The 72089-nt window shown below is 36.5% G+C and overlaps 3 protein-coding genes, 2 long non-coding RNA genes and 1 pseudogene across 6 annotated transcripts; 5 read left to right on the forward strand and 1 right to left on the reverse strand.

The window, feature by feature from the left end:
* Positions 1-13634: 13634 nt before the first annotated feature.
* On the reverse strand, positions 13635-14829 carry LOC114518742. Its single transcript, XM_028538738.1, has one exon. It carries the CDS (start codon positions 14691-14693, stop codon positions 13722-13724), a length of 972 nt encoding a protein of 323 aa, XP_028394539.1. The 5' UTR covers positions 14694-14829; the 3' UTR covers positions 13635-13721.
* Positions 14830-21919: 7090 nt separating this feature from the next.
* Positions 21920-36739, forward strand: LOC114518585. The gene is made up of 2 exons (XM_028538605.1): positions 21920-22327; positions 36431-36739. Exons 1-2 carry the CDS (start codon positions 22013-22015, stop codon positions 36737-36739), a joined length of 624 nt encoding a protein of 207 aa, XP_028394406.1. The 5' UTR covers positions 21920-22012.
* Positions 36740-37740: 1001 nt separating this feature from the next.
* LOC114518586 (probable ATP-dependent DNA helicase RecS) lies at positions 37741-40484 on the forward strand. The gene is made up of 4 exons (XM_028538606.1): positions 37741-37952; positions 38128-38409; positions 38789-39041; positions 39565-40484. Exons 1-4 carry the CDS (start codon positions 37824-37826, stop codon positions 40482-40484), a joined length of 1584 nt encoding a protein of 527 aa, XP_028394407.1. The 5' UTR covers positions 37741-37823.
* An 18683-nt stretch (positions 40485-59167) lies between these two features.
* Positions 59168-60104, forward strand: LOC114518587 (annotated as a pseudogene).
* Positions 60105-62099: 1995 nt separating this feature from the next.
* Positions 62100-63822, forward strand: LOC114518746. Of its 2 annotated transcripts, XR_003686515.1 has the most exons (5): positions 62100-62181; positions 62927-63115; positions 63296-63389; positions 63516-63624; positions 63736-63822. It is a non-coding gene; the product is annotated as an uncharacterized LOC114518746 (long non-coding RNA). The 2 variants fall into 2 exon arrangements; XR_003686514.1 differs by having other exon boundaries at positions 63296-63624.
* An 836-nt stretch (positions 63823-64658) lies between these two features.
* Positions 64659-65899, forward strand: LOC114518553. Its single transcript, XR_003686503.1, has 4 exons — positions 64659-64731; positions 64901-64970; positions 65046-65114; positions 65762-65899. It is a non-coding gene; the product is annotated as an uncharacterized LOC114518553 (long non-coding RNA).
* Positions 65900-72089: the final 6190 nt, after the last annotated feature.

Here is a 72089-nt window from a genome sequence, read left to right on the forward strand (position 1 = left end):
GATGGTTTAGCATGAAACAGAGGCTTGTCAGCCACTGGTGGTAACTGGCCTGGGTCACCAGTTAAGATGATAGATTTCCCTCCAAATACCTTGTCATGGTGACCTGTTGCTTGCTTGCAACGCTTGTCTATCCAGCCAAAAGAGACCTGGCCTAACATAGAATACTCATCAATAATGATGTAATGAATGTCCTTAACACTCTCTTGTAATCTACAGAGACTTTCACCTTTGAGATCATTCTTACCCCTTGGTCCTATGGGCAACTTCAGTAAAGAGTGCACTGTAACACCATTGATATTATAAGCTGCTTTACCAGTTGTCGCAGTTACTGCACATTTACCTTGCAACAGGTTGTGAATACCATTAATGAGGTAACTTTTACCAGTACCTGCAACACCATTTATAATTAGGCACAAGGGCTCTTTATTATATGATTTGTCATCAAAATGACTTTGAACAATGTTGTATGCAAGTTCTTGCATTTCACTAAAACTATCAGTATCAACAGTTTCATATTGTTGAGGGACAGTATAGCCCTGTCTATTTGTTTTTATCTATGTTGGCATTTCATTGATTTCTTGTTGGGTATAACTGGCTCGGTCAGCATGCCAGTCATGTGTTGACTCAGGTGTTTGCTCAGAGTCTGCAAAAGGAGTGTGTAGGTCAGATAATATCATCCACTCCTCACGAGTTACCTCCTGTAGTTCAGGAGCTTCGTCATCTGGTTCTTGACTCTGAATGACATTTTGTAATTTATCAAACCAGTCTGGTACATTGGCTTGTGCATAGGATGTCTGCAAGAATTCATGCCAACAATTCATAAGAACCTCATCAGTTGGTTCTTGATCACCCCATGCATTGTTGGGGGTACCTGTCCAGGGTATGTACCTTAACAATTGGTACTTGCAGTAAAGTCCAAAATTTGGACCTTTTGCATTTGGTGAATATGTTGGAAATATTCTTGGTATAACATTCTCTGGCAATTTTGTCAGCTCTTCATTAACAACTTTGTATGTTGTGGCAAACTGAACAAAGTTCATATTGTGTACTTCAGATGAAGTGCTATACTGTTAACGGTTAGCATACACATCAAGAATTGAGTGGTCAGTGCATGATTCACCTTCCTCAACACTGGTAGTATCACATACTCTACGTGAACCATTTAGACTTACTGGTATCACCTTAAATGATGAGCTATGAAGTTTTAATGATAGCAAATGGTGCATTGTTTCCTGGGCTGCATAATTTCTTTCACCAAGAGATTTCATTACAACTTTTTTAATAGCTCGACAAGGATCAGTGCTACTGTCAACATTTTGCATAATTGAGTTGAATGCTTGTTTTAACATAGGCGACCTTGGTTCACCCTTGGCAGCATACTTGGTTAGATATTCAACACAAGCATAGTGGTCAATAACAACTTGAATATCACAGTTAGCTCTCCAACCTTGGAGTTGTACTTGTTGGTGGTTATTTAACCTTGTATCATTTCTCTTGGTCACAATCTTTGCTCTGTAGTGTTCATTGTCACCTTTAGTGTGAACTTTTTCAAACTCTAACTTTGTCTTAGGACAATGATCTAATGGGAAATGAAATCTACATTTTAGTTCACTTTCATTCGCCTTTTTCCTAAGGCAATAGCTGGTACTACAACGAGTGTGTCGTTGGACCATGTTTAACAGATCAATATAGTCTGTTTGCTTATCCAAGTCAGAGATGTCATTATGCCTTCTTTGGCATGGGTGAATCTCAGGTCTTATCCACATGTTATTTTCTGGTGGGTTGGGGTTCATGGTTGATGTCAACCAATCAACATATTGACACACAGTGTCAGCAGCTACCTTACCAGCTTCAACATCCTGGTCCAGTTCTGTGGTGTCAACACACTTATTTTCATCTTTGAATTTCTGCGCTAAGAATCCTTTCAAAGCAGTCTGAGTTAGCTCACACAAGCCTGGATCATTGTTCAGCTTGGCAGTGCCATGACAGTGAATACTACCTCTACCTTGGTATTCATATCTGAACCAATGCCATTTGGCATCAAGTGTTGCATAAAGCCAGTGTTTAACGAAGTTTTCTAATCGCTGGGTAAAAAACCAATCAACAAGATGTGGATTGTTAATGACATTTTGCCGTCTAACTTCTGCAGTGCTAAAGGGAGCTTCACAGTGAGGATCAGCATTAAATAATTCATGCAGTTCTGGCCAATGCATATCTGCAGAGGAGAAAGTGAAGAATATTGTTGGAGCTCCAACATTTGTAATAATGGCCTTGAGTTCTTCTCTTACTTTATTCCAGTAAGCATCAGTGCCAGCAATATTGGCAACATATCTTGATACTTTAGACATAAAGACACTTGCACTATTACTGGCAGCCATTTCACGCAGTTCATCAAGGGTGAGATGTGCTTCACCTGGGTTTTGTTTTAAGAAAACTCCACTTTGTTGTAAGATTCGCTTTCTCTGAATCATGTTAAATGCCCAGTATGAGAATCTGGGATGGCTAGCAAAACGGTAGACCCATTTACCATTTATGATTTCAGCAAATTTCAAGAGATGCTTTATTTGTTCCTGAAAAGGAACATCTTTGAGAAGTTCCCTGTTAGTTGGGTCACCTTTCCCATCTGGAAATAATGTTGGGAAGGCCATTGTAGCCAAATGAGAAACCTGATACTCATTTACAGGTTCATTGTTCAGTGAAGGCCATGACATTGGCTCATTTTCAGCAAGCTGATTTTTAATAGCTTCAAGTTCCTGTTGTTCATGTTCACCAACAGGTAAAAAACTACTCATGTCAGTTGAGTCATTGTAAACAACATCCTCTGAAGGATTGTCATCAGGGGGTAAACCATTTAATGTATGCTCATCAATTTTTACTTCAGAATAATGTGGATTATTCCTAATTAACCACATTAGTGCACCATGGACTTTATGTTTTCGTACTATCACATCTCTGAATGTGTTGTCTCTTCCTTTGACCTTCACAATAATTACAGCCAAATCTTTAGGGTATCTTGGCAATGTTGTTACCAGTTCAGTCACATTTTGTGGCAAGTTAATACAATGCCCTGAATACCCTTGTTGGCCACCAGGTTTGATATAAACTCTCATGATTGGCAGAGCTCGAGCAATCAACATTTCCTCCACCTGAGTCAAATCTTGCAGTTCCTGTGGAACTGCTGAGGAAATTGTGCAGTTTTCATGTGAAAACTTTTTTGGAGTACTTTTATCTCTAGAGCAATGTAAGCACACATAGGGTGTTTTTGGTTTTGATTTCAAAGGCCATGCCTCATGGCAGGAAGTACATTGTCTGACAGCATACTGTACAGACTTGTGAAATTTATTCATGTTTTCTTTTGCCCAACATTGTCCTTCAATACCACCATTAGTAGAAGTGTCAAATGTTTTCAAATATACATCCTTACTTATTTTGTCTTGTGACTGAGGCATGTTCTTTGCCTGACCATCTCTTTGAGTAAGCCTGTTATTGTTTTTTCTAATTTGTCTTTCACTGTCAGTTTTGTCTGACAGTTTTCTCTTTTGTGACTCATGCAGTCGTATCTGTCTTTCACTCTCAGTTTCGTTTGACAATCTTCTCTTTTTTGATTCATTAACTTTCTGAAGTCTAAGTTGTCTTTCACTGTCAGTTTCATTTGACAGTTTTCTCTTTTTTGACTCATTAATTTTTTGCAGTCGTATCTGTCTTTCACTTTTAGTTTCGTTTGACAATCTTCTCTTTTTAGATTCATTAACTTTCCGAAGTCTAAGTTGTCTTTCACTGTCAGTTTCATTTGACAGTTTTCTCTTTTTTGACTCATTCATTTTTTGCAGTCGTAATTGTCTTTCATTGTCAGTTTCGTTTGACAATCTTCTCTTTTTTGATTCATTAACTTTCTGAAGTCTAAGTTGTCTTCCACTGTCAGTTTCATTTGACAGTTTTCTCTTTTTTGCATTAGCAGTATACACACGCTGTTTAGTCAGCCTTTGTTCCTTTTTTTCGGCTGTCTCCTTTTCTCTTGCCATTTTAGCATTCTTGCATTTTTGAATAAGCCTTTTGTTTTTCCTTGCAGGCTCTTCTAATTTATTCCCGCTACCTTTTGAAAGTAAACAATTCTGAAAATCAGCCATTGGCTTGGCCTGCATCTCATTGCGTACAGTACATCTAACACCTTTTAATTCAAAAGGTATCAATGTACCATCAGCATATAATGTCAACTGAAAGTACTTGACTAAGTTTTGTAACTGTTCGACAGATGTTAAGACACAATATCCATATGGAGTAGGCATTCCATATTGATCTCTTGAATGAGAATCAAAAATTTTAAAAACCTCCGGGAAAGGTCTAAAAATTGCCACAGTGTTATTACCAATGGTGAGCAAAGCAGTTTGGTAATTCAGCAATGAGCTAGAAAATACTTGATTGAGAGCATGTTCCAATGTAAAAAATGGCTCATTGTTGGTTGTATTGTAAACAGAAAATGTTATCACCAGCAGAAACCATTTCAGGCACATTGGTAAGTAACAACAAATCTTTGTTGACAATTCTACTAATACAGTCATAAAGACTGTTGCCAGTGCATAATATTGTGTTCAATATTGACTTATCCCAAACGTTTACACCAACAATGTTGTTGTATATAATTGAAGTCAGTGACATTGCTACACATTGTTTGCCGGAATTTTGACCAAATCTTGCGTCTCCTTGACTAAAATCGGCTGAAATAGTCTGACTACAATCAAGAACCTCATTTATAGTTGTAGGCCCTGGGTTCTCTTCCACATCATTAGCAAGTTTCAACAGCAATGAGGCATGATAGCACATCATCTGAGCAAACCAAACATTGACTTCATGATTTCGTTCGTATTTATTAATGAGTCGTTTTAGACAAGGCAAGTAAAACACGTTCAAATAAAACATTATCAACATATGGTTCCAAAATTTACTTTGGAGTCGAGCTGAGAGCGCTCTTGCTTTCAAAGAGCCATCGTGTGATCCAATTCTGGATCTGTACACTTCAAGTGAGACAGACATGTTATCGCCTAGCAATGGCTTTGTTCGTTTTGGGTTGTGGTATAACACGCACAAAAATCAGTTTGAGTTGTGGCAAACACACACAACGAATGAGACTGTCTATTGAGTTGTCGTGGTAAACACACACAACGAAACGATACGCGATCCTATGTGCAAATATAAATGCACTGACCACAAACGGATCAGTCCGAACACAATAGCTCGGAAAATATCTGTGTCGATAGAGTAAAAAGTTTTTACAGTTTACCTAGGACATAAAACAGCTGCAAAGTCGAGGCTGTAATCACTAGTGAATCACTGTGCTGTAATCTTTGCTGCATGCTTCACAGAGTAAACAATAATTACTCTGTGTTCCATATTAGGATAAAAGCGCTCCATATAAGGAAGGCCTGCTGCCACAAAGCAAACTGATAAACCGACAAACCCGACAAAAATCCTGATCGCGATCGCGAGAAAGCAGTCAACATAAGTGACCGCTGTCCACCCACCAGACCAAAATAGTGTGCTGGCTCGCTGGCGCTCGCCAGCAATTATTATTATTATTAAAGGAAAATTACATCGCAGCCCTAAGGCTGAATTACGTAATATTTAATACAATTTCTCAGAGAGAATGTGGATTCGACAGTGTTTCCCAAACGTGAAAAGGGTACACAGTAACCATGTTTATTATTATCAAGGAATTTGTAGGGTGATGTCTGGCGAGAGTGAGAACTCGTCTGAAACTAATATGTTGCCGTCATCGGAGACGCAAGGTAAGCTACAATGTAAATGAAAACATTTGTTGAAATGAATGATGTAAAAATGAAATAATTCCCGTGATAGCTTCAGTTAGGACTTAGGTCATTGACCCAACCAGGTTATGCACCTATCAATTTAGCCCCAGGGTGGGGTGTCTTACCTAGGGCCAGGGGATCTTGACTTTTTTTGCTACAAAGTGTCAATTGCCCACCCCAGGGCCAGTCTGCAGAGTTAGGCACCTTTCAAGCACCTTTTTGCTATCCCAAAATTTGATAAGCAGCATATAGCAACCCCTCCATATGGTCAAAGTCCCCACTCTCGTGGCATCTTCAGTGTTCAATTCCCCTGGGTATGCCCCCCATGGGGCTAAACAATGGTCCAATATTAACAGGTGTTGTTGGCAAACACTAGTACATTTACAATATCCAATTGGCCACAAGTTGTTGACCATCACGACCATGTCATCAGTTTTTCTACAATATTTCATTTCATTTTGTTTGTTTTTGTTGTAGTTAGTCAAACCAATAAACAAAAAACAACTGTACTCTATGAAATACCAAGAAGAAATACCAATGCTAAAATAAAAATATAAAATTACAAAATGTAGAAATAAGTAATTATACATACGGATATAATATTATTTGACCAGATAAGAAATGTGACAGGTATTATAGCATACTGTGGTGACCATACTACAGGATACACTTATTTACATTTATGGAATCATAAATATATAACTATATGAAGCCATACTCGTTTAAAATAGCATAAATTTGGTCATGGAATGGCTCAGGAGGATTTACTGTTGTCTTAGTCTTAAGCAACAATGTTTTTTGTAAAAATAGAAAACTACTTGAATTATTCTCCTTTGTAATAATATTCAAAGTGTCAATAGATACTTTGTTTTTTGACATAATAAGCTTGAATGTCAACTTGTCCTCAGTCGCATTTAACCAATATCCCCAAATTTGTTGTTGAGAATGCTGGTTTAGAAGCTCAGACATCTTGTCAGGAAAATAAAACAGCCAATAAGCATCTTCTGTGTCAGTATAGACAGGCAGGATGTATCCCTTATGATTAGAAAATGATTTATAATTGGCTGCCAAAGCAGTCAATGCATCTTCTGTGAAGCAATTTCTGTAATTTGTTGTTAACAGATTATACTCCACGTCAGTGAGTGCAAGATCTGTGACTTCCTTATCACTCTCCTCAATGCAAATTTGGTCAGTCACCAAAAGTAAAGCTTTTTCTTGGTCAACCACCTTACATAAAATATGTTGAAGTTCAGCTTGTTGGGGGTCGATTTCTTCAGTTACTGCAGCATCAGAATGTGTGATGCTAGGCTCTGGTTCAAGTTGAAAAACTATTCCTTCTTGAGCATTCATTATTGCTTTAACTTTCTCTTCCCTGTAGTTATTTGGCTTTCTAAACTCTATTCCATTAGGAAGACCAATTACTGTGAAACCTTTTTTTCAGGTATGGTACACAAGACCCAGGTTTCCCACATGCTTCACCTATTATAACATTTAAAGAAAACTTATTATAGATGATTCAATTATTAATTACTTTTACTGTAGGATACTAAAATCCTATTCACTGGATATTTATTTAACAATTGACCCGTTGCTACTAGGAGCTTTCCCTTGATGAATAAAATTATCTGGCATTAGACAGAGTAAAATCTACAAAAGGGCCAGTTGCAGCCCGCCTGGGCAGCGATGGGGTTAATATGCCATGTGATACTACTAGTTTACCCTGCACACTTAGCTTTTATAGCAAAAATCATAAAAACAAATTTAGCATACATTTCAAATTAAAATACTCACTGTACTTCTTGTTAAACAAGTCTCTTACATCTTTATTAGTGTATTTTAGACCCCTGTTTGTTGTATCTAAAATAAACATAATATACTGTAGTATCAAAGTGGCACTACTGACAGCAGGCTAGCATGTGTCACTACAGACTCTACGCGAACGCACAAGATGGCTGTGGGTAGAGTTTGTGCATTGCAATTCCACATAAAGCCCTTTTGTGCATATGTGTAGAGTGTGCACAGAGGCTAACAGCAGATCTGTTCATCCTCAAAGGCCGGGTTGCGAGCATTTAAATTTTTATGCTAAAAATACGCTTACCGAAAAAATTCATTAACTTCAATGCCACTCACTGCATTATCTTGCAGCAGAAACTGTGCTCCTTTTGCTGATCCATACTGGTTAACAGTCCCAGTTCCAGAGTTGTGCATAAGAACTGCTGATTCACATCCCAGGCTTTCAAGATATGTTAGCTAAGAATTAAAGATATTAAAATTATTAAATAATTATTCTATTATAATTAACCCATGGGCTTTTCCATGATGACTGATGAGTATAATCACCTGAGTCCCTTACATGAGATATAGTAAAATCTGTTAAGCCATGGCCAGCAAGACCACCTATAACTGGCCACAGATTTTACCCTGTCTAATACCAGGCAATTTTACTTGTCACAAGAAAGCTCCAACCAGCAATGAGTTAGTGGTAATGGCAAATAAAATACCATATAGCAAACAAATTCAGTGGCATAGCCATCCTGACGATTTTGTCCCGCTATGTAAATTTCGAGTTACTATAATTATTCATGTCTTTAGAAATCCATTGTGTTCACAGTCAGTGAACACTAAAATATTAGCATAGCGGGACAAATCGACAGGCTGGCTACGCTACTGAACAAATTTAAAAATGCAGTCATCATTTTAAAAAATGCATTCATCATCATCTTAACAGGGGTATCCACAGTTATGGTTAGTTATATTTTGGACTACAATATATTATCTTTTCACCTCTTTAATGAGATTTTTTTTTGACTTTGCAATTTGTTTTTTTTTCTCTTCCAATGTTAGCAGTGATGCAACTCTTTTAATATTCTTAGCTTCATTCTGCCAAACACTTCATTCACCATCACTCAGAGACTGCCACTTTGTAGCAACAAAGGTCATTTTCTCAGATTTTGACTCAATTTCCTTACATTCATCTACAAAGAAAATGACATACACTGTAGTCATTGATGAACATTCCTCACTAATTAGCCAGTTGCCAGTGAGGATGGTGGCAACAAGCAGCTCGATAGATTAAGCTGCTCAACAGATTTTACCCTGTCTAGCACCAGATGATTGCAGTGGCATAGCCAGCCCGACTATTTTGATCATGCTATGCAAATTTTTCTATGTTTATATAGATTTTTAAATAAATGAAAATATTGCATTGCGTGACCAAATAGTTGGGCTGGCTACGCCACTGAATTGCACTCATCATGCAAAAACTCCAGCCAGCAATGGGACCGGGTTAATCTAATCTCCCAAAGATGCTGTATTACTAACACCAGTCGTAGAACTTACAGCTAGTTACAAATACATGTAGTAAAAATAAGCTTTTTTATCCAGAGCTTTTCATATTGCTATGCTCTCATACCTGAGCTGAGGAGTTTTGATGTAAATATGTTGAAACCTGAAGTTGAACGCTTTAGCGGAGGACATGGCTTTCTGATTGCCCAGTATCTTCTTGCATGGTTTCTACTCCTTCCACTACTTTTCTTTTCCTTCTCTCATTTCCAATCCACTTCTGTAACATTATATATGTAATATATTTTTACTTTTAATTAGCCAAATTTGAAATTTCCAAACACTGTATAAATTGTTTTTCTAGCCAATTTAAAGTAGGTTAGGTAGGGGAAGGGACATGTCATGGCAAAAGACTTTCGATGGGAAAGCAAAATCACATGGTGATAATAATAATACTACATAAAGAACACATTTATCATTCGTTGGAATCTGCCAGGGCAGTAAGTATAACAATACAACAATACAACTTTATTTCACTCTTTGACAGAAAAATACAGAATAATTATTTTTGAAATTAATAATATATATAGGTAGAATTCATAATTTACATATATATTTTTAGAGCATGGAAGCAAAATGAACCGTTAGGTTTTCTAGTTAGCTTCCATTGTTATTCTTATTAATTAAAATAGTGTACTGTCTGACAATTGAAGAAAATATTTTCGTTTCTCATTAGTTTATGTAATGAAGAATATGCATAATAATACAAATTTCAATTAATTTGTTGTTAGACCAATAAGTGAGCTTTAGCTTGCTTAAGGAAGGAAAACAATGGTAGATTTTAATTATTCTGGAAGATTCTTCCATATATCAATTGCTCCAAAAAAATGGACTGTTTACCAGTATTAGTTCAAACATATGGTTTATACATGTTTAAATAAGATTAATATAGAGTATCGAAAATTTGTGGCAACAAACCTTTGTGCCAAGCATAAATAAATTTCAATACATGCAGGCGATATGCATTTTGAACTGTTAAAATATCAAGCAGATTTAACAGTGGGAGAGCACTTGCAGTATCTTAGCCGTATAGCTTGACAAAAAATATTAACCTAATTGCATGATTCTGTTTTACTTGTACTTTACGTATAAGAGATATACAAGCGCTGCCCCATGCCAAAATTGCATATGATATATATGGATAAATAACACTATAATAAATTTGTGATAATTGCTTGATAGAGAGATAGTGCCTTAGTTTGGATAGGATGCCAATGCCTCGCGAAATTCGAGAACATATATAAGGTATATGATACCTCCAAGATATCGCGTCATCTAGCACTATACCCAAACACTTAATATGATTTTTCCGGATTAACTTGGTAAATGTTCCATCATTATTTCTAATTTGTATCGTAGTTGAAAAATCTTTTTTCCTAATGGGCTTTATGATCATGTAGCTCGTTTTACTAATATTAATTGATAATTTATTAACATCACACCATTCTTTGACCTTATAAAGTTCAGAGTTCATCAAAGCTTCAAGGGTTTTTAGATTACTAGAGGTAGCAAAAATATTTGTATCATCTGCAAAAATTTTAAATAGTAATTTATCGGAGGAATTAGGAAGATCATTTATATAAATTAAAAACAACAATGGTCCAAGTGTACTCCCCTGAGGAATCCCACAAATCATAGTCTGTCTGGTTGATTCAAAATCTCCAAGTGCTACGTATTGTTTTCTATTACTAAGATCATTTGTAAACCATTGTAGAGGGATACCTCTTATACCATAAGCCTCCAATTTGGTCAATAGTATATTGTGATTCACAGTATCAAATGCTTTAGAAAAATCTATAAAAAGTCCGCAAGTATACAGATTTTCATTGATTGACTTTCTTAATGTTTCTGTGATTTCAGTTATTGCCAGTGTAGTTGAGTGACCTTTACGAAATCCAAATTGAAACTCAGTAAGGATATGTTCTTTCTCAATATAAGACATGAGTTGCTTATAAACCATTTTTTCAAATACATGAGTAAACACAGACAGAGTTGAAATAGGTCGACAGTTTGTCGGGTCAGATGTCTCGCCACCCTTATTTATCGGTGTGATTTTTGAAATCTTTAAAATCTCAGGGACAGTACCTTGAAGTAAAGATTGATTAAATATTTCTGTAAGTGGTTCAGTTATATAATCACATGCTAATTTTATGATTTTTTTGTGGTAAACCAATTACAGATTTTGTTACATTTAAATTCATAATTACAGTCAAATCCGGTTCACCTTTGACCCCAACATTGCTATATTGTTATTCAATTTTGCAATTTTGATTGGCATGTTGTGTGGCGCAATTACCAACCGTCGCGGTAAATTGCAATTTTCATCTTAGGTGTGTCTCGTTCGCTGGGGGAAACATGTTTCAACTTTTAATCAATTATTTAGGCTATAGATACGCGAATATTTTTCTTGAGACACCGATAAAAGAATACAGTTTACTTGTAGAACGTATAAGATCTGCTATACCTTGTTTTAACGAATTTCAAGACGACGAAATACGAATAGCATACCAAGATATTCAATCGGGGTGTTTCATAAATATTCATGCTAATGCTGATGAAAAATTGCACCTGGCAGAGACTTTCAACAACGTTGTTACTATTGGAGCGTATGATAGAATTAATTTGAAAGTTTGGAGAAGTGATTCGCCAGTGCTTGTTAGAAAAAAGTCACTCAGCGATCTCAACGAAACTACATTTTCGAGTGTCAATAACAAGATCGTATTTGGACCAGAATATGGTGGTGCTACGTCTACGGCTACGTATACTCTTCCCAAAAAGCTAAATTTTACAGCAGATGTGTCCGAAGTACAAGGATGGAAAGAAAATAAAACTGAACAAATATCTAACAAATTACAATGGCTGGAAGATAAAAAGATTGCTCTTGAAACCCATTTGTGCGAACTTGAAGTAGAAGTGCCAATGCCAATGAACGCTGGGACTTACAGAACAATTTGTAGCAATTGTCATATTCGCGGACATAGAGCGGACGGTAATCGTAATAACAATGCTTGTTACGCTCCTGTTTGCACTTCTTATTTTTCTTGTGGGCAAATTAAGAAACATCCGGAACATCTTGATGAAGTAAAGAATATAAAAAAGCAATTGAAAGATTTGTCTAAGGAAATTAACAATGTAAGCTCGGAGAAGAAAAACCTGATTGCCTTTCAATCCAAAAGTATATCAGCTTTCGCAACAGCTGTGACTCCTCGTCTTACCCGAGCGTTCCCGGACAAATACTCTTTAAAAACTGCAAAGGGTAAGCTAGAATTGCAAAAGGACATGGCAAAATTACGAGTTGCTTGCAATAATAAAGTTCCAGAAAACACGGGGGACGACAAGTCTTTGTTTGAGTTATTGTTGGAGAAGGAAACAAAAACAATAAACGAAGTTAAAAATTCTTGTAATTCTACAAGTTCATCAACCGTTATGTGTAATTCTATCAATGTTGCCGTTTCACCGCTTACATGCAAAGGAGGTAAAAGGGCGAAAAGAAAATGAGATTCAACCGATTCAAGTACTGATGAAAGTGACAGCTCCTCGTACAGTTCATCCGACGGTGCGAAGGCGATGAAATGGAGCAAGAAGTCCCGAAAGGTGCCGAAAAAATGACACAGAAAGAGAAGAAAACAATCTCGTCGTGGCAAACATTGTCACAAGGTTAAAGAGCGAAGACATCACCGCCGCAGTAGCAGTAGTTCTGATTCGGAAAGTGAAAGCTTCGAGGAATCTCATCTGAACCTGAACAACAAATATCAACGCGATATTCAAGGTCAAGACAAGTCGCATACGAATGATTCGCAAACTCCAAATAATAAACCAGATGGCCCAGATCAATGCTCCTTAGAAGAACTAGCCACCATAGCCGTGGCAATTAATAATAAAAAACAAGTATTATAGCTGGATATTGTTTTCAGGTTTGGACAAGCATGCCACATTTGATTTGTATGCTTTGACATTGTGTTTGACAACAAAATAACATGTCGTTGAGTTATAAGTACAGTACGTCAGCATTTATTATATTTATTGCGTGGAGTTTATGGTTTACCGATTTATATTATCGGGTTTTGCTTAAAGCTAATGTATAACGTGTTACTGTAATTAGAAAAATAATGTGCCATATATATATATATATGCATCATTATAGTTCATGCTTGTTTTATTCAGAGGACAAGCTTTCATCTGTAAGATTCATATTCCTTTATAATATTATAAACAAAGAAAGCTCATTGATTAGAGTATACTCTTATTGTCTCCGCGTATCAATTTTGTTAGGAAAGGCTCATCTTGGCTTGAGGCAAAAAATTAAAAATCGTTTGGCTAAAATAAACTATACATATGCCACTAAATGATTGCTGCTGCATGCATGTTGTCTATATAAATACGAATACAATACAATACTAGTAACATGAAGGTTGATATTACATTTTCCAAGTTTATACATTTTCCAAGTCAAACACTCTTTCCTATAATACTATATTACAGCCGGTTAATCAACATAATAAACAAAATGAAAATCAATGTCCATGTTCCAACATACAACAATAAAGACACAGTATATATCAAAATTATAAATACTCAGATGTTAAATCCACAATGTTGAAAAAACTTGTGGGAAACTTCTGGAGTGACTGTTTGTAAGCCCTCCATTATAGCAAGCTCTGTGAAATTTATTGCATATTGTTCGTGCTGGCGTAAGAATAATTTCATATTTCGGAAGCAGAACTCACAGGTATTAAAATCTGGGCTATATGGTGGTTGGAAAATCAAATGAACTCCACGATTCGCTAACATTGTCCGTAACTCATTTTCAGCCATTGCTGCGTGATGAAACCCGCAATTGTCCATTACAACCATGTCGCCATCACTAAGAACGGGATTTCCATACACATCATCAACAAGTTGTAGACATTCATCAAAGAAATGTAACATTTCTAGACCGTTAGAAGGCCCTTCTAATATGTTGAAATAGTCCCCACCAAAACGACTATGCAAAAGATTAACCGTATAATTACAGTTCGAAGAATATCTTTGAACTTCTAAGGCTTTCTCGCCCCGTTTTGCGTGGCCATATGTTCGATTTGGCGTTGTTTTCGTGACTGAGGATTCGTCGAAGAAGTGTACTTTCGATGGATCTGCTCCGGACATAAACATAACGTAATCAAGTGTTCTGGCGAGGTTTGGCATTGTGAGAGATTCGGCAGGAATGGGAGATAATTTCTTAAATGTAAAGTTAAGATCTTTGTTTAAAATTCTGGATATTGTTGTGCGCGAAGGAACTTTATCCGCAGCACAAACGCCAAGGTTGAGCATTTCGCTTTGGATTTCGGCTGCATATGTGCTTGGCTTCGTTATCTTGGTGTACTCCACGAATTCGACAACTTCTGGCAAACTGACGCTTCTTGGTTTTATCCCTCGTCCGGGTATCAATGTTCCTCTTTCAAGAAATTTATTTGTTATATTTGAGACTGTTTGTTTCGACAACATTAACTGTCTCGAAATTTCTGTTTGATTACAGCCTGTGTGTGGCCCACAAAGCAATAATTTCATCTCTTTTGCTTCGAGAAAGTGCCATTTCCTTCAAAATTGTTTTGCTAGTGCTATGGTGCTGTGACTTCGAAGTTCAAATATGAAAATTGCAATTTACTGCGACGGTTGGAAATTGCGCCACACAACATGCCAATCAAAATTGCAAAATTGAATAACAATATAGCAATGTTGGGGTCAAAGGTGAACCGGATTTGACGGTAAATCTTGTGTCTCATTAGAATCTATAGGTCGAAACATAAAGTTGTGCGGAAAAGACCTTTTAATATAACTAGCAGGTGTAGTGAAATGGCTTGGTATACTTTCAGCTAATTGGTTACCCAGATTTATATAATGATTATTTAACTGATTGGCAATGCTTGTTTTATTTGTATATAGTTTGTTTTTATATAGTAACTTATTTATTATAGGTTGTGAAGAACTCTTTTTTCTATTTATAACCATCCCTATTGTCTTCCAGATTGTTTTCATGTTTCCACTATTAAATTCAAATTTATTTTTAAAATAATTCTTTCTTGCAATTTCTTTCAATTTATTTAATTTATTACTGTAGGTTTTATACTTTCTTACTTTAATTGGGTCATTAGTTAAATAATGCGTTTTAAACAACTTTTGTTTATGCTTTATGGAAACTAATATGGCGTTTGTTATCCAAGGTTTATTTCTCCTTTTCCTTTTTTTGTTCGATAACCTGCAAACCGGTGCATGCTTATCAGTGATGTCTTGAAGTATGTCTATAATGTTGTTCATACTAGTATCAACACCATCTTCACTAATCAAGCTCGAGAAATTAATATTTTGAATGTCATTAATAAAATTATCTTTACTAAAATTGGAGAAGTCTTGAGAGTACTGAATACGATCTATTTCAGGTAGTTTATTAGATATTGTGCAGAATACTGGCAAGTGGTCAGTAATGTCAGCTGTGCATATTCCAGCCTTAATAACTTTTTCGGGAACATTAGTATAAATATGATCAATTAAGGTTGCTGTGTTATCAGTTATACGAGTAGGTTTTGTAATCAACGGCATAAATCCCATTTCAAGAATCATATCAAGATACTTGGATGTGAAATTATCTACATTGTACTGTAAGAAATTAATATTTATATCGCCTATTAATATAACTTCGTGACCTTTGTTATTCAGCGTTACTAGTGTATTCCTTAGGAGTTCATAAAAAAGATTACAATCACTATTTGGATGTCTATAAATACAACCAATTACAGTGTTTTTTTTGTTTTTATTTTCAATTTCTATCCAGCAGGATTCGACACCTTCCAAACATATTTCTAAACTCTTCCTCTGAAGAAACTCTAGTTGTTTATCCACATAGAGACCTACACCTCCAGCCAATGTTTTCGAGTTAGACCCCAGAAACCTATAGCCATTTAAGTTTATGTTGTATAAATTATTTTCTTTTAATTTTGTTTCAGAAACAGCTATGATCTTTGGTATTTCCTTAAGTGAGCACAAAAGTTCTTCCAATAATAATATATTTTTTGGTAAACTTTCCATGTTACAGTGTAAAATAGAAAAACCGTTTTTATTCTTAGAGTGGTCAATTAGAATTCCGGTTTTTTTAACACTATAGTAATTCGATTCAATATAATTTTCTATTGCATTTTCTTGATCAAAATTTCCTTCAGGACTTTTGATTATATCTTTAAATAAGTCATTAGTTTCTAGCAAAGAATGTAGGTTAGAATCAAGCCATGCCCCTGTTACTCTGAGGAACTCCTGGTGATTTAAATCAAAGAATGGCTCTTTACAATAATTGGCACTCATTAGTTAGCATATCTTTAATTTAAATAATAAAATAATAATAGACTTGATTATACCTAAATGCTTCATCGAGTACGCGGTCTTAATTGCCTTCCTGATGCTTGACTTGCTTCAAACTTTGAAAAATCGTCTTCCGTCTCGAACGCGAATATAGGTGTATTTTCTAATTCTCGAGTATAGACTTTCCCATTGTTGGTCCATATAAATCGCCAGTTTAACCTCTTTTGTATCTGGTTGACGTTTCCAAAAAGTTTCTTTCTATAGGGCGTTAATGATTCGGATATAAAAACTTTGTTTGAGGAATTTAGTGATAGATCTGGCAGGTCCTTTGCTTTAACATTTGCCAAGTTCTTTCGTTTGGAATAAAAATTATTCCTAACAGATCGGCGAGTGAATTTAACGATGAGTTTTGGCGGTGCGTTGGTATTATAAGTAGGCAAAGGATGGGCAATTGATATATCTTCCACATTTACGGGCACGCCAATAGCTTTTCCGACCGATTTAACAATGTCGTCTGCCGAGCAATTAGTTGATTCCTTAATGCCAGTTATTTCCAAGCAATCTCGTCGTAGATATTGTGATAATTCTTCTATTTGAGATGTGGCTTGTAGGGAACGTTGATAAACTTCTTTCAAATCGTTTGTAATGCTCTTAATCTTAGCATTTTGGCGTTGAACGTTCTCATTAGTTGACTTGATTTGGTTCAGCAACTCGTCATATTTATCCGATAAAAACTTTACCATGTTATTTAATTCTTCAAATGTATTCTGCATAAGTGATAGCTTTTGGTGTATTGGTGCTAGTTCTTTCTTCAAGAGCTCTTTAAGTTGTACTAAAGTAGCCATAATAGCTATTTAGTGTCAAAAAATGGCGGAGCGAAATGATAGACATCCGACCACCATGATGACATGTCATGATTCAGTATATTATATACAGTATATTATTCACAGTTGATCACATTCGGCGCGGCCATACTTTATTATACTATGAATTTATGCAAATTAAGCAATGGATTATTCATGAATTTTAATAAACTGTCCGGAATTTTTATACCAGCACAATGTCAATACCTATTGTCCTATTTCAATAACTGTATTAACGAGACAGTAGTATCAGTGTGAATGAGCGAAAGGGGATGTGTATGTGACTATGTCATACGCGATTTTTATCAAAAAAATATTAAACAATATGATTGTAAATGTTACCTTTACTCTTTCGTAGCTTAACCCAACCTCATCAGGAGCTCGCATTATCGTTTTGTGCATATCCTTTGCTGTAGTTTTCATACCGCTGTCATAAAAAGACCTTAGGACACGCTTTTGCTCGTCAGTTAAAACATCATAACTCCTCTAATGAGTTGCCATATTGACAAACCGCGCAAAAGAGAAAAAAATACGTGGAGCTACCTTAAATGAATACCTCACAGGATGCTTAGGTGATCACCTCTGTCACATATATCCAACGTTCTAAAATTTAGAACTCTCGCTATATGTGATTTAGAACACAAGGAACGGGTGCACCGAATGTCAGGCTGACAGACATTTGCGTTTTAGGAGCTGTAACATTCAAGGACGAATTTGGGCTAGGATGAAAATTACATGTTCGGAATCTGTGTTATCTAAGCTTTCTATCGATACCAGTTTTTTTAAATGCGAAGCCGTTTTGTGGTGTTCACTTCCCTCCTATTTCAATGCGCATTTAACCTACATCACTATACGCAATTTCTTATGTCAGGCTGACAGACGTTTGCGTTTTAGGAGTTGTAACATTCGAGGAAGAATTTGGACCAGGATAAAAATGACATATTCGGAGTCTCTGTTATCCAAACTTTTTATTGATGCCAGTTTCATTAAATGTGAAGCCATTTTTTTATGTTTACTTCGCTCGTATTTCAATGTGCATTTAACATACATCACTATATGCGATTTTGAATGTCAGGCTGGCAGACGTCTGCGTTTTAGGAGCTGTAACATTCGACAACAAATTTGGGCCAGGATAAAAATTACATATTCGGAATTTGTGTCACCCAAACTTTTTATTGAAACCAGTTTCATTAAATGTGAAGCCGTTTTTTGGTGTTTACTTCGTTCGTATTTCACGGTCATTTAAGGCACATCACTATATGCGATATTTCGAATGTCAGGCTGGCAGACGTCTGCGTTTTAGGAGCTGTAACATTCGACAACGAATTTGGGCACGGATAAAAATTACATGTTCGGAATCTGTGTTATCTAAGCTTTCTATCGATACTAGTTTCATTAAATGTGAAGCTGTTTTATGGTGTTTACTTTACACGTATTTCAATGCGCATTTAAGGTACATCACTATACGCAATTTCTTATGTCAGGCTGACAGACATTTGCGTTTTAGGAGTTGTAACATTCAAGGCATAATTTGGGCCAGGATAAAAATGACATATTTGGAATCTGTGTTATCCAAACTTTTTATTGATGCCAGTTTCATTAAATGTGAAGCCATTTTTTGGTGTTTACTTCGTTTGTATTTCATGGACATTTAAGGCACATCACTATATGCGATTTCGAATGTCAGGCTGGCAGACGTCTGCATTTTAGGAGCTGTAACATTAAACAACCAATTTGGGCCAGGATAAAAATTACATATTCGGAATCTGTGTCACCCAAACTTTTTATTGAAACCAGTTTCATTAAATGTGAAGCTGTTTTTTGGTGTTTACTTGATTCGTATTTCACGGTCATTTAAGGCACATCACTATATGCGATATTTCGAATGTCAGGCTGGCAGATGTCTGCGTTTTAGGAGCTGTAACATTCGACGACGAATTTGGGCCAGGATAAAAATTACATATTCGGAATCTGTGTTGACCAAACTTTTTATTGATACCAGTGTCATTAAATGCGAAGCCATTTTTTTATGTTTACCTCGCTCGTATTTCAACGCGCATTTAACATACATCACTATATGCGATTTCGAATGTCAGGCTGGCAGACGTCTGCGTTTTAGGAGGTGTAACATTCGACAACGAATTTGGGCCCAGAGAGAAATTACATGTTTGGAATCTGTGTTATCTAAGCTTTCTATCGATATTAGTTTGATTAAATGTGAAGCTGTTTTATGGTGTTTACTTCGCACATATTTCAATGCACATTTAAGCACTCGTTCCGCGTGTTCTAAATCACATATAGTGAAAATTCTAAAATTTAGAATGTCACATATATGTGACAGAGATGATCATCTCAGCAATCTGACGTGTTTGAATCTAAAACAACTAGTAACTTGTTATGGATTTAGGAAAGCACTAATGGCGGAAAGCAGAGAGCAATTGTATAAACAAAGGCTAAAACGTTTTAAAGCATCCAAAATTCGGGTTAAGACTAAATCGACAAGTGGAAAAAAAATAACAAGAAATGTTAGGGCAGAAACCTTTGCAGCTGCGAGAGAGGTGTGCAGTTGTAAAAAATTCGCCATGTCAAAGCGATATATTTCTTGCTGAGGAAGATGATATTTCAGAGGGTGTCGAGGCTGGAAATGATGCAAAGCAAGACAGGGCTTCAAAGTATCTGTCGAGGCGTGTTAAAGAATATAGTAGTTGGAAAGACGTACGGCATTCATTGTTACAAGCTCGACTTCAAGAAGAAGCTTTCTCCTCTGACACGATGTGCGTCGAATGTTGCAACAGTTTTGCCGTTTGCGGTTGCATGAACTGTGGTCCACGGCAATATTTCTGTATGGACTGTGCTTCTGCGCTCCATGAAAAGCGAAATTATTTCCATGTCCTTGAAATATTTAAGGTTTGTGTTTATCTAGTATGTGGCAAGTTTTAACAGTGTTTATACTGTCATAAAACGTTTTGTGTTTTATCAGACCTTATGCAATTTCATGTACCATCACAACCATGGTGCTAATAGCATACAGGGTGTCCCAAAAAACCCCAAAACATTGAAAGAGTCTATTATTTGAGTTTGAATTCTCTGGCATTAGTTGCTAAGATGAATGGAAAGGTGTGTAAAATTTTGATAGGGTCAGATTATACTAAATATAATTGTAAAAATTATTGCTTTTTTGAAATATTGAAATATACACCTTTGTAAAGTGAAGATTTTTTTTTATTTGAATCTAATTTTAAATGCCAATCTTTTGTACACGTGTGGGTTGCAATCACTGCTAGGGCATTCAAATTATAACAATAGATCATTTCATACTGTAGTTTTGGTTTTTTGTGACACCCTGTATTGGCTGTATATATACTGTACTAGTTGTATGACCTGTATTTGAATAACATAAAACATTTGTTGACAGGTTTAATACAGATTAGATAATCCCTTCCAGGATTAGGGTGCATTGAGGCTCAATGGGTTAATATCAAATGTTTCAATTAATGGTGGTAGCTAGAGTAATACAGTTTTGTAATTCCCAATTTGTAGGAGGGATCTTTTGTTCCCTTAATGGTTAACCATGCTGTTATAGCATTGGAACATCAAAGGAAATGTCCTTCTGCAGAAAAAAGGAACATTGTGTGTATTGATCAATGGGGTAAGTTTTATTTATATATTTTTGTATACCAAGAATCCTAATAAATTAATTTCAGCAGTAATTACATTGACAGTATTACATTATACTTGACAGAACTAAACAGGGTATGTATAGACTTTGTGTGTAATTAGATCACATTAATTTTCATTGCTAGTGCTATATTTTATTAAAACCCTTTAAATTATAACCCTGCTCTTTTAAGTAAATAAAAGAAAATTGGCCTTGAAAAAATAGATTTTCCCTCAAATATTTGTCATATTGGTAGTGTAACATACTGTACTGTAGCTATTGCTCATGGGGTCAATGAGGTTTTGTTAATGTATGCTGTACTGTGTCTGCAAGTACTGTATCATAGAAATAGACATTGGACAATGGATTTTATTGCTTGCTTATTGCTTTAATGGGTTCTAGATGGTAGACCTCTGCACGGCCACGGGGTATAATTATTATTCAGCAACTCATTATTATTCAAGCGACTGATTATTATTCAGCCAAAGGTCTTAGACCTTTTAGCTGTTCGACCCCCCCCCGGATCATTAGTATTCACGCCATACAGTCGTCAGTTTTTCAGAGTTTTTCGTAGCTTCCGTCACAGTCAAAACACAACGCTAATGATCTTTCATCATTCTTTCATCAGATATACGTAACGCCTTCGTATATATTACCGTGACTATTGTGTTTCGGGTAGCTTGTGGGAGACATTTAGCAAGCATGCGTGTAATACAGAGCGCATGCATGGTTGTAAAACATCAAGCGCTTGCACCGGACTTCGTTTAAAGGCTTTTTGTTATTTATAGACTAACGTCCATGCTCCCTGTACGGCACGATTTTACATTTCGCAAACAATGGATAGAATTGTCTGTTCGGAGCCTTACAGTTATCTGGTCGCCACCTCTCCCATTTGTGAGAGCGCTGTCACAGCAGAAAAATACGAATTGACAAATGAAAATCTGAATGAATCTGAACTATTGTTGACAACAAGAAAAAATTATGAACAATATTCTGAACTCAAATGCTTGAACACAATGCTAATGAATGAACGTAGATCACGTTATAATAAATATATTGCAAAGATCAATTATTATCATGACTGCCATATTGTCAATCGTGACAGACGTGATAGAGCACCAAGTAGAATACCAGCTAAAAGATTTTCTCGAATCTTATGTAAAAGTAGAAGTGTACGAAGGTTGATGCGTAGATATATAAAGAAAGAAATTCCCAGATCATCACATGTGCATCGAATTCTTCATGCTTCTAGCCATGAGCGTAAACGACTGTTGAGTGATGGAGTCATGTATTTACCACAAGCCAGTTTAAAGAAACCCAAATTGCTCAAGGTATGTGATTTAAAATGTAGTTCACGTTGGAATCGAATTTCCAGAACTAAGAAATGTTCTAGGTCTGAACACATGCCTACAAGTGAATTAACACCATTCATTTTTAAAACAAAAAGCACAATACGAACGGCTTATACAAACTTGAACCACATGATTAACTGTTGCAAGTTCAGTCTTTGTACCGACATTGAAAAAAATCCAGGTCCAACATTTATAGATCGCAATAAAACACTTCATGCTCCATACAGTCAAGATTTTGAGGATGTGTTTCATGAAAATGCAGGCAAACAATGTGTGGCTATGAGTTTATGTGCTTTGCTATATAAGTACAGTCATGGTTCAATAAATTGCTCGGCAGACCTCGTTACAGTCATGGGTATTGGTAATGAACTATATTCTATGTTATCAGCAATAACTGGACAGGATTACTTATTGTTAACTGAGTTACCTGATAAGTTAGAAGTTCAAGGCACAAATTATGAACTTAATTTTAGTGAAAGTTACACTGGCCAATTGCACATGTTGGTGTCTAATGAAAATAATCCATATGTTGTACCTTTGAGACACACTTTTAAAACTTTGTTACAAGAAGGTTATAACTCATTTCTCCTAACAATTGGTTGTAATGCCGTGTCTGTTTATACACTTGCAAATGGTTTGTTCAAGGTTTTTGACTCACATTCAAGAGATTTAAGCGGTATGATTGACCCTACTGGTACATGTGTACTTTTGGAACTTGAATCAATAACCAAATTGATAGAATATTTCAAAACCTTACATAGTACACAAATGTTATTTGAGCTAAAAGGTGTTCGCATTAATGTTGCTAATGAAACTGAGAGTGCAATGCATTTAAATGTTACTTCACAAGAAACCTGTAATAATACTGTAACAAATACGTCATACCCAATTTGCGAACAGAAATGTTATGCAATATGTCATTATTCCATCTGTTTTTCAATAATTATGTTATGTAAATTTTGGAAAGATTACACACTGATGTCCATGTGTGGTGTATTATTTAATTATAACAAAGCCTTAAAAACTACTAGAACATTCTCACCAGATCACTTACCAAACACTGTAAATATTTATGATGCTATCATTCGAATATCTTACAATTTGGAGAAATGTGACACTTTGCTTTTATGTTCATCTAGTAGCAGGCGAGTTTTAAAGGATTTAATAACAGTTAACTCAAAGAATAATACTGGATTCTTGATGTGGTTCCCAAAATTAAGCATATCATGTATTTTCCAGCATGATGTCAGAAAAATTACAAGATATTTCCTTCTAACCTGTAATGACACACAGGAAATTGACGTGTTTGAAGAATTAGCTAATGTAGACCTTCTTGTTGACAACATTTGTAAGATTGTTTCGGGAAAACTGCAATGTGAACTGCTGACATACAATATTAAGTTTTTATCCTGCATATGTAATGGTTTAACAAATTCAGAAAGACAGAAAGTATTAAGAAAGGATAGGTCAGCGGGACAGAAACGATCACTTGCTGACAAACGTAAAGAGGCGTATAGTAATTTAGAACCTGTGCAGAAAAAGATATTGGTGGAAAAAAGTGCTTTGAACTATGCAAATATGGATGACAAGGAAAAGCAGTCACTGTACACAAAAAATAAACAAAAATATATCTGAATGGATACAAGTCAAAAAGAAACTCTTGTTGAGAGAAATATAAGGAGAAATATAGATCCATGACCGCTGCTGAAAAAGAAGCCTGTTGTGGCCAAAAGAGAAAAATATCAATCAATTAATTTAAGTGAAAAAGAAGCTCTTTCTCAAACCAATAAAGAGAAATATGGATCAATGAATGTAAGTGAAAAACAAGCTCTTGTTCAAGCAAATAAAAAGAAGTTCAATAAATGAATTTAAGTGAAAAAGAAGGCCTTTCCTTAGGAAATAAAGAAAAATATGGATCAATTAACTTAAGTGAGAAAGAAGCTCTCTCTGAAAAAAATAAAGAAAAATATGGATCACTGGATGCCAATCAAAAGGCGATTATCATTGAGAAAGGCAAACAACGATATAGTTCACAAATGTCGTCAAGAATTTCCAGTTCTATCGATGATTATATCTCACGATTTTCTAGCAAAATCTCTGAAGGACCCTATTATATTTGTTCGGTATGCAATCGATTACTGTACAGAAAATCTGTCGTATTATTCAATAAAAAGAAGTATGCGAACAATGATAACCACAACGCCGTGTTTACTGATATAAAATCGTTCAATAATAAATGATACATACATCTGTAAAATGTGTCACTCAAAGCTATTGAAAAATAAAGTACCTTGCCAAGCAGTTTGTTATAACATGTATGTTGATGACATACCAAGTGAACTTTCATCGTTAGAAAAACTTGAACAGATTCTCATCGCTCCGCGAATTGTTTTTGAAAAAATAGTAGTTATGCCAAAAGGACAACATCGTAAAGTTAAAGGAGCAATTTGTAATGTACCAGTTGAATGTGATAATACATGCAAAGTGTTGCCACGCCCACCAGAGAGATCAGGTATAATTATGTTGAAACTTAAACGAAAATTTCAATTCAGAGGCCATGTGTATTTTCAAGCAGTCCGACCAGAGGTTAATCGTGTTGCTCTTACTTGGCTAAAGTTAAATAACCCATTGTATAATGATATTGCAATTAATATTCGACAGATAAGTGAAAACCTTACAAACTTACGGCAAGATAACAATATATCAAATATAAATGAGGCAGATGGGGATGAAACAATTAAAAGTTTGCTAAGAGAAAATAAAGCATTGCCACAAGTAAATGATGAAAGTGAAGAAACTAGAGAGGACCCATTAAATGAATATCGCCAAGCAGCTAATGAGACATGCCTTCAGTCTGTGTTACCTGATTACCCTGTAGTAACAGAAACTAATGAAAGATCATCATTAGGTAATGAAGTGTACAATATTGCACCAGGTGAAAATAAACATCCTGTATCAATAATGACTGACACTAATTGTGAAGAGCTTGCATTTCCAGTACTGTTCCCCAAAGGTTGCTTTGGTTACACTAATGAAAGAGAAATTAAATTAACCCCAGTGAAGTATTTTAATGCCAGGCTTTTACATTACAGTGGAAGATTTGCTATGAACCCAGAATATCTTTTTTTTGCACAGTTTGTGATGGAACAGAAGAAAGTATCTGATAGTATTAACATACCATTGAAAAAAATTCATGGTCAGTCTATAACAGTATCACAAATAAAATCAGATTTAAATCATTTAAAAGGATTGATTTGTCAAGACCAGGCTTATTTGTTCTTAAGACAAATCCCAGGTACTCCACCCTACTGGCAAAAGTTTATGTATGAAGTTGTCGCCATGGTAAAACAACTTGGTATTCCAACATGGCTGACCTCAGATGGCCTGAATTGTTTCAGATTATTGCTAGAACTCAGGGTCAAAATATGAGTAATGAGGAAGTGGTGCTTTGTCATACACTGAAAGATGTTCAATGTTAAACCTTAATTAACCCTGTTATTGTTGCAAAACATTTTCAATATCGAGTTGAAACATTTTTCACTGAAATTCTTCTTAGTCAACTCAATCCAATTGGAAAAATAATATACTATGCACTTCGTATTGAGTTTCAAATGAGAGGCTCACCTCACTTACATGCCTTGATCTGGACCTCTGATTGTCCTGAACTTGACTCAGATAGCAAAGAAGCATATGTAAACTTTATTGATAACCATGTGCAGGCTTACCTACCGGATGAACAAGCAGAACCTGAATTACATCAGTTAGTCAAAATGTATCAAAAACACAGTCATTCCAAAACTTGTCGCAAATATAGGAATGATGGTTGCAGGTTTAATTTTGGTCAATATTTTACTAGCAGGACAATCATTGCGGAACTACTCAGCAGTGATTTAGATGACGAAATAAAAACTCAAATACTTGACAGTCGAATACAGATCTTAACAAAAGTCAAACAAAAAATCAATGAAGTACTAAACCCATCAAACTCAGACTATGATGAAAATATGAATGTGCATAATCTGAGAAACTTTGTCTTAGACAGAGGAACTGTATTCAATCACTATAAGTGTATAACATATGTATGCTCATATTTTACCAAAGATGAGACTGAGCGTTCTCAAGCATTTGTTAATGCAGCTAAAGAAGCTAAAACTGAAAACATGAGTGTTTGAGATGGTCTTAAAAAGATTGGTGCTGCTTTTCTTTCAACACGAGAAGTGAGTTCACAGGAATGTGTTTACAGATCATTGCCTTAACTTTGGTTAAGAAAAATATTTCCTAAAACTGTTTTTGTTAGCACAGACTTTCCAGAGAAAAGGGTACGAGTAACGAAAACACAAGAGGAACTAAACGAGCTAGATGATGACAGCACTGACATATATAAATCTAATGTTATTGAACATTACAGTATCAGACCAGCAAATATACTTGTTGTCAATAACCTATGTCTTGCCATGTTTGCTGCTTATTACTACAAAGACTATAAGATACAATGTGATTATATGAATGACTGTCAACCCGAGGTTTTAACAGATGATGTAATCGAGTCACAAACTACAGAAAATGATGTTGCAGAACTCCTTCCCAAAAAGATCAAGTTGCTAAATACTAATGAATATATGAAACGCCGCCAAACTAAGGCTGTTGTGAGATATCATTGACCAAATAGACAAAGAGAACCAGAGGCTTACTCTCACCATTTACTGATGCTCTATTACCCTTGGGGAGATGAAAGTAGTTTAATGGCACAAGATCAAACATATACTTCAAAGTTCTATGAACCAGAAGTACAAGCTGTAGTTGAACACAACAGAACAATATTTGAACCTGAAGCAGATGCCATTGATGAAGCTTTTGAGTCTGTTGTAATGTCAAGTGCTTGGGTTACCTGTGTAAATAGTTAGGTATAAATAGGACTGAAGATTTGATAATAGAGGTCGGCCATCTTGGTTTTGAACTTATGCAATAGTAACTTATTACATGGTGTCAGGTGTAAAAAAAACAATAAATATGGATAAGTTAGATCCTCCAAAGTCGTTAATATTAACAGGAAACTTAGCAGAAAACTGGAGAAGGTTCAAACAGCAGTTTGAAATCTATCAAATCGCCTCGGGTTTAGATAAAAAGGACGGAAAAGTGCAAGCCATGGCGTTATTACACGTGGTTGGTTTGGAGGCATTAGAAGTGTATAATACATTCCAGTGGGATGAAGAGGGAGATAATATCAAGGTGGATAAAATAATGGAAAAGTTCGAAAGGTATTGTAACCCAAGAAAGAATTTAACATTTGAAAGACACTCTTTTTTTTCAATAAATCAACAGGAAGGTGAGACAATAGATGCCTATGTTACTGAATTAAGAAATAAAGCTTATAGATGCGAATTTTCTGACCTTAAAGATGGATTAATACGTGATAGAATTGTATGTGGGATAACTAATGACTTGGTGAGAGCACGGTTGCTTAGGGAATCAGATTTAAGCCTGGAGAATTGTGTAGATATTTGCAGAGCAGCTGAAATAAGTGCCACCCAGCTAAGGGAGCTCAATGATGAAAAGACAGTATATCCAGTCCATGTTGAAAAGAAGGTGGGCCAAAATGATATGAGGAAAGGGAGAAGAGAAGAGAGAAGGGATAGTACCGGTAGTAATTCATGTAATTTTTGTGGCTATCGACCCAGAAGAGGTCGGTGTCCAGCATATGGGAAAACTTGCAATCAGTGCAAGAAATTACACCACTTTGCCAATGTGTGTAAAGCAAAAGAGGTTAACATGATTGATAACACTGATGAGGAACATGACCAACATTTCTTTATTGGAACAGTAATATCCAATGAAGCTCAGCAGGAGGATTGGAATGTGAATTTGAAAGTAAATGGGCATGTTGCTTCATTCAAAATTGATACGGGTGCTCAATGTAATGTGGTACCTGTGAGTTTATGCAGAAAAGCTGGAGTAAAGTACAATCACAAAACTAGAGCAAAATTGATTTCATATTCAGGGCATGAAATGAAAGCAGTGTAAGGCCACAATTGCAATTGAGTTTAAAGATAAATATTATTTACTCGATGTTCAGGTTGTAAGTTCAGATGTCATTCCAGTGTTAGGATTACCAAGTTGTACGGAGATGAACTTAATTAAGAGGGTCCATAAGATTGACTCAACTAATGCTGAAAATGTGGAAGAGATGGTGAAAGGGTATGGAAATTTATTTAAGGGAATTGGTACTCTTCCAGGAGAATATAAAATTAAAATTGAAGACTCTGCGAGTCCAACTATTTATCCACCAAGACGAATTCCGTATGTGCTAAAGGATAAAGTAAAGGAGGAATTAAAACGAATGGAAACGATGGGTGTCATAACTAAAGTTGAGCAACCCACAAAATGGGTTAATCCAATTGTTGTGGTTAAGAAACTAAATGGTGATGTACGGATTTGCCTTGATCCAGGAGATTTGAATAAGGGGATTCTTAGAGAACATTATCCATTTAACACCGTAGAAGAAGTTGCAGCCAGTCTTGGTGATGCAAAAGTATTTTCAACTCTAGATGCCACATCGGGATTTTATCAAATAAAGCTTGCAGAGAAAAGCACATGGTTGACAACTTTTAATACACCTTTTGGAAGGTATAAATTTGAAAGATTGCCATTTGGAATTGTATCTGCACCGAAAGTTTTCCAAAGGAATTTGGCTCAGACATTTGAAAATGTTGAAGGATGTGAAGTGATTGTGGACGATTTGTTGGTGTGGGGTAGGGATGAGAAAGAACATAATCAAAGGTTGAAGAAAGTACTGGAGAGAGCAGCCGAAGTAGATTTGAGGTCTAATAAGGAGAAGTGTAAATTTAATAAGAAGGAAGTAAAGTATGTTGGACATACATTTGGTAGTGATGGCGTGAGACCAAATCCAGATAGAATCCAAGCTATCATTGACATGCCAGTTCCCCAAGATTGGGACAGTTTAAGAAGGTTTATGGGAATGGTTAATTATTTGAATAAATTCATTCCAAACTTAGCAGATGTAAGCAAACCACTAAGAGAGTTGCTAGAGAAATCCGTAGAATGCCATTGGATGGAAAAACAACAAGAAGCATATGATATTCTGATTTCATTGATTGCTCAACCACCCGTATTAAAATATTTTGATCGTAAGTCGGACATTACAGTTTCAGTGGATGCATCTTCAGAAGGTTTGGGGGCTTGTCTGTTGCAAGGAAATCAACCTGTGGCTTATGCGTCTCGATCGTTAAACTATGCTGAACATAATTATGTGCCAATAGAAAAGGAGATGCTTGCCATAGTGAATGGTACTACCAAATTCCATCAATATATTTATGGAAAAACTGTAACAGTAGAGACTGATCATAAACCGCTAGAAAGTTTGTTTAAGAAACCACTTGGTAAAGCACCACAGCGTATACAGAGAATGATGCTTAAGGTACAGCAATATGATTTAAAATTTAAATATACCCGAGGTAGTGTATTGTATATTGCTGATACTCTGAGTCGGGCTGGTCCAAATAGCAAGTTAGAGGGTACGAGTGAGAGTGATGAATTTGAAGTTCATTTGGTAGTACCAATCTCGAAAGAAAAGACAGAAGAGTTTTGGTCGGAAATGGATCGAGATATTGTTATGTCAAAGCTGAAAGAAATGGTATTGCGAGGCTGGCCAAATAAAATTTCAGAAGTAGATCAGGATGTACAAGCATATTGGAATTTCAGAGATGAATTATGCATTTGTGATGGTCTTTTAATGAAAGAAGATTGCTTGATTACACCGTCTAGTCTGCGTACAGAAATGCTAGATAAGATACATAGTAGTCATTTGGGAATGGAGAAATGTTTAAATCGAGCTAGGGATTGTTTATTTTGGCCTGGTATAACTAAACAAATTCAAGAGAAAGTCGATAAATGTCAAACTTGGAAAAAATACAGGAATAAGCAAGTGAAAGAGCCATTAATGCCACACGAAGTACCTGTTCGACCTTGGCAGATTTTAGCAGCTGACATGTTTATAGTGAGAAAAGACAAATATTTGGTTCTAGCGGATTATTATTCTAAATATTTTGAATTAAACCAGCTCTCAGACAGCACTAGTATCACAGTAGTTAAGGTTCTTAAACAACAATTTGCTAGACACGGAATTCCTGAGATTTTATATACTGATAATGATATACTGATAATGGTATACTGATAATGGTACAAGGAATTTTGTGCATTTGCCAGCCAGTACCAGTTTCAACATGTCACGTCTTCACCGCGGTTTCCTCAAAGCAACGGTTTTGTAGAAAGAACTATACAAACAGCGAAGAAGTTGTTAAAAAAAGCTTATGATGATGGCCATGATCTTCATTTGGCAATATTGGAATTGCGAAATATTCCAATCCAAGGGGTTGGTTTATCACCAATGCAACTATTGATGGGTCGTCGTGCTAACACCCTCATACCAATAAAACAGTCATTGTTGAAGCCAATGGCATATAATGGAGAAAGAGTACAACAAATTCTTAAAGGAAAACAACAAAATCAGAAGAAATATTATGACCAAGGGAGTAAAACATTAACACCATTACGAGAGGGGGATGCAGTGAGGATGAGATGGGGAAACACTTGGGAACCAGCTAGGGTAGTAGGAGAATATAAGAAAGGAGAACCTAGATCGTTTGCAGTGGAAGCAAATAACCATGAATACCGACGGAATCGAAGAGATATATTAAAGACCTCGGAAAAAATTATGACAAGTCCAGACACTAACTGTGCAATGGATATGGAACATATTGAAGAATCTACCAGTCAGGAAGACACAAGTAACAACGTACAAGAAGAAATTAAGGAGACACTTGTGAACTCACCAGTTGTTGTAAGTAGAGTTAGTGGTAGAATCATAAGAAGACCTGCCAGGTACAGTGACTAAACTGACCTAAACTGTTGGATAGATATAATTATTCATTTTTTTAGTTTAATGTGACTTTGGTTATCAAAATAACAAACAAAAAAAATTAGTACCATAGTTAGTGACACTTTAATATGTTCAAAACTTTCCTATTAGAGCTTACGTATTATTGTAATATACTTAGAAAGGAGATGTAATGTTAAGTGCTTGGGTTACCTGTGTAAATAGTTAGGTATAAATAGGACTGTAGATTTGATAATAGAGGTCGGCCATCTTCGTTTTGAACTAATGCAATAGTAACTTATTACATCTGTAAGAGCAAATGCAGGTAACATTCATTCATTTGATGCACTTAATGACCAGGAAAATGCAGATATGCAAGGTGAAATGGAACATGACTTTCACAATGAATCATTTAATGAACAACCAGCATCACATCTTGGCCCAGTACAAAACAATCCAAATCCTGGCGCAATCAGTTCTTACAACCAACCAACTGAAATATCTGATGATGTATTGCATAAGAATATCAGATCTTTAAATACTGAGCAAGGTCATGCTTATGATACATTCCTCACTTGGTGTTGCAGTAAAATGAAAAACTTGAACAGCTTGAAACCTGTGGAAATAGAACCAATCTACCTATTTATAACTGGAGGTGGTGGTGCTGGCAAGAGTCATTTAATTAAAACTATTTACCACACAGCAGTTAAGACATTTAGACATCCACCAATTAACCCTGAATTACCAACAGTACTTCTTATGGCACCAATAAAAATTGATGGTAACACAATTAATACTGCTTTAGCTATTCCTAAAGAAACTGGTGATAATTTACCTGCTATGTCGGACCAAAAGAAGACTCAGTTAAGACTTGCACTAGTTGACCTCAAAGTTATCATTATTGATGAAATATCTATGGTTGGAAATACAACTTTACTTCATGTCCATCAGAGATTAAAGGAAATATTTGGCACTCCAAGTTAATTGTTATTTGCAGGAATGTCCATCATTGTTGTTGGTGATCTCTGTCAACTTCCACCAATACGTAAGAGATTTATATTTGACGAATACAAAAATGATCTTCTTAACCTAATGCATCCATGGAAAGTATTTAAAATGGTGGAACTGACACAAATTATGAGGCATAAAGATGATCAATTATTCATTGAACTTCTCAATCGTGTTCGAACTGCCACACAAACTGAAGATGATATGAACATTATTAACTCAAGATGTATTACTCCAGATGATCCTAACTATCCTTCAGATGCACTTCATATCTGGGCTGAAAACGCACCAGTTGATGGTCATAATAGAAACAAACTTGAAGAACTCCCTGGATCATTATATATTCTTAGAGCTAAAGATCAATATCCACCTAATAATAATAATAATAATATAGTCATTTAAATATAGCGCTTAAATTATGTTAAAAATATTCTAAAGCGCTGTACAATTAAAAGTTACAGTTATAAATATGCTCTAAAACCATTCTAAAATTATCCTACTAGAAATTAACACGATATTTACACTTAATAGGAAGTTTGTCTATTCAAATGCCTTCCTAAATAAAAATGTTTTTAATTGAGTTTTAAAGGAATTAATTGTTTCACACTGTCTAATTTGAAGTGGAAGAGAATTCCATATGAGAGGGGCAGCGTATTTAAATGATCTGTCCCCAAGAGTTTTTGCATTAGTTTTCGGGATATTTAACAAGGAACAATTATCCGACCTTAAATGGTATTTGCTTTCAGGCTTATACGACAGTAGATCAACAATGTACTGAGGTGCCATTCCGTTAAGGGCTTTGTAAACCAGTAATGCAATCTTGAAGTCAACTCGAAACTTTATTGGCAACCAATGAAGATTCATTAGAACCGGAGTGATATGAGCAGATCTTGGTGTAAAACATATCATTCTTGCAGCCGCATTAAGAACTCTTTGTAAACGCTGATACTGGTACTGTGGAATCCCAAACAAGAGCGAATTACAGTAGTCTAAATGTGAGGTTATAAATGCATGCACAAGAATTTTAGTTGTCTCCTGAGAAAGAAACTTCCTTATTTGTCTGATGTTATATAATCCTCTAAAAGCTTTGCTGCAAACCTTCCCGACGTGAACATCCATCGACATGTTTTTATCAAACCAGATACCTAAATCCCGAACACTTTCAGCAGGTTTAATATCCACGTCCCCTACTTGTACAGAGTTAATTTCAATCTTCTTCAACTGCTGACGAGTGCCGATTATTAAGAATTCTGTCTTGAGATCATTAAATTTTAATTTTTGAGAAACCAGCCAAGCGCGGACATCAGTTATACATGCTTCAATAGCCCGAACTGCATCATTTTGACAAACAGGCGACTCAGGACAAAAGGACAAGTACAGCTGGGTATCATCAGCGTATCCGTGTGAAGATGGTAAATGCTTTCCAATAATTTCAAATAGTTTCGACACATACAGTAAAAATAGAATCGGTCCGAGACAGCTTCCTTGCGGAACACCACAGGTCATGGGAAAACTATCTGAGAGTACTTGGTTTATTGAAACAAACTGTTTTCTGTCCGATAGAAAAGATTTTATCCATCCAAGCGCAGTACCGCCGACACCAAAATTTGATTTTAATATTTCTAACATGATCTCGTGCTCTACCGTATCAAAGGCCGCGCTTAAGTCGAGTAGTACAAGTAGCGTGACTTCTTGTTGATCCATGCTCATAAGAATGTCACTTTGAACTTTAATAAGAGCTGTTTCTACTGAGTGAAAAGGGCGATAAGCTGATTGATTAATAGGAAGTGGTGCATTTTCTTCGCAATGGTTAACTATTTGACCAACAACAGCCTTTTCAGCAATTTTTGAAACAAATGAGAGGTTACTCACAGGTCGAAAATTCTCAAATAAAGCCTCAAGACCAAGTTTCTTCAATATAGGTACCAGAAGAGCAACTTTCCATGCTTCAGGAACATAACCATGATGCAATGACATATTAATAATTTTTGTTATTACAGATTTCAGTTCATCAACGCATAATTTCACTAACCAGGTTGGAATTGGATCTAATTTGCAAGTAGCCTTTGATGATTTCATAATAATGTCGCAAATTTCTTCCTCTGTTAACTGACGAAATGATGTAAATTCAGCTGCAGGTGGCCAATATTCAACAGATGGAGGTTGTACTGCGATGCTATCGATTTCGGTTCTAATTAGTTCAATCTTTCGATGAAAAAACTCGCCAAACTCATTCACAAGCTGACCCAAATCAGTATGCGGAGGCAGGGAATTTTCATTGGGAACTTTGGAAAGAGAAGACACCACCTTAAAAAGTTTTCTTGAGTCACCTGAGCACTGGTCAATGAGTTCAGAATAATATAATCGCTTGCCCATCCTCAATTTAGCAGAATATTTATTACAGGCAGCACGATACAGTGACCTGTCACATTCACAGTTCGACTTTAACATTTTCCTCTCTAATTTTCTGCGATTTACTTTCAGACGTTTAAGTTCGTCACTGAACCATGGTAGTTTTGTTCTCTCGATTATTACCTTTCTTTTAACGGGAGCATGCTTCTCTAAAATATTAGACAAGGTTTCATCATAACTTTGCATCAAGTCATTCAAGTTATCCCAAGTTTGATTACATAGATTAGATGCAGCAATGTCAGATTTGAACGCATCTATGTTAATTTGTCGCATTTTACGATATTGAATTTCCTTCGGTTTAGGATTGGGACGAGGCACAGACAAACTGCATTCGACAAAGCAGTGATCGGATAGGAAATAAGAAGGCTGAACTTTGCTAATCATAATATCGCTTGACGATCTCGTAACAATAAGATCCAGTATGTGATTGTGTACGGAAACAAGATATTGACACAGTGTTAACCAGAGGGCGATCTGAGATCTAATGTACGGAAACAAGATATTGACACAGTGTTAACCAGAGGGCGATCTGAGACAGGTGGACTTGATTATGAGATTCACATCAAAGAAGGTGCTAGGGTGATGTTAACCACAAATATTTGTATTGCTGACAGACTTATTAATGGACAAATGGGTACTGTTGTGAGGGCACATGTCAATGAAACTGGCGTTCCAACTCTACTGTACATACAATTTGATGATGTAAATGCTGGTAAAGACTTAATATACACCAAAGGAAGCCATTTTGCAAAGGAGAACCATGTTGTGCATATTGAACCAGTGCTAGCAAAGATCAAAATAAGACCAGGTAAACCCTCCTCTCCTGAAATACAGAGAGTTCAATTTCCTATAACACTTGCTTGGGCATGTACAGTGCATAAAGTTCAAGGTTTAACACTTCACCAAGTTGTACTAAGCACAGAATTAGTTAGACAACGATCATTCAACTATGGTCAGATTTATGTTGCATTGAGTCGTGCTACATCCTTGAATGAATTATACATCTTAGGCCAAGTAGAGAGTAAACATATTAAAACAAATCCTAAAGTTTTAACAGAATATCAAAGGCTTCACACTGACTATTTAAACCTAGTCTCCAATGAAGATGTCAATAACAGTCACGTTGTTACTATATCGCTACTTAATGTTAGGTCTGTTAGAAAACACAGTAAATTGACATGATTCAAGACTATTCAAAAGTGATGTTCTAGCCTTCACGGAAACTCAACTTTTACATCCGGAATCTCATGCTGAAATTATAAATAACCTCCACCCTTTCACTGTGTACCGTTAAGACCATAGTACTGACAGATATTCTAGTATCGCATTATGCACAAAAGATACAGTAGAAATAACAAATCATGAATACTTTCCATCAATAAATGCATTAAAATTTGACTTAATTATCGAAACAAATCACAAACCAAAAACATGCTAACTATAGTATATAATCGCCCGACATGTGACAAGGAAGCCGAAAGGACCGTGGCCGTGCATAAACATGCTCAACATAGAAAATGAGTTTTATTGAATTTAAACGAGTTTCCGAACCATCTACTACAAAAACTGTGAAGTGATATCTCAGTCCCTCAGTCCGAAAATCAGTTGGATTGTTTCATTCAGAAGAATAAACGCAAAGGAATGTTACTAAAACAAATTTACTATTTGTAAACACAAACCCATAATACATAATTTCCTTCACTGAATATCTGGTCAAACTGTTATATGCATCGTCACTATTGTTATAACTTCTGTACTCTTTACTACAGGTTGAGTCAGGGAAGGTCTACAGTCTCACAAACGCGCCAGTTCGCTTATTTAATGGAAAGAAACAGCTCACATCCACCAAAAATTCCAATTTTCGAGAAATCCAGGACGAGGAAATGGCAAAACTTGAAGACGGTGAAGCAAAAAAAAGGCTAGATGAAATCAGCAAAGTGAAGTACTTTACCATCCAACGAGTCAAAGTAATAGAGAATATTGACCGCTTCCTCAAGTGCAAACGGATTGAGTACCAAAAGAAACTCCAAGTCAGCGTTCATGGCGAATCAATCATGTGTAACAGCTGTCACTGTTGAATGCGCGTTTCAGACTGTCCAAAATCCATTTCTGTCCGACTAGCAGTTATGGGGGATGATCATGAAACGGCAATATTGTGTTGGCAAACAAGTGTTGGCAAAAGTCATCCAAGCCCCAGCGGATCAAGATGATAACCAGTTAAGTGACAGCATCTTGGACCTCTCCCACCTGTCCATAAAATACAACAGGAGGAACATAATAGAAGAGATCACTGTTGTTGGCGAGGGTGGTGAGAACTCCGGACAAACTCCGAAGGCGGATGTCCTTTCAGCCAGCGAGCATTGACGACATGACCAAAGTTGGTTGAAACGCGTGCCTCTATCCGCATTGACATGATTTGTTGTTGTTTGGTTCTGTACCTTTACCTTATTTAGTTGCTTTGCTGTAGAATAAAGTAAAATTTTGGATCTATAATTCTCATATTCAGTTTGTAGCATAACTTGTCTCGAAAAAGTTAAACCGATACAACTGATTAGATTCTGCTTAGGCACTGAATACAATTGATGTTTATAGTGTTGTTTATTGTACAGACCAAAGACCTTCAATCGGGGTCTTTTCTATATTTATATACCATTTATTTGTACAGCAATTGCTAGTATTTGCTGGAGTTCATGGTATTTTTGTGTATTAAATTCAGAGTATAGTATAATACATCATTTAGAAACAAGCATCACTGAAGTCACTGAAGCTCAGCTCTCTCCTCCGCAGAGGCTGTTAGATACCAGAATTATTAAAAATAATACATGTGCAGGCGTATTACCTGGAAATGTGTAGGCGCGCAGGCTTCGCGCGGGGTATCAAGGGAAGGGGGGAAAAAATGAAGCCTCTGCCAGATTTTGTTTTCAATATGGCGCCAAAATTCCGTGAGGGAGTGGGGCAAACTCAGAATCATCTTCTAATTTAATAGTCAAAATGGAGCCGGAAGGATTAATTTCTGATATTTGCATATCAAATAGACCATTTCAAAACGCCCACCAACATTCCAAAACTATCTGTTTATTGTGCTACGAAGGTCATGGCGTTGAGGCTGGTACTGTGAATTTCTTTCTTGCCGAGAGTGGGATTATACAGCATTTTCGAAGCATGCACCGTAGCATTGCTGTTGACGATGAAATGCAGAGGAAGTGCAAGGAACTTTTCGAACAACTGCATGGGCAAGAGACTGCCAAGGTTGTAGAGCAATTATCTGCCCTTCGTTTACAGCAGCAGAAGGTTAGTTCTATGTATGCTATTACTTATAAAGATAAAATTTACTTCATGAATTCCAATATATTATTGAACACTATTTAAGTTTTAATATAAAGATGTTAACTTTATGAAATTATCATTTAATTTAATAAGTTTTACATGACACTGAAAATATTCAATTTATTTTATTTATGTCTAGGATAACAGTGCATCCCATTGTTATTCTATGTTTACTGTAACATATGAGACCAATCAGACAGTGTCAAGCGAAGCATCGATGGATATTGTGGCAAGAAATGAACGAGAAGCGACAAAATTATATGGCTTGGTACTAAAAGATCAAGGGATCCTAAAGCCTCTGGGATGTGTGCCTTGTATAATCACTGTGAAACCATACAAATGCGACAAACGAGGACAGTCGTATAAAGTCTGGGGCAATGATGATAAAATATATGTTGAATGTTTCATACCTGGCAATAAGGTGAGTATGTAAATAATAAATGAATAATAAAGTATGGGCACATTTGGGCCCAAAGGTTTAACAATACCACCTGCCAATGACATTGTAAACTTGCAATATTATCTACTTCGATCATTATGCTGCAGTTTGCAAATTTACTGTCACACCAGGTCAGATGATAAAAGATCCTGGCACCTTAACAGGTTATAATCATGAAGTGGCAAGACTCTCCCTTTGACAAGCAATTGAAATGGGCAGATTAATTTGTTAAAGAGGTTATAACCTACCTGGCATTATAGCAATGTAAAACAACAAACAATGATGCTTCAGTTGATTAATAAGTACACCAGTTAATAATTTTACACCTGTCGATTAATGTAAATCGATATATTTTATGTAGATGAATTTACTCAACAGTGACAGAACTCAACCACTCCAGCAACCACAACCAGTTATGGCAAATTCAGTTGGAAAGTTTAGTCTTTTTAAAACCCCACTGGAAGTTTTGAGATCTGTTTTTGGATATGAAGACTTTCGGCCCAAACAACTTGAATCGATTGAACACATTGTCTCGGGAGAGGATGTTATTGTTGTTATGCCAACTGGAGGTGGGAAAACAGTCATTTATGCAATACCAAGTCTGATTTTGCCAGGTATTATCATTAACACTTTCTTAATATGCTGAATTTCACTAACCATGTTGAAGACTTTGTGTCAGTTGTAAGTAAAATATCTATTGCTGCAGCATGTTAATGTACAATTTATTAACTTGCTCTTTTAATTTTTAACAGGATGTAACTAAAAAGTAAATGCTTTGAAATTAGCATTTTTTCAAACAACAACCCATTGTACCCTATCTGGATTAATTGTTCACAGTGTGGAACACACTATATACTGTTCAGGGTGTACCAATAAAGTTAGGCTGTTTGAAAGAGTTAACTATGGTATTCAATTTCAAATGGTTTCCTTTCTTTGGGACACCCTCACCCTGTACATTTCTAACATATTGTATAAGTTGTATGAGTTAGGTTATAAAGACTACTTCCAGAGAGAGTGTTTAATAGAGAACCAGAACATACAATAAAGTACAAAAACTCAACAAGCTTTGCTAGTAAATGTAAAAAGGTTTAATCTATCTTTACTTGAAATATTCTTTTTTACTACTACTACTTCTAGGTATGGCTGTGGTTATATGTCCTTTAATGATGCTAATGTGTGACCAGGTGGCCAGACTACGACGTCTTGGTATTAATGCTTGTTACTATAATACAATGCTAAGTGACAATGAACGACAAAACATTATTCACAACCTTGTGCAACCAGATTGTCAATATCAGTTTGTGTTTATAAGTCCAGAAGCTGCCACAAGTTCTCAGTTTCAAAGCTGTTTACACAACTTATCTCAAAAGAAAAAAATTAACCTATTTATAATTGATGAAGCACATTGTGTGGACACATGGGGGTGCAACTTTCGCCCAGCTTATCAGCAGTTGGGTATCCTGAAGAATTATGGTGTACCAATTGTTGCTCTCACTGCAACAGCAACAAATAAAACATTAGTGACAATTGCTGAAGTACTACGTATGCCAAAGCACACTGTTGTGAAAATGAGTTGTAGACGAAATAATTTATCATTTTCTGTCATTCCAAAGAAAGAAACTAAAGCAAAGAATCAAGTGTGTGAATTGATCTTGGGGGAATTTAACAATTCATGTGGTATAATTTATTGTGCAAGACAAGCTGATGCTGTTGAAATGGCTTTTGAACTGAAGAGTCATGGTATTTCTGCTACATTTTACCATGCAGGAATGGACAGCAGAGATCGAATGGCAAATGCTACCTTGTGGCTAGAAGATAAAGTGCATGTGATTTGTTGCACTAATGCATTTGGGATGGGTATAGATAAAAAAGGTGTTCGATTTGTGATACATTTGACGATGCCTTCATCATTGGAAGATTTTGCACAAGAACTGGAAGGGGTGGTCGTGATGGTTATACATGTACATGTGTGTTGCTTTTCCGTTTCGAGGACAGATCATTCCACCTTCGCAACATCTCTCTTACAGCTACAAGTTCTGCCAAGCTTTTGCAACTGAATAGCATAACAGAATTTTGCCTCCAAGACCAACAGTGTAGACAAGAATTCTGGCCAATTATTTCCAAGAACCTTCAGGGGAACCTTGCAATACTTGTGACATTTGCCAAAAGTGCATGTCTTATGAACAGCAGAAAAGTGATTGCACAATACATGCAATAAGTGTTATCCAATGCCTCACCAGTTTAATTGTTTTGCAACCAAAAGTTAAACTTTCTGAATTAGTTATGACTTATATGGGGTCAAGAGCCAAAGAGATGTGACTAAGAATTTTCATACTGTTTCACAGTATAAAAAAGGCAAAGGCGACTTTGGAAACATGTCCAACATGAGAAGATTTATACAACACTTGATTCACCAAGGATTTATAAATGAGAATGTAAGAGAAACAGAAGACATTATGTCAGTAACATACCTAACATGTGCAAATGTTACTGATTTAACAAATGGTAGATGCAAAGTCTTATATAATAAGACTAGGTGAGAGTAGGAAAATGGAGAAATTTTAGGAAGAAACATTGTTAATCTGTTGGTATAGTCGAGGTATGGTACAAGGCAGGGGAGGGGGGGCTGGCAATTTCATCCTAAAATGAAATGCTTATATTTTTAACCCTATTGTGCACGAACTGCGAGTAAATACCCGACATGAAAACGAGACCACTGGGTGAAAAGTGAATAATCGGTAAAGTCTATCAGACACAATCCATATCATGGAATGAAAGCATATTTTTAAAACATGATGCACCTTCAGTCACTGCACTTTAAATTTTAAAACATGATGCACTTTAAATTTATTGGGAGGCTATTCCATTTGGCCCCACTATACGCTAATGTTTGTTTCAAATATTCTGTTTCAAACATCCGGTTAAATATTTCCCAAATTATATGAAGTTTGGTATTCGTTCTTTATTAAACAGATTTTTAATAAAAGAGATTCGCAGCGGTGTGGCCATTTAATATCTTATAAATTAAAAGTGCTTTGTTTTGAGAGCGTCTTTTGTCAAGTTTGTCCCACCCCAAGCTTTCTAAAACATCTACGGATGGAATATCGTAGTTTGATCATGTCTGTTATGTAAAATAACTCAACAGAATATAGTTTTTGATTTTCGGAAAGATGGTGTGTTTTTGAGCGAGTTTAAGAGCGATAGTTATTTCATGTTAATCACTTAGGACAGAATATCATACCGTAAATCAGGGAAGCACTCGTACAATTTTGCCGTAAAACGCTCACCGATCTTCTTCTTTCCCTTTTCAACAACATTTAACACGTTTTGCGGTACCTTGCCAAATGCACAGCCCTTCTGGTCAAGTGGATAACATTCTACTTCTTTTCGGTTGGCATTCTTGAAGAAACCTTTTTGTAAACAAAACCAAGCCCCTTTGACTTGATCAGGCAAAGGTGTTTGCTCGGAATGACGTGACGTGGTGAATGTCAAATCCCTCCTTTCCCATGTAAGATCCTCTCACATACTTCAGAAGATCTATATTGGCCATGATTCTCCTGCACATAGTAACAGTTGTATGACCAGTTGTATAGTTCTTTAACGGCTGAACTACCTCAGATTCAACGAAAGCATCTAACTCGATACCATGGCCTTCCTTTCCACTGAGGTTTACTGAACAATTCTGTTGCAACAATTCTGGTTGCTAACGGCCATTTGACGAGGAAATTGATCACATGTCGTAAAACTTCAGTGGAGTAATTAGTGAAGCCAAGCTGAGTATAAATGGGTATTTGCAACTGGAACACAATTTCGCGGGCGTTTCCATCACCATACGATGTGGCGAGATCATACAACATTTGAAGTGGGCCGTATAATAAGAATGCACTAGCTCTGTGTTGGAAAGCAAGATCCGACGATGATTCTGAAATCCACTCTTTAAACCTGGCAAGGATCAATGACGTAAAATGTTCTGTGTCAAACGGTTCACTCTGTTCAGGAAAATAACTGCTTTCTACAAATTCAATACTGCAGCCATTCCATATGCCTTGCATACGTCACGTATCGCTTCTCTAATATGAATAAGATACCTTCTTGAAACTTTTTTTCTTAAACGCATGCACCGTTAATTTCTTCTCTTCATGATCTCGCATAAAATGTAGTGCAGACCACTGGATCCGTGAACTTTAAACACTGCCTCGCAATAGTAACCTTTGTTATGTAGGTCACCAGGACAATACCAATCCACCTGTAAGCAGCAGACCGTGTCATAGCCGCGTTGTTAGTTTTACATGTACCTACATCCCCAACAACTGGAGTTACAAAGCCATGGCAGGAACGATTTATGTCGCTGTCATTGTTTTCAGTTGACAATGTTGAGTCGCAATTATCCGTTTCCTTTATACATAACCCAGCAGTTTGGCGAATTAGTCGATCTTCATCTTCTGATAGATCTTGATCTTCGTTAAATAGTTCCTTAATTTGTTCAATATTTAAGGTATCAGCCATGTACATAGGAGATGGGATGCTTGTAAACAGTGGCCCACTGTGTTTTGCCCCCGATTCAAGAAGGAATTTACACAAACTGACATTCTTGTGCAAGACAGCGAGATTGAGAGGTGTCATTCCACAACCTTCTTTGGAATTGACATTAATACCCATATCGACGAAACATTTTACAAGATTTTCTTGTCCTTGCTCAACAGCGGCGTGCAATAGACTTCTTCTTAAATGGTCTTTAATGTTCAAGATATGCTTATCATAACTGTTAACAAACTGCAAGTAATTCTCTTCACTGTTGATGTTGATATATCTGACAACTTTGAACAAATACGGTTATACGTGTCCCAAAATGGCTTATCTTCATTATCAAATTGGCGCCGTTCACTCTGCAAAGTTGTTTCAGTAAATGAAGGATCGGTGGATTCTTGTTGGCTTGAAGTTTCTTCGTCTTGTTCCGTGCAATCTTCATTTGCATTAGCAAGTTCCTTCTCCTTTGAATGTAAATGGATTTCTAACGCTCATCATAGCTTTGGTGGTTCTGTTGGCTGAGAATTATTTCGTAGTGGTTTCTTGCCAATTTAACATCAAATGTTTTGGAAATAGAATCAAAAGGGATATATTGAGAGCCTTTCTTGTCATTAGGTAGAGAGAAATCTGTGGCAAGTTGATCCAGAATGCTCATTGTTCCAACAATTGTGCTGTTGTTTCAAGTGACAAAGGAAGAACATGTACATCGCTTTTGTGATTCAAATTGCCCTGTTTCACAAGTTTACTTTGATTGGGAATGTCTATATTGTACTTTGTAGTAGATGTTTCAAAGTCCGACTTGGCCAGGTAATAATTTACTTGCTGCTCGGTCATATCTTTTAGCTTTTTCTCACTAACAGGGATTCTGTTTAATGCAGTATCGAGTAAGTCTAGAAGATACCAGTCAACAGCTTGTGTAAACAGCTCTTTCTTCTCCTGGTCATTTTCAATAAATAACTGTTCTGCATTCATTTCTAGCGCTGACCTTTGTGGCTCTACGCAATCATGTTTGTTATGTAGAATCTCTCTAAACCCTCGGTATTCGGTACGAGAACTGCTTGACATGTAAAGTTCCACATCACAGGCCCAGCAGATTTAAATAGACGTAAGTGTTTGTGTTGCCCCTGTACATATTCACATTGTCAAACATAAGGATAACAGGCTTCTCAAGTGGTGTCATCTGCTTGATTGCCTCTTGCTGTTTAGCTTTACGACTGTCAAAAAAGCTCATTGCTTTATCCCAGCTAACGGTTAGGCCTAACTTATTCAGAGTTGTAATAAACCGGAGTCCAGCTCCAAACGAAATGCAGAGGCAAGTGAACATGATTTTAAGATCGTTTTTAATTTTCTGACTTCTTAAACTGATCAACAAAGCTAAGGAGTGCACAGCACTTTTTACACGCTTCTCTGATACATTTCTACCATCCGTTTTATGGAGAAATAGTGCGTCCAGCACATCAAAAAGAATTGGACAATTCTCTCGCACTTTGTTAGGCAATACCGTAAACATATTCTGAAAATTGATTACTTCCAAACTCTCAGTTCAAGGCCAATGTTGAGAAATGTAGTGAAGGTTTCTAGTTCATTGTTAAGTTTTCTTTATCTTTGAACATATGGCATTGGAATGGGACGGAGAATCTATAGCCGCTGTATTTCACGATCATATAACCTGTCTAGATCACTTGACAGTTGCCTAACTTTCAACTGCAATTTCCGTTGCATGTCAACCAAAATTTGAATAACATCTTTCTTTATTTCATCAGCGGCTACTTGACAAGCAATACGTTGAGTCACTTCATCTAGTTCACTTGAAACGCTAGCAATGACTAGCTTTAAGTTAGCAATATCTGTATTATCTTCTGATAACGTGGCTGATGAGTGACTACAAGATGACGTAAAAGCATGTTTCTTTGAGACACCAGCATAAACTGTCGCACGCTCTTTCCCCTTTCTTCTAACGAATGATTTGGGGAACGCCTGCCTTACAGCATTGGTTGCCTGAGCTTTATATGCTTCGTCCAATTGCAGTACTTCCAGAATTATTTGTTGTGGTATTTCAGAATTTTCTTCTTCTTCAAAGTGCTCTAGAAGACGTTTCACGTAATTGTCTCTCCTGTCTTTATAAAAATTACTGGTAGGTTCGCTGTGCCAACTTTCGAGTTCACAGTTTCTTTCCCTACACATTTATGTAAATTAAAGACAACAAATATAAGGAAATGAAAACAAATAACAATGTAATTTTCATCATGAAAATAGAAGCAATATTTCTATAATGGTTTAAATGTGGTCATTACTTTATACTACAACTCTCTGAAAAAACAAAGATACAGTACAGATATATTGTTCAACTCTATAGCATATACTATGTACATGCATTATAAATGAAAAACAGAAAATATCAGAAATAAGCATATTGAAGTTTTCAAACAACATGTACAGTACATCCTTTAGGAGAAATAATTTTGCAGCCCTAGAAATTTATCGACATATGTAGTAAGTGCAATCTCTGTTCAGCAAAAATCATGGTGGTAGATATGTATTACTTGAATACTGCCGCCCTTTTCTCTTAGATGCGGCATATATTCACAATGCTCAGAACAAAGCACGAGAATAAAATAGCACAGATTATCATGCATAATGTATTTAGGTGACGTGTATAAGCCCTATGGGGACCTGGTAGCTATAAATAAGGAGAATCTCACTGCATTCCTACTTCAAATTTGATCGAGTGCCCAGGGAGAGATAGCGGCGGCGGGACCCACCCACCCAACCAACCCGATTACTGAAAATTCGTGGTGATCCTGGATCACTGGATGTACTCAAATTTATGAGTATCTGAGCGCTCAATCAATCCTCCCATACTTAAAACAAAGGGACAAGTGAGAGCATTGTGAATAGAATACTATTTGCATTAATTAATTGCTAAATTGAATTAACCAGTAAATTGAGAGTTATTACAAAATTTACAACAAACATCTCCTTGAATAGATGCTGAACCCACACAGCTCCAATGTTATTCAATTAGGATTCAAAGTTAGCAGTTTGGGGGGGGTCAATAAAAATATGCTGCATGCATTATGAACAGTCCCCTCATTAGGTGTACGGGCAGACAAATTTTCAGGGGCAGTATGAATTTGCCCTACTGCATAGGCTCTACCCCCCCCCCCCCATCAATTGTTTTTGGTATAATAAGGTTGCTTCTTTAACATACAATGTACATTGGCCTCTGTATTATTAGTTTTGCCAAAAAATTGCCCAAATCAAATCAACTGGCAGCAGCTGTCCCCCCCCTTCCAAAGGGTTGATTCTCAACGGTTGTGCAACACTAATATATAGATGAGTATCAAAGATATTGTTACTTGAAGTCTATATACTCTACAATATATACATTTAATTCAAAAGTTTTTTTTGGGAGAGGGGGGTCATGATTTTTTTGTAACCATTGAATGTCTGTTGTTTGGGGGTCACCAAAAATATGGCAGGTATGGAGGGGAGGGGCTTGCCAAAAAATATTTCAAAATCCTCATAGCCCCTCACCACATAAATTATGAATGCTCCTTTATACACTGGAATTTATCCATCTTTGATACAGACTATATTGTCATAGTCATCATACAGAATACTGTAAGTATATATTACTGTGAAGGTAGCTGAAAAAGTGATAGTAGGCAGTTAATTCCTAGCTAACATCTACTCGGGTTAGGTGGCATGTCACATGAAATATTTGTTTAAAACATTCACAAAATGTCAACAGTGATCATGATTAATAAAATATTTAAATGATTGTATTGTGGAAATTGATTGCAAGCAATAGTTTGTGATAGCATTACAACCTCATTGTCGCATTGACATGGTAATGCCCACCCTTTGATCTAGCTATATTAATTATGACCATGGTCCACATATTAATTGGCAGCCATGTAATTTGTACAGTATGCCACTTATACCTTAATCCCATAACATTGTATTAAAGAACTATAAAAACAAAATGCATGTGTAATGCACCAGTCAATCGTTGCCCCTAGGGGGGTATCGGGCATGCTCACAGGGTTTAACAATGGTCTGTTACGACTGTTACTCCTGGGTGGGGAATTTGACAATGACAAGAGTACCAGCGACCTGAGGGTCCAGGACATTGTCATGTCTCGCTGCATGGGAATTGGAGACAAGTGAGTGAAAAATAGGTTTTGTGGTCATTGGAAATAAGTGGGAAATAAATATTGGATTTTTTCACATTTTACAGCAAGATTTTAAAGATTGTCAAGAGGTGAATGATTCTTTCTAAAATACATGCATATTTGTAGTATTTTAAGAAAATTTTCAGCCTATGAGTGGGGAAATTTGACATGAAAACCAAGCCCCACGGTGGGGAATTTGTCCAAAATTTCATAGTGTCAAATCCCACAGTCATGCCCGATACCCCCCTGGGTCAAACCATTGACTGACGGTGAATAATCCAGGGGGGATGGTCATTGCTGGAAATATGTTTACAATAACCACAATAACAAGTAAATTACTGATATATTATGCACAAAATACTACTGAATATACTCTTTAAATAGGCCCTTAAATTTAACACCAAAAATTGTCAAACTATTTATCAGCTTACCATCTGGAGTCACAGAATCCTCATGCTGATCAGAGTCGTAGGTATGAAAGAGCTTTTTCTCAGAGGCTGATTTAACAACTTGGAATTGGTGTCAGTTGTCGTTTATCAGGTCTTATTGACTTCTGCGGTGTACTAGCCTTCGAATTGGACATTCTGGATCTTCTATAGATGTTCATTTGTTGAATTAAAGGATATATTAATTATTAAAATAAAGCTAGTACATATAGAATAAAAGTATAGAAAAATATAGAAAAAAGTATAAAAATTTGTCACACTAACCTTCCAAACTTAGGTCGTGTATCAACGATTCTACGCCATCTATATCACTATCATCACTAAGTTCGTCTTGCCTTTCAGCCATCAAAATAATGTTAAAATACCATCACTCCAAGAACCCGCATATCGCTCCAAGAAACCGCACCAAATCTGGCAGAGGCTCATTTCATTTTCCCCCCCCTTCCCTTGATACCCCGCGCGCCTACCTAAAGCCCGCGCGCCTACACAATTCCAGGTAATACGCCTGCACATGTATTATTCCAGGTAATACGCCTGCACATGTATTATTTTTAATAATTCTGGTATCTAACAGCCTCTGCGGAGGAGAGAGGAAGCTCAGTGAAGTAGTGTGACTTCCTCTATTTATTAACATAACTGTCATCTTTGGCATGGATTGTGGGAGTGGGATATGTTTGTTTACGCATGCATGTGATGGTTCATTAGAGGAAATAATGTGCGTTGGCATTAGAATCTCTACATTGACGTTTATAGCATCGTAAAACTGCATGGCCACGTATACCACATATTAACACCAGTTAGACTATGTGTAAAACAGCAATAACTATTCAAAGTTTATTAAGCCTTTTGAACGCCAAAACTTGTGAACATATTTCAATATGTGCTTAGTGTGTATATTATGATCGTGAAGCTGTTTGTCGTTTGTCCAACAGGCTCATTACTAATAGAAGCGGTATATACTCTCCACACGAAGTAACTTCCTATAAGGTAACGTCACAATTACTATAGTTTATAACTCGTGCTGGCCAAATATATTTGTTGGCATACAACAAAATCAAGGTTTATTTACAGTGAATCTGGTCTATTGGTGAGATTGTTCGCCAAAACCCGAAGGTATGCTGTACAACTACGGAAGTTCATGACTAAAACTCCAACTTCAGGTGATTATAATTAGTGTTTGTCACTGATCTGGTGTTGGTGGCTAAATATAATTATCCACGTACAAATAAATCATCATGCATGACATATTTAATACTACTTGGTCTATTAGCACGAAATATTATTTTAGCACTGGTGCAATCTAAGCCTGGGCGGACATTTCGAGCGCAGAGGCTGTTGGTGTATGAAAACTAAGAACGTAATATAAATGAAAAACAGCATTTTTGAATCAATATTTCTCATTTCCATACATCAACAGCTATTTCTGTAATTGCACCATGTAATTGAACCTTTAGTACAATCTAATTGTGGTGCTATCGTAGCTATTGTTCGTAACTACAGCCTAGAATTCGCATCGCAAGCTAACGCCAGAGTGGGCGTCTTGTCTCAATTAAAAATTATCATCTACAGGGAATCAACATCAAAAGAGTATTCTTTTTTGTGCCTGTGAGAAAGATGCTGTTACTCTTCTTAAACTACATTTGTGGCCAGGTTCAATAAGCAGACCATTAATTGCATTTCACCTTAATTTGGTTTATCTTGCTGAACACTTTCTTTTGGAATGTCATGTTTCACTCAAAAAGTTTTGTGATGTTCTTGGCTTGAGTAAATCTACGATGCTGCCAAAATGGGTAAATATTGTGCACTAAATGTATGTAAACAGTTTCAAAACTATTTTTTTGAACGATTTGAAAACGATTTGACTAGATTCATATAATGCAGAGAGCAGCAATAATAAAAATGTGTCTTTAGTAGGATTAATAGACCTTTGTTCTGTTCCCTGCATTGTCAGATCAATATGAATCTAGTTTTATATGTAAACAAAATGCTTGTACATGGTTTTTCTACAAACTGAAAAGTAATAAGAATTCAATTAGGGCTTTATACTCAGTTGCTTCAATAATTGTCAAAGTCATTATTCTATTGGTACCATATGTACTGTACTGTAGAAAAACTTCACTGTACAAGGATCTTGTCCATCTTCTTCCAAAATATGGAATAGCTGCCTATGGTATTATTGTGTGTTGTGTCAGTGTATTATGCAATCTTATTAATATTAGTTATTTTTTTACAGATCAAGGATATATACAAAATACTCAATAATGACTCTTTTGATGAATTCCGGTAATAGTGTTGATATAGTACCTGTATGAGTCCTATCCTCACTATTCTACTATGCACTTGCAAAATTAATTGTATCTTTGGTTTACATTAAAGCTAGATATCTCAAAAATGCAGGATTTTAGAATACTGAACATATAGAAAGAATGTCTGCAAAGCCTGCTAGTACATGTGCTTTAGATGGTTCTATCCGGCCTTCACAGAATGAGTCACTAGTGATAAACATGTCAGGGAGACAGTTTGAGACTGGGAACTACATTGTCATGATTCATTTAATGTTTCCAAAATTAGGAGCGATTGCAGAATACCCCACAATTTTTCAAGCCACGCTTTTTAAATATCAGGGATACGTGAATACGCAGTCGTTTAATATTTTAAAGAACGATGAATATGATAGTAAGGCATACGAAATACATGACGTAATATAAATGTAGGTATTAGTTTTAAGTGGATACGTGGACACGCAGTCGTTTAAGATTTTAAAGAAAGATGCATACAGTTAGTTTAAAGAGATCAAAGTCTCAAGCTAGAGGAAGCTTTATTTTTTAGTGGATACGCGGATACGTGGATACGCAGTCGTTTAAGATTTCAAAGAACGAGGCACACAGTTAGTTTTAAGAGATCAGATTCTCAAGCTAGAGGTAGCTTTATTTTTTAGTGGATACGCGGATACGTGGATACGCAGTCGTTTAAGATTTTAAAGAACGATGCATACAGTTTGTTCAAAGAGATCAGATTCTCAAGCTAGATGAGGCTTTATTTTTTAGTGGATACGCGGATACGTGGATACGCAGTCGTTTAAGATTTTAAAGAACGATGCATACAGTTTGTTTAAAGAGATCGGGTTCTCAAGCTAGATGAGGCTTTATTTTTTAGTGAATACGCGGATACGTGGATACGCAGTCGTTTAAGATTTTAAAGAACGAGGCATACAGTTAGTTTTAAGAGATCAGATTCTCGAGCTAGAGGTAGCTTTATTTTTTAGTGGATACGCGGATACGTGGATACGCAGTCGTTTAAGATTTTAAAGAACGATGCATACAATTTGTTTAAAGAGATCGGGTTCTCAAGCTAGATGAGGCTTTATTTTTTAGTGGATACGCGGATACGTGGATACGCAGTCGTTTAAGATTTTAAAGAAAGAGGCATACAGTTAGTTTAAAGAGATCAGATTCTCAAGCTAGATGAGGCTTTATTTTTTAGTGGATACGCGGATACGTGGATACGCAGTCGTTTAAGATTTTAAAGAACGATGCATACAGTTTGTTTAAAGAGATCAGGTTCTCAAGCTAGATGAGGCTTTATTTTTTAGTGGATACGCGGATACGTGGATACGCAGTCGTTTAAGATTTTAAAGAACGATGCATACAGTTTGTTTAAAGAGATCAGGTTCTCAAGCTAGATGAGGCTTTATTTTTTAGTGGATACGCGGATACGTGGATACGCAGTCGTTTAAGATTTTAAAGAACGATGCATACAGTTTGTTTAAAGAGATCGGGTTCTCAAGCTAGATGAGGCTTTATTTTTTAGTGAATACGCGGATACGTGGATACGCAGTCGTTTAAGATTTTAAAGAACGAGGCATACAGTTAGTTTTAAGAGATCAGATTCTCGAGCTAGAGGTAGCTTTATTTTTTAGTGGATACGCGGATACGTGGATACGCAGTCGTTTAAGATTTTAAAGAACGATGCATACAATTTGTTTAAAGAGATCGGGTTCTCAAGCTAGATGAGGCTTTATTTTTTAGTGGATACGCGGATACGTGGATACGCAGTCGTTTAAGATTTTAAAGAAAGAGGCATACAGTTAGTTTAAAGAGATCAGATTCTCAAGCTAGATGAGGCTTTATTTTTTAGTGGATACGCGGATACGTGGATACGCAGTCGTTTAAGATTTTAAAGAACGAGGCATACAGTTAGTTTAAAGAGATCAGATTCTCGAGCTAGAGGTAGCTTTATTTTTTAGTGGATACGCGGATACGTGGATACGCAGTCGTTTAAGATTCTAAAGAACGATGCATACAGTTAGTTTAAAGAGATCAGAGTCTCAAGCTAGAGGTAGCTTTATTTTTTAGTGGATACGCGGATACGCAGTCGTTTAAGATTCTAAAGAACGATGCATACAGTTAGTTTAAAGAGATCAGGTTCTCAAGCTAGATGAGGCTTTATTTTTTAGTGGATACGCGGATACGTGGATACGCAGTCGTTTAAGATTTTAAAGAACGAGGCATACAGTTAGTTTTAAGAGATCAGATTCTCGAGCTAGAGGTAGCTTTATTTTTTAGTGGATACGCGGATACGCAGTCGTTTAAGATTCTAAAGAACGATGCATACAGTTAGTTTAAAGAGATCAGAGTCTCAAGCTAGAGGAGGCTTTATTTTTTAGTGGATACGCGGATACATGGATACGCAGTTGTTTAAGATTTTAAAGAACGAGGCATACAGTTAGTTTAAAGAGATCAGATTCTCAAGCTAGATGAGGCTTTATTTTTTAGTGGATACGCGGATACGTGGATACGCAGTCGTTTAAGATTTTAAAGAACGATGCATACAGTTTGTTTAAAGAGATCAGGTTCTCAAGCTAGATGAGGCTTTATTTTTTAGTGGATACGCGGATACGTGGATACGCAGTCGTTTAAGATTTTAAAGAACGATGCATACAGTTTGTTTAAAGAGATCAGAGTCTCAAGCTAGAGGAGGCTTTATTTTTTAGTGGATACGTGGATAGAAGAAAATGTTGGTATTTGAAGTTAATTGGAATAGTTGTGAATAACATTGAAAACGTTTGTTACTTTGGAGCAACATTGGTAACTGGTGGAAATGAAGATTGATACATTTGCAAACATGCATGTAGTACAATTTTTCAATATGAACACATTATAAACTATTTTACTTGGATGAACGTAAAGATGGAACCTAGGATATTTTATGGGTCAAATAGAAAAGCAAATTTAATACAAACTAGACCTTTACCCCCACCTGATCTGTCAGAAGACAGTGAATTATCATCAGAAGATGATGAACAAGCAGAAGAAAGTAGTTGTGGCAGTCCATCAGATATGGAAAATGAGAGCGAAGAGGAATTTGAACTTGATGATAATGATGTCATTCAAAATGAAACACACGGTAAGGTTTATTTTTATGTTCTCCCTTTGTCATACATAGGTCTACATTATAGTGATGATACATGGATGTGTATGTGTTTGTATTCATATATACATTTATGCATAGATGTAAGTATATATAATGTATTTGAATAAAGGCTTAAATTATTTTTTCCTGGACTATGGTAAACCCACCCTTTTGGTTGAAAACCTATAAGTTTCAACAGGGGCAAAGCATTCAAAAACTTTAGCATAAGTCCATAGTTAGAAGTGATACCATGGTAAATGTTTGGCTGTGGCTATCTTTGATGCCAAAAGTACTTATTGGCTTATTTATAATTTTTGTGTGTCAGATACACCTGATCAACCTTCACAAGCTAGTAGAAAAAACAAGGTAGAACCTTTGAAATGGAAAGAAATGGAAGCCAGTAAAGTGGAAATCAAGCAATTGCCTTTCACAGGTGATGTTATGGGTCCAGTAGATCATGTGGAACCAATTGATTTTTTCAGATCTATTATAACTGACCAAATCGTGACAACTATAACTGAAGAAACCAACAAATATTCTGTTCAAGTTAACCCTAACAAGCCAGTTAGAGTGACAAAAAATGAGTTAGAGCAATTTATCGGTATACTGTTTATTATGTCTGTGGTTCGCATGCCAAGTGCTAGAGACTATTGGGATAACTATACTAGATATGAAAAAATTGCTAACATTATGTCAAGAAACAGATTCTACCTCATCAAGAGATTTTTGCACTGCAATGACAACAGCACCATGCCAAGTGGTTGTACTGACCCAATATATAAAATCCGCCCATTTTATGAATTTCTCCGGAGTCAGTTTCAAATGTACACTCCTACGGAGTTTATATGCATAGATGAGCAAATGGTGCCGTTCAAGGGTCGCTCAAAGTTAAACAGTACAATCCAAAAAAGCCAAAGAAATGGGGCTACAAATTTTATGTTCTGAGTGGTGAAAACGGTCTTGTCTACAACTTCCTTATTCATACAGGAAAGATTGAAGTTTGTCCTGATCAACCAGACATTGGAGCCACTGGAAACATAGTTTTTCACCTCTTACAGAATGTGCAAAGGCAAAAGTGGCATAAGTTATTTGTTGATAATTGGTACACAGGCATACCATTAGCAGTGAATTTGATGAAACAAGGTATTGCTATTGTTAGTACTATAAAAACCAACCGTCTAACCAATTGCAACATGCCATCTGACACCCAAATGAAGAAGAAGGGGCGTGGAACAAGTGTTATGAAAGTTGTTCAGTCTGATGGTGTTGAATTACGAGGCGTGAAGTGGTTTGACAATAGGGCAGTTACCCTTCTTACCACCTATGAAGCTATTGAGCCAGTAAAAGAAGTGAAGCGTTGGGATAAGTCAACTAAATCAACTGTAATGGTTTCCTGTCCGTCAGTGGTAGCAACATATAACAAGTATATGGGAGGAGTAGATTTGGTTGATGGATTGCTTAGTTACTACCGTATTCCAATAAAATCCAAAAAATGGTACCATCGCCTTTTATGGCATCTTCTGGATTTGAGTGTTGCCCAAGCTTGGATACTATACAAGCAACAGAATGTAACTTCTCCATTACCATTGAAAATGTTCAAATTATCTATTGCTAACAGTTTGCTTTACCAAGTGAAGTGGGTAGACAGTGGAAAGAAGCGAAGAGCATCTTATTCAACTGAAACAGCTTATTTAGAAAAGAAAAAGAAAGGCCCTACTGCACCCATTCCGAATTCCTCAGTACGCCTTGATGCAACAGGACACTGGCCAGAGTACTCTGACAAAAAAAACAGATGCAGAAATCCTGGGTGTAAAGGGATAACAAAAGTCAAGTGTGCAAAATGCAATGTCCATTTATGTTTTACTGTGCCATCTAATTGTTTCAAGTCATTTCACATAGAATGAAATTATATGGGGTGGAATAGCCTTGCAATTAACTGTTGTAATTCCTTTTTATTGTTCTTTTCATGAATGAAATGAACATTTGTTGAGAATCCTGTTTTTATGTGTAAAAGTTTTCATTTATTGAGTTTCTTCAAACATATACAAGAAGTAAAACATATGATGTTTTTGTTCTTTACAGCCCAATGTTGCCCTCAGTTAACAGATCCCAAACAGCCAAAAAATGGACAGATTCATTTTTTTCAAAACTGAACTTTTATTTGCACTTGTTTTCACACTAAAAACACACATTATCAATATGACTGTGATTGATTCAGTTGTCTTGGGAAATAAGAGGTTAAAGAGATCAGATTCTCAAGCTAGATGAGGCTTTATTTTTTAGTGGATACGCGGATACGTGGATACGCAGTCGTTTAAGATTTTAAAGAACGAGGCATAAGTTAATAAGACAGGAGAAATGTATGACGTAAGATAAATGTAGGTGTTAGTTTTGTGAGGATGGATTTTTTAAATTGTGACAGCTATTCGAAAAAATAGTTTTATTCAGTTGACATTAACTTCAATAAATATGTTTTCTTGGACGGCAGTGATCGCAAGCATGCATGAAGTGGCTCTATTCAAATGACTGATAACTGATTAGAATAATGAGTAGCCAATAATTTTGTTATAAATAATAGCAATTCAACAAATTGTTCATCAACCAATTTAAAATGTTTAATGTAATAATATAATATCAGGTCAAGGTGACAACAAGTAACTGACGAATATATGTAATGAAAATATTTTAAATGTTTCTAACTAGCTAATAAATTTATGTTAATGTCTTAGCACACATCTATGTGCACATTTTCCAAATCTACATGTTCGGTTGTTCCTCGGTCAAAATGTTTTGTTGGCGAAGCAATCTTTGTATGCTTGGCGATATAGCCTTGTGACATGGTCGATGGTAGCTGTTTTCGTATTCTGCTCTTTTGCACAAAATTTCACTGGGCCATTCTTCGAATTGATTTGGTGCTTTCTTGACAAACAGACTCGCGTTTTGATGACTTAGCAACTCTGACATTAATGGTGTGGCCATAATCTTCTGTTAGCTGCTCTGTCGCATTAACAAATTCTTCGTTCGATATTCCCCTAGTCAAACGGGAGCCGCTTTGAACGAAAGCCCTGTACGTAACAACAGGGCCTGGAAATATCAATATTCCTGACTTAATGTTCCCCGTATTCGGCTGTGGTCTTTCTTCATCACAGGTGTCATTTGTTATTGACTTGATGAACTGAAACGTTTTAAAAAACAGCAATTTTGCATTTGAGATTATTGTTAAACAGTGCAGTTATAGATATCGGAAGGTTAAACATATAACCTATATAGGGAGTTTTGGAAGGGAACGGTCGCTATATATCTGTCCATCAATTTATATACATAAATATATTATAATTAGTGTAGAGACGATAATCGCAAGATATGTTATGAAAGGCGTATGAAAATTTTGTGGGCACAATATGTTATTAACCTCACACAGCATGTGTTTTTGATTCTCAACATGATCCACGTACAATTTCGCTTTCTCGAACATCTCTTTAGGTATGGTCGTAGGGATTGTTGACATGTCTTCTTGAGCGGCTAAGGCACATTCCATAGCATGTTGTAAAACATGGAGGGTTGCGGCCATTCTCGGTAACAGGTCCAATTTCTTAGATTTGGGAGGTGTTGTTTCGCCCGTCGGCAATGGCATCGTTGATGTCACTTATGAAGGCATCCCGTTCGTTTCTCATCGCGTCTTCAGCCTCGTCATCAAACGTGTATTTAACGACATTATCCGTATGAAACTGGGTGATCAAGCGATAAATGTTGTCAAAGTCGTCAATACACTCGGTGGATAGGTATTGAAGCGATTGTTCAATTTCTTTTGATTTTGGGCACCGCGTGCTTGGAACCGAAATCAAAAAGCGATCCAGTAATCCTTGACCTTTGTCCATCTTGGCAATAAGTTTTGCAGCGTTAGGCATTTGAGTTGAACCAAGGATGGAAAAGGGTGTGTTTGCGTCGATCTCTCTCGTATTTTCAGTCGCATAATGAAACGAAATTCGTTCTCCCGAGAAAAGTTTGCACAGCACCATAGCGTCTCCTGAACAGATTTCCTCGTCCGATTTCAAGAGTTTATTTAAAACATCAGAAACCTCAGGAGAAACGATAAATCCAGTCCCGTGAACGGAGAGATGTTTGATCAAACCGGAGGAAGTTGTTCGGTCAAGAAGGCCGTTTTTAACGTCGTCTCGCAGGACACTTTGAAGTGGCTTGATACAGCCATGTTCAATAGCAGGAGATTTCCCGGTGCCAGGGTAGCCGACGAATATCGTGTAAAGGCTTGTGGATTGATCGCGATTCACTGTTGAAACGGTAACTTTTGCTCTGCTCAATAGGTAGGAGACAGTGGCAAGGATTGTCGGTAGGAGATAGTCAAGGCAGCTGTTGACACTTGTGGCCTTATGGATCAGGAAAGTGATTATATTATCCGGCATGATTCTGGAGTAATCGAAGGTACAGTCGACAATCTTTTCTGAAGACGGGACCATGTCTTTTCATGCTGACGTCCGATTTTCGTGATGGGATTCGAGGTTGCCATTTCGATTTTCTGATATCGCGGGTAGAGTTCGGTTGTAAAAACAAAGTGACCAAACACGTCTTGCTTGCGCATTTTATGTGCATGGAGCGGCACCGTCATGGTGTAGTATAACGGTGTAATGTTCCACCTAAGCGGCATCGGTGTTTGACAGATTATGAGTAATTAGCGTCGCTAAGAAAAATAGACTTTTCAGCCACACACAGCATTAAGAAATATTGTTGCTCGAAATTGAACGTTGTGTTGTAACATTGTTAATCATAATTAAGAAAAACTTGAATAGACATATATAGTGTATTGAATTTAATGGGATAACTGCATGTGAAGAGCCACACAAGAGGTGTGAAATGCATCTCAATGCGTTCATCGTTATTTGCGTAATTGTTTGAAAATGAACGATTACGCTAAGTGTAAGAAAAACACATCAATTTGAAGGGGCTATTTAAAAAACATCAATGAAAACGAATATATGTCGGGCAACATTCAAAAACGGAACCGTTTGAAGACACTTACTTCAGCCGCGGCTGGTATTAACACCTGGGGGCGGCAAATCGGCAATAGCGGCTGAAGGCGCGGATGAAGAATTTTGTCAAGTTTGAGAAACATGATAATTCCTTTGTGTTTAATTTTGATGCAACACTATGATGACATAATATCGCAGATGAATATAGTAATAGTATAATTAAAAATGATATTCTTGTGAGTTTGCACGGTGACATTAATAAGTAAATTAGCCTGTATAGGTGTTAACGTTTGAAGACAATTACTTCAGCCGCGGCTGGTATTAACACCTGGGGGCGGCAAATCGGCAATAGCGGCTGAAGGCGCGGATGAAGAATTTGTCAAGTTTGAGAAACATGATAATTCCTTTGTGTTTAATTTTGATGCAACACTATGATGACATAATATCGCAGATGAATAGTAATAGTATAATTAAAAATGATATTCTTGTGAGTTTGCAAAATAAGTAAATTAGCTTGTATAGGTACACCACGTAAATACTGCAAAGCTTTGAGTCCGTTAAACCGGGCCTTCATCATTTGGGCTTCCTATTACACTGATGAGGGCTTTGCAGTATTTAAACTTACGTGGTGTAGCTACCGGCTTATTTAGTAATTAATAATACTTGAATGACGGTCTGCAGAGACAAGCTGAAAAATGCAAGTTACATTGAAAAGAGAAAATCTAAGCTATATTAGAACAATGCATATAGTTTAAAATACAATTGATATAGACGACGTTAAATAATCACAAAGTGTCCCACTTCTTGTAAACAATAGGGTAAGCAACTATTGCAAATCGATGGAATGGAATTGTTAAAAAGTGGTTATATGTGCGCTTCTTTTATACGCATGAAAAAAAATTTGACCGGTGTGACGATTTTGGCCGCTTAATGGTTTGAGATGATACGTTTTATCCGGGTCAACCATAACTCCTTAATTGTTTGTTTACTTTGACCCTACTCTAAACCTATCTAATTAACCACACGCATTGGGGTTTCTGCAATCATGTCTAGTTTTAGTGAAAAAGAAAAATACGAGCGACTTAATAATGAGAAATTACGCAAATTTAACGAAACTGATTGATCGAGCATGGTAGGTGTAGTGCATCAGTTGTAAACGGATACCTTGTAAACTGACGCTTTAAATTTTGATAACTTGCATTTTGAAAGCATTCGGACGCCAAACTCGAAGCGAAACGACAACATTTAGATCAAGCAGCGAAAAAATTAAGCACATCCATGGATAAGGCAATACAAGTGTGTGCAAGAAGGCAGAAAACGAATAGAACGAGTTCACAATCACAGACCGAGTGGACTACGTTTGCAAAACAAGATGCTGCTACACAACACCTTGGCGAGGGCAAAAGCTACGAGAAATACCGGGAAAACAAAACAAATAATAAGTGGACTTATGACCGTCTCAAAGAAGAAATCTTGTGTAATAAGGATAAACTGATTGGCTGGCTTATGGATGAGAAGTTAATAGCCGGGAGTCGAAAATGCGGACATTGCAATGAGATGATGAAATTAGTAAACGCAAATGACAGATCGGACGGTTTAAAGTGGGAATGCAGGAGGCAAATTGACGGGAAGCGACACAGGGTTGAAATGTCGATTCGAAAAGACAGTTGGTTCGAGGAAAGCAACCTGACCCTTGCAGAAATTGTGAAATTAACATACTGGTGGTGCAGAGGGGTGAGCCAAGAGAACATTCGGCACGAAGTCAACATAAGCGAACATACGGCAGTAGATTGGGATAGCTTTTGTCGAGAGATTTGCGAAGTCACACTTCTAGAGAGAGAAGAAAAGATCGGGGGACCAGGAAAGACTGTTCAAATCGACGAAAGCAAGTTTGGAAAGAGAAAATACCATCGAGGACATACCATCGAGGACATAAAGTTGAAGGGCAATGGGTATTTGGGGGAATCGAAGAAGAATCTCGAAGAAGTTTTATGGTAGCCGTTGAGAAACGTGACGAGGAGACCTTGTTGCCATTAATAAAGCATCACATAGCCGAAGGTAGCACGATAGTCTCAGACTGCTGGAAAGCGTATGTGAACCTGAAGAAGCATGGATATGTTCGAAGGTAGCATGATAGTCTCAGACTGCTGGAAAGCGTATGTGAACCTGAAGAAGCATGGATATGTTCATAAGTGTGTTAATCACTCAAAAGAGTTTGTTAACACTGATGGCGATCATACAAACAAGATAGAAGGTCATTGGCGACAAGCAAAGACAAAGATGCCTGACTTTGGCACACGAAAATACATGTTTTCGTCCCACTTGGCAGAGTTCTTGTGGCGTTATGAACACAAAGGAAGTGACCTATTTTTAAGATTTCTTGTAGACGTTAAAAAGATGTATGGAAATTTTTAAAGTGTATCCATACTGTAATTATGTAAATGGCTAAGTACTATAATGTTTGAAAATATATAAATGTCATTATTCCCCTTGTATAACAAGGATATTATGCATATATTTTGAATAAAAAAATCGCTAATTGAAATAACAGTTAGTTATGAGAATATCTAAAATTTGTGCATGTTCATGCATGACTACAGACATTGTAGATTCAAAGAGATTTTGATTTTGCTTCAGTATATAGTTTCTATTTAAAACTAGTGAAAGTTTAGATTTTATTCATACTGATACTGAAGCTTATATGCAAATTTCCGCAAACCGTTTGTGATCACGATCATTTATAAATTTAAGATTGCGAATATAAAAGTAGGTATTAGTTTAAGTGGAAACGCGGATACGTGGATATGCAATCGGTTAATATTTTAAAGAACGAGGCATATGATAGTAAGGGCATAAGAAATACATGACGTAATATAAATGTATGCATTAGTTTATGTGGATACGCGGATACGTGTGGTATGCGGTCGTTTGTAATTTGAGTAACAGGCAAGTGGAGAAGTTTCGGTTGATGTGATTGCCACTTCTGTGAACGTGTTAATTAAATGATCCCGCTTCACAAACAAAGTATTTGAATTAACGACCTGGAAGTTTTTCAAACTTTTTTAAGTAGATTTAGTGAAATGGATTTTGATATTTTCAAGTTCAAAGACTTCGTGGGCGCCGCGACAGCAAAGGCAATATCAGAGAGAAGACATACTCTACTGAAGCTTATAGACGGCGATATTTTCTATTCGCTGGCTTTGTGGCCGCAAGACATGAAATTAATATTTTGGAAAAAACCTATTTGCGACGTGGAATGTTTTAAGTTATTACTGTTTCTTGTGGGAAATGGGTGTCCACCTTGTTTTGCTGCAGAATGGATGATGACATCGTGTTATTGGGAGCAAAACAAGACCATTCGCCGGCTTAATTAAATTAAGTGGATTTTATTTCAGTGGACTAGCCATTTTGAAGAAATGGTTTTATTTTGACTTGAATTTTAATAAATACGTTTTCTTGGATGGCATTACCGCGCATTGCAGGCATGAAATAACTGTATTCAAATGAATGATAAACATAATTTATTGATATCCTTACTGTTTTTTCTGGAATAGATTGGAATAGTGAGTAGCCAATGATTTACAAAACTGACAGTGTTACAATTTAATATATTTTATACTACCTCATAATTTGGTATTATTATATGAAGTTAAGACTAGAAAGCGCATATTATATACATAGAAACTTTAATATTTTTTTTTGATCTTCACAATTTGTTTATGACATTCCCCAAGTTTTACTAGGAATCGGCATGCTCGACCGAGCGTCTTTGATTTAAGGTCGATGAACTTTAGAATATTAACCGACTGCGTATCCGCGTATCCACTTAAACTAATACCTACATTTATATTACGTCATGTATTTTTTATGCTGTATTACCGCGTCCCTTAAAAAATTGCGGGGTATTCTGCTACATTTGCATAAATTTATGCAGTAAATGTTTTAGTTCTATATATCTGTGGAAGAATGAAGTACCCATCATAAAAAAACGAGTTACCGCTGACCTATTCATTGCTTTACAATTTTCGACTGCGTATCCGTGTATCCAGTGAAATAGTGGCTACATCATTTCCATGACTAGTGGACGGGTATTCTGCAATTTAGCCCAAAATTTTATGTTGTAACAGATACCATCAATACTTGATAAAGTCAATGAAAAAAGTAAATGATCAGCTGTGTGAAACTATTTGCCCACTTTGCCCTCAGGTAATAGTCTTTTAACCAATTAATTTCCTCATGAACAATTTTACAGCCAGGGCAATACAGGTACTGTAGAAGCATTCTGAAAAATGTTGATCTGTTTTTTCCTAGATTTCAGCAATACATTTGATCATTTCCTCGAGATTTTGAAAAGTTCCATAAAAAGTTCATAATTTCTCTTTTACTGTACCTACCAATCAGAATTGTTCAAAAGTAAAATACCTGTATAAACTTTGAATGGTCAACTCAAATAAGGATGTTTTGAATTCTTTGAAGAACCTGCTAAATTTCCAAAGAATTGATCAAATGAATTGCTTGGAAGTCAGGAAATGGACAATGTATAATTGATGGCAAACTTGTGTTTTCTAATTTACAGTATGTACCTTGTTACCTATTTACAAACAATGCATTTTATTGAGAAAGGCAACATCTTATCAACTTTTTTGCCTTACACCTAAGTATTTTGTCTAAAATGTCTGGACTACATTTATAACCATTTAACTGGAAGTAAACTAAATTGTGTAGTATAAGATAAGTAAAATTGTAGTGGGAACACATTGACTACATTTTAAGTTACAATAAGATGACAATCAGAATAACTGTAATTGAAATGTAAATACTGTATGTGCACAGTACTCAGTACTGTAAACCTTATGTGCTTGGTTTTGTTTTACACCATTTACATCTTAATATGATTTCATAACTGCAATCAGGCACCAACCACATAGTCATGCTTGTCTTTTACATGTAGAATGGAAATGATAATGAAACACAAAATCTAGTAATCGAATCGATGGATGGGTGTTTCGGGCTAGTAAGGAAGAAGTCAGCTGGGACAGTTCTTTTACCACCAAGACATGGTACTACTATGTTTGCAGACCAAGAACGTGTGGATGAATTTGTTTTGGACTATTAAAAAGATGCACAAGAAGCCCCAGCGGTACGTTTTTGATGAATTGTTTGTATTAATATGCATTAAGCTACACGGTTAAACACTAAATGGGTTTACATGTACAGTATGATAATTGAATAACTGAAAGGAACATACATTTTATGCCTTTTTTAAAGGACTGTAATGAGTTTAAATCTGGGGAAGTAAATAATATGTTACGATCAAAAGGGAGAAATGCACTGTTTGACGAAAAGGGAGTATTTGGCAGAGTGTGTAGACATGAATACCCTAAAGGTTTCATCGACATGAAACATGGCGAACGGTACAGTAGTTTTCTCCATAAATACAATTTTTTTCACATGTCTTCTATGTGAGTTTATTATACGCGTAGTCTAGTAGTTTTCCTTGTTGATAAATATACAAGATTAGCAATTTTAATATTATTTAGAATTGCATATTCTGTGTTTGAAGTTGATTGACTTCTTAGTAATTCAGATGCTACCACTAATGTGAAAATTACGTATGACATTGGTTGTACCTTGTCAGCTCATTTGAAGGTACAGTACGATGATATGTGATAAATGCATGGAAAACTGACATTTTTTAGTTTGCTTACTCTAAAGGTAGTTGCATGATTTTTTAATAAATAAATAAATATTCAATTTTAGAAAAAAAACAGGCAAGATATTCTGGACAGAATTGATTTGGCAATTCCCGTGTTTCACTGTTACGGGCATAAAGCTTCCTGTCAGGTTTATACGACTGGTATACTAATGGACATTCATAGCATTAATAAATTACTTGGTACTGTCTATCATTGGCTATCAATCATTTTTATATTCTTAGCACAGCGAAAGTTGCCAGGTTTCATTATAGTGTTGTAATATTAATGTCTTATGTGATGCTTTTCTAATTTTGCAGATTTCATTTAGTCCCCGGAGGAACAGAGGTTATGGTCTAACCGACGGCGAGGGAATTGAACGCCTTTGGTCTTATCTACGAGGATTTTCGTCCATAACAAAAGAGATGACCAGTGGACGTAGAATTGATGTTTTGCGATGCGTTGTTGCATTACGCACAAAAGCGTCTACAGCAATTTGGTTTGACCTGTAGCTGTATATTAATTTATGCAATACCTGTAACGGGCGAATCTTTTTGGGGAACAATTATATTCTTAATCGTCGCACATAGTTTACTGGACACAAAACTGCAAGACTGTCTAATATGTATATGAATTGATATTTCGCTTCAGGGCCTTCGTTTATCTCGAATTTACGGAAGGCAAAGAACCTTATGGAAAATGCAATCGAGCAACTTCAAGACGTTTTTTCTAAGTTAACAGGTCGGTAATACTTTAAACCTTTCTAGGCACAGTATATTCAGTCTGTCAGGCTTGATTCTGTACTAAGCTTTTTGTCTGAAATTGAGGTAGTTGAAAGTACACTGTATATTTGATTTCAGTTGACAATTTTTAAAAAATAACTTGCCTTATTGACTTGAGCTGAGTTGTGTGTATCTACGTGAAATTGTAAAATGTGAAACAAATTTAACACGACTAGTCGTCGACAATGTAGATATCAAATACTGTAATACTGTTGAATATGATGATAGTTTGGTGAAATTATGGACAGAGGAAGAACAGAATGTGTTGATTACGCGAGAAAGTAAGTTATGGTACATAAGAACCATTATTTGCGTAGATGTAAGCATATAAGTTGCAGATTCATTTTTTACACCAGCTCAATTGGTACTACTTGCTCTGTTACTTGCACAGTACATTACAGTACATACATCCTTTCTCAAGATGTAATTTACCATGTATAATTCCCACAGAAACCAAAGTGTTGCCGTTGTCTTGGGAGGCCAAGTATGTTCAAAATCTATTCTAGCTCGAGGAGTTAAGGTTTGGACATCAGTGTATAATTACTGTATACATATGCAGTTAACAGTTCGTTCAGTTTTCACTATTTATTTTAAGACATAACATTGCAGCCGCAGAATCCGACAAGCATGAGACCATAACAGATCTTGTGAAGAAACGAAAAGCGTTAGTATAATTTAGGACTGTTTTCCATTACGTTTGCTTTCCCCGCGCGGGCGAAGGACCTTTGAAATTTTGCTATTGTGGGTGTGACGAATTCTAAAAACAGAGGGCGTTCACCCGCGCAGAAGGAACGAACATAATGGAAAATTGCCTTTAATAGAGCAAAATTTTCTAGTATTTTAAAAATGTATTTTAAATAGTGCAATTTTTAATACTACATGTACATATGTCTCCCTTTAACGTTTACACTGTAAATTCAAAAGGGTAGTTTTGACCCCTTAAAAGGGGTAGTTTTTTTGACCCCAGGACTACCTCTTCAAAAGGGTAGTTTTGGCCCCTTCATAGGTTACCCCTCGAAAGAGTAGAATCTACTCCTCACAAAGGGTAGTTTTGACCCCTCAAAGGGTAACCAAATTACCCTTCAAAAGAGTCGTTTCAACTCTTCGAAAGAGTAAAAATAACTAACTTGAAGGGTAGTTTCAAACTCCAGAAGGGTCATTGCAGCTCCTTATTGGAGTAAACTAAAAGTGGAAAGGAGTGATTCTACCCTTTGAAAGGGTCGTAACATCTCTTCCACAGAGTAAAAATAACCCATTTGAAGAGTAATTCATTATATTCGTAATCGTAATGTATTACGATTTTTTTTATAGCACCTTGAAAGCTATTGTGTCAATCGAGAAAAGTCGGAAAATGAAGCAAAGATGGATATTTGGCGAGGCAATGTTTAATTTTGCCGCTCTAACTGTTGAAAAAACAAGGAGAGAGCGTACAATCGAACGGATATATGCATTGGCTGTTGGACGGATGTTTTTGTTGTCTCTAAAACAGAAATACACAGGTAGGGCTCTAATGGCCAATAGCCAGAATATGAGCAACCTGTTTACATCATTGTGTTGCCGTATGTTAAGTTGGCATAAAAAATGTGGAAAATATTTGAGTTGTTAAATTGTAATGGCTTAGAATAGTTAGAAGTAAAGTTTTGAAAATTCCCTGGATACAAACAACACTGAAATTTTATAATCTTGTACTATATATATACTATTATGTTGCATACTTCGTTTTCTGTTAGATGGACAAGCGATAGCAGCAAAGTTGTCTAAACAGATAAAACAAAAGACTAACACAATCAAAGTCTCTGTGGAGAAAATACAATGCTACCTTGTCTTCCTGGAAGGAGAAAATTGAAGGAATGCCCGAAATACTGAAATTCGATGACGTGAAGGATCCTCAGTCTGGTATATATGAAGATTTCAGAGGAAATTCATACGGGCTAAATGGTGTACCATTTTCTGTAAAGCGGAACGTGATTGACCTGTATCACCTGACTGAAAGATGTAAAAAAGAGGTATCATATTTGAATGTGGAAATGCTAAGACATGTGAAGTATTACAAAAACAGAATATCTATGTTGGAAACGTTTCTGGCTTAACATATGGACGAAACTTCTCTTTATATCAAAGCCGTTAACTGTTTCGTTCAAAAGCAAATTCGTGAGGAAAATAATAAACTTTACGCCCTCGGTTGTATCTTAAGCGACAATCTCCCTGTCGAAGTCCAATCTTCCTTACCACAGTTCGAATATACTTTTGAAACAACGAAACGTTTGAATGGAATTTCACCTGAATCAGAAGAACTTGAAATGTTGGACAGTGACAGTGATGGTGACAATGATCTAGACGAAGAAGAGTATGAAGAAGAGTTGTCCCTCGTTCTAGACCTCTCAGATGACGAAGAATGTACTTAGATCAAATGTTACACTTACATGTGGTTCTGTCTCTATAATTACGCTTTTTAATTTTATTCTTTGATAATAGAGCTTAATCAAACTGTCACAAGCATTTCTTTGATTGTATATAAAGAACATAGTAAACATTAAAATGTTGCGCGGAGAATACTTGACGTTATAATTATGGTTGTCTTACGGTCACAATTTCGTACATTCATAAGCTTTTTAACTGGAACGCTACCGACACACGCATATGACTGGGAGTCAAATCCCGCGTACTTGTATTACAAGTCCTCATTGTGTTTAATAGGGTATTGCAATAATCAAGGTTAACATAAAGGAAACCGGTTTAGTGACGTTGGGTCGCGACGTTAGGCAGACCACGTGACCGAAGGGGAGGGGCGAGCGGGAAGGCGCGGAGCAGAGCCCGCAGAGGGCATTAACAACCCATCTGCGAACGAACGATAACGCTTACAGCAACAGCTTGTGCCAAAGTGCGATAAGTAAATTTCTTTTTCTTTGTCCTTTTGCGCACTTCCTCCTTCCGTTCGTTGGGGGGGGGGTGTCCAGCTTGGGATGCCGAAGGGATCTCAACCTGGCTCCAAGTAACGGTACTCGTTCCAAGCCACACCTCCCATGAACGACAGAGCTAACACCTAACCATCCAATAGGATAAGTAAGGTGGACGAAGGTGTTAATGTGTTAGGATTCCCACTTATGACTGCGGGTCAAAGCGAGATTAAAATTTAATTCTTTCGTTCTCTAAAGTGAAGTAGCGTTCCGGTCTTATTTATTTCAACGTCAATGATGACCAATAGGGAAAGAGTATAAAAAAAATTGGAAACAAATGCTGTATTTTGTTCACCTATTTTACACCAAATTTAATTTAAAAATATAGTTCTTTTGGAGATGGAGGTGACAGTCTAAAAAACAAGAAAAGTAAAAAACAAGATGGTCTTACAAATGTGAACTGTGAATTGCCGATTCTTACTTGTTCTGGTAAAATGTGAAATGACAGATTTGTGTATCATGACTGAACCAGATCGAGGTGAACGCCAGTCGAGAAGAACCATACTTTAGATGCTATCATGTTTAATGCAAAGCAAGCATATGGTTTGGAAGGCCAGTAAACTTTAAGAGAGTGTCCTTTTTAATTTTTGTTTGATGTTGAAATGTACCTGAAACTGAAAGTGCGTTAATTTTTTTTGTGATGTGTTGATTACAGTGATATTAAATTGGCGATTAAAATCTGAGAGGCCTTTTGGGTAATGCTGCTTATGCTTATGTATGTAGAAAGACATATACATCTTGAATTAAAACATTCAGAATTTATTATTCACTACCAATCTGTTATTTGTAGTGAATAAATTTTATAGCTCGGATAAAAATTACATGTTCGGAATCTGTGTTATCTAAGCTTTCTATCGATACTAGTTTCATTAAATGTGAAGCTGTTTTATGGTGTTTACTTTGCACGTATTTCAATGTGCATTTAAGGTACATCACTATATGCAATTTCGAATGTCAGGCTGACAGACGTTTGCGTTTTAGGAGTTGTAACATTCCAGGAAGAATTTGGGCCAGGATAAAAATGACATATTCGGAATCTAAGTTATCCAAACTTTTTATTTATGCCAGTTTCATTAAATGTGAAGCCATTTTTTGGTGTTTACTTCGTTCGTATTTCACGGACATTTAAGGCACATCACTATATGCGATTTCGAATGTCAGGCTGGAAGATATCTGCGTTTTAGGAGCTGTAACATTCGAGGACGAATTTGGGCCAGGATAAAAATTACATATTCGGAATCTGTGTTATCCAAACTTTTTATTGATACCAGTTTCATTAAATGTGAAGCCATTTTTTGGTGTTTACTTTGTTCGTATTTCATGGACATTTAATGTACATCACTATATGCGATTTCGAATGTCAGGCTGACAGACATTTGCATTTTAGGAGCTGTGACATTCGACAACGAATTTAAGCCAGGATAAAAATTACATATTTGGAATCTGTGTTATCCAAACTTTTTATTGATGCCAGTTTCATTAAATGTGAAGCCGTTTTTTGGTGTTTACTTTGTTCGTATTTCACAGACATTTAAGGCACATCACTATATGCGATTTCGAATTGTTAGAAACTGTGAGACAGCACGGGAACTGGAATTGACATTTATAGTTAATTATGTTAATTTATGGAATAGAACAATAACATGTGCTTTTGTCTTTTGCTCACGGAGCGAGCGAGTGAGCTCATAGAAGAAAACCTTTTGTATATTATTATATCTATAAATATTTTTAACAAAGTGAAGTGATCAGGTGTGAATTATTCAGTGTCTCTGGGACCATTCCCCACACTGAAGGTGGCGACCCCGGCAGGATATAGGAAATACGCAAAATAAGGATTAGATTTTCAACGAAGTTTGAGACAAAATTCCGAGCAAAATCAGACGGTGTTTTAATATGTGATATCATACAACTTTAACGAGATAGGAAAAAGAGTTTCTATCAACAGATATACAGGTTAGTGTTGGACCAAGATTATACAGGGTATGCGACATTTGGGATATATATTGTTTACAATATTTGAAATATATTGATGTGAAATGTGAGAGGAAACAATAGGAAACATTATTACAGTGGCGCCATATTGCGCTAGAGGGTACTGGACCTATAAATATTGCGCTAAATGGTAATTAAAGTACGAAACAATACAAATTTGCAAAGCGGACATTACAACTTGAGTTGTTAGTAAACAAACATGGACGGTGAAGCCAAACACAACAAATGTATTACCTTGGAAAAACTCAAGCTTGCAGAAGCTGTTGAACTAGGAGGCGCCAATAATTTGGAAGATGTGGCTTTTGCCCACGAGAAAATAACACAATCAATAAAGCGACTGGAAGCATCAAAGGATCAAACTTTACAACATTTAATGGATAGCGACAGAGATGTGGATTACATAAAAGAGTGGTCGATGGCACAAAAGGACTGTATTACACAATTTCGGAAAGAAAGGGATCAATGCAAAGCACATTTTGGGGAATTACAAAAACATAGGCGTGAACAACAGTTGCAAACAGAACTTGAGGAACAAAAGCGGTTGAGCATTGAAAAAGCGAAATTGAGAGAAAATTACCAACGGGAAACAGAAGCGGCAATCATGAGGCAACATCAGGCAGAGGAAGAATGGATACAGAGAAAGCTAGAACTACAGAAGTTAAATGAGAACACTGGTGAAGGGAGTAATGCTTTTAAAAAATCAACATCCACAGTGAAGCTGCAAAGATATACCATCACACCTTTTTCTGGAGATTACAAAGATTGGCTTCGTTTTTGGAATCAGTTTAAGGTAGAAGTTGATGAGTCAAATCTTTCCGAAATTAGTAAATTTCACTACTTAATAGAGTTGGTCAAGGGCAAACCTCGAGATGACATCATGGGTTTGCCACATTCAATTGATGGTTACAATGAAGCTAAACGCATACTTAACGAGACTTATGGTAAAAACATTAAAGTTCACAGGGCATTGATTAAAGATCTGGAGACACTACATGCAATAAAAAGTATTCACAACCTTGAATCGATCCATGACTTTCACAACAAGCTGTCAAGAACTGTAAGAACACTCTCTACTATGGATAAGTTAGAATCTGCCCAATCAGCAGTTTATACCCTTATGGATAAGCTGGGACCCGTTCAAGAAGTCCTGGTACAGAAAGATGATGACTGGGAAAGTTGGGATCTGAAACAACTTGTAGAGAACCTGAGGAAATATGTGGATCGGCACCCATTGCGTAATGAAGACAGAAAGAACAAAGATAAGCGGAAGAGTGAGAGATTCGGTTGGCAAAACCAGGACAAACTATTACTTAGTAATGGCAGAGATGGACATAAGCGTCATCAAAGATGTATTTACTGTGAGTCCACTGAGCACCCTGCGGTGAAGTGTACAAAAATGTTAAGTGTAGCTGGAAATTGTGACATATTAAAGCAGAAAAAAGCTTGTTTAAACTGTGCATCAGAGCTCGAGGATGCCACAACTGTGGTCAAAAACACCATACCTCCATATGCCTACAACAAGAAAGGTCATCAATGGGCAACACAAGGGACAGTCAAAAGGAAAACGAAACCAAAGGAGAACAGGTGGGGCTCATGACATCCCAACAACCAGGAGAATCGTTGAAAGACAGGGAGAATCAGATTGAAGAACAAGGCATGAGAACAGCAACCCAGAATACTTCTGCCATTCATCCTACGTTACTTGCGAGCGTTGAATGGGAGCTGGCATTATGAAATTATCATCATTACGAAGTTGAGGCTAAGACCAAAGGGAAAGGAAAGACGGTGTATTGAACAAATGTATGGCACTTTAAACAAGATGGTGGAGATCTATAACATCACGATTGGATCAACAGTGGGAAATGCGTTTAAAATGGAAATAGAGTGTATTAACGCGGAAAAGGATATCTTAACCCATGTAACAAATCCAAACATTAATCAGATAAAGAGAAAACAGCCACGCCTTAGACAGCTAACCTTTAGTGAAAAAAAGTCAACTGGGAATGTCTTACCAGTCCACATCATGTTAGGTGTAACAGACTATCAACGTATTAAGTCTGGTGCGCCCCCAATATTGGGTGATGACCAGGAAAAGGATTCAGGAGCCGAATTGACACTGCTGGGGTGGACACTTTATGGTGGTGTTCACACAAGCACCAAGACCGACAAGCATTTCCTACTTCATACTGGCCAAGAAGAGTTTGAGCGACTGTGCAGAGATGATGTGCTTGGGGTAACTGACAGCGACGAGGTGACATCGTTCCAGCACGAAGAATTTAAGAAGCAGCTTCAACAGAATGATGATGGATTCTACGAGACAGGGCTACCTTGGAAAAGTGACTGTATGCCTCTGCCAAAAAACAAGAATCAGACGATTGCACGACTACACAACGTCACGCGAAAGCTTGAGAGAATGGGGAAGCTGGAAAAATATAACAAAATAATGAATGAACAGCTAAGAGACGGGGTGATCGAGCCTGTTCCAGTTCAACCCACCGAGAAGGTTATCCACTACATACCTCATCAACCAGTGATAAGAGAGCAAGCAGAATCGACAAAAATGTGCATTGTCCACGACTGTTCTTCAAAACCAACTGTGGAGGGGCCCTGCCTAAACGATTGCTTAGAGACTGGGCCCTCATTGCAACCACTCCTCTTAGATATACTCCTCCGCAATCGCTTCCGAATGT

Source organism: Dendronephthya gigantea, unplaced genomic scaffold (assembly GCF_004324835.1).
Source record: "Dendronephthya gigantea isolate DGI-Jeju-01 unplaced genomic scaffold, DenGig_1.0 000011F, whole genome shotgun sequence".
Classification (NCBI taxonomy): Eukaryota; Metazoa; Cnidaria; class Anthozoa; order Malacalcyonacea; family Nephtheidae; genus Dendronephthya; species Dendronephthya gigantea.

Excerpts from the sequence above, each read along its gene's own strand:
- LOC114518742 (XM_028538738.1), bottom strand. The coding sequence starts at position 14,693 with ATGAAATTATTGCTTTGTGGGCCACACACAGGCTGTAATCAAACAGAA.
- LOC114518585 (XM_028538605.1), top strand. The coding sequence starts at position 22,013 with ATGCTAATGAATGAACGTAGATCACGTTATAATAAATATATTGCAAAG. Across the intron at positions 22,328-36,430 it reads AGAAACCCAAATTGCTCAAG|GTTGAGTCAGGGAAGGTCTA; the intron begins GTATGTGATTTA and ends TCTTTACTACAG.
- LOC114518586 (XM_028538606.1), top strand. The coding sequence starts at position 37,824 with ATGCACCGTAGCATTGCTGTTGACGATGAAATGCAGAGGAAGTGCAAG. Across the intron at positions 38,410-38,788 it reads GTTTCATACCTGGCAATAAG|ATGAATTTACTCAACAGTGA; the intron begins GTGAGTATGTAA and ends TATTTTATGTAG. Across the intron at positions 39,042-39,564 it reads ACCAAGTCTGATTTTGCCAG|GTATGGCTGTGGTTATATGT; the intron begins GTATTATCATTA and ends TACTACTTCTAG.